Source organism: Oncorhynchus clarkii, chromosome 6, assembly GCF_045791955.1.
Source record: "Oncorhynchus clarkii lewisi isolate Uvic-CL-2024 chromosome 6, UVic_Ocla_1.0, whole genome shotgun sequence".
NCBI classification, from domain to species: domain Eukaryota; kingdom Metazoa; phylum Chordata; class Actinopteri; order Salmoniformes; family Salmonidae; genus Oncorhynchus; species Oncorhynchus clarkii.
Window position 1 is genome coordinate 87,550,487 of NC_092152.1, and position 51,704 is coordinate 87,602,190.

The window sequence follows — 51,704 nt, forward strand, 5'->3', positions numbered from 1 at the left end:
TTACCCAACACGTCGACCCTGTTACCCAACACGTCGACCCTGTTACCCAACACGTCAACCCTGTTACCCAACACGTCGACCCTGTTACCCAACACGTCGACCCTGTTACCCAACACGTCAACCCTGTTACCCAACACGTCAACCCTGTTATCCAACACGTCAACCCTGTTACCCAACACGTCAACGTTCCACACAACAACAAGCTTCCATTTCCCCTCCCTGTTCCACACAACAACAAGCTTCCATTTCCCCTCCCTGTTCCACACAACAACAAGCTTCCATTTCCCCTCCCTGTTCCACACAACAACAAGCTTCCATTTCCCCTCCCTGTTCCACACAACAACAAGCTTCCATTTCCCCTCCCTGTTCCACACAACAACAAGCTTCCATTGCCCCTCCCTGTTCCACACAACAACAAGCTTCCATTTCCCCTCCCTGTTCCACACAACAACAAGCTTCCATTTCCCCTCCCTGTTCCACACAACAACAAGCTTCCATTTCCCCTCCCTGTTCCACACAAAAACAAGCTTCCATTTCCCCTCCCTGTTCCACACAACAACAAGCTTCCATTTCCCCTCCCTGTTCCACACAACAACAAGCTTCCATTTCCCCTCCCGGTTCCACACAACAACAAGCTTCCATTTCCCCTCCCTGTTCCACACAACAACAAGCTTCCATTTCCCCTCCCGGTTCCACACAACAACAAGCTTCCATTTCCCCTCCCTGTTCCACACAACAACAAGCTTCCATTGCCCCTCCCTGTTCCACACAACAACAAGCTTCCATTTACCCTCCCTGTTCCACACAACAACAAGCTTCCATTTCCCAAAATGCGATTCATGGCTGATTTAAAGATTAAATGTTGGCTGAGATCCCTGTTACTTTATTTGGCACTTAATAGGCACTTACTATAGTCATTTTTTTTAATTCAACCCCTTGAGATGGGAAACGTTGTTTTTTTAATTCAGTTTAACATTATTTTTGACAGAATGTTAAACTGAGGGGAAATCAATAGTTCCACATCTCAAACCTAATTGGTGGAACGCCCCACCTCTCTTCTCCCAACGTGTGTCTGTCTGTGGGCGAGAGACTCAGGGCAGAGCTCACATTGATCATGTTTACAATAGCATGATAGCCACACAACAAAAAGCCCCACGCCATCACCTTTTGTGAGAACATATTCCATGCTAAAAGACCCATTGTTCTGATTCAACACAGAAGATAACGTAGGGTCATTCTGAGTTGGAAATACATGGCAAACCTTAAATAAACAATAATTGGCAACATTAAAACAAGAAGAAACTAAACAGTATAAAACACAGAGAATGACAGACGTTACCACTGCATCAGAATGGTTTACAAGTGTAACATTGGTAAGAAGTGGAGTTCTCAGATCACAATGTGGAGGTCAATGACAGACTGGAATAATAACAGTCATCAGGTCCACCAGACGTCCCTGTAGATGCACACACACACACACACACACACACACACACACACACACACACACACACACACACACACACACACACACACACACACACACACACACACACACACACACACACATGCACTCACGCGCGCACGATACATACACACACACACAAAACCTATTCTGTGAAAGTACATTGTTCCATTTCCTGTCTGCCTAGTTGAATGTTTTGACGTTGGTTTCCTGTCCGACTAGTTGAATGTTTTGACGTTGGTTTCCTGTCTGACTAGCTGAATGTATTGACGTTGGTTTCCTGTCCGACTAGCTGAATGTATTGACGTTGGTTTCCTGTCCGACTAGCTGAATGTATTGACGTTGGTTTCCTGTCCGACTAGCTGAATGTATTGACAACGGTTTCCTGTCTGACTAGCTGAATGTATTGACGTCGGTTTCCTGTCTGACTAGCTGAATGTATTGACGTTGGTTTCCTGTCTGACTAGCTGAATGTATTGACGTTGGTTTCCTGTCCGACTAGCTGAATGTATTGACAACGGTTTCCTGTCTGACTAGCTGAATGTATTGACGTTGGTTTCCTGTCTGACTAGCTGAATGTATTGACGTTGGTTTCCTGTCTGACTAGCTGAATGTATTGACGTTGGTTTCCTGTCCGACTAGCTGAATGTATTGACAACGGTTTCCTGTCTGACTAGCTGAATGTATTGACGTTGGTTTGGTTTCGCTCACATCTGTGATGTTTGAGTTGTATGATGGTTTCAAAACAAACAAGGTGAAACATTACAGAATGGAGACCAAACACTGAATCAAAGGTCTTTGTCACACCTGTCTATTTCACTGGCTGAGGATACCATGGGCCCGTTCTAAGTGGCTCCCTATTCCCTATGGGCTCTGGTCAAAAGTAGTGCACTATATTGGGAATAGGGTGCCGTTTGAGACACCGTCCATATGTATAACACTGCCACAAGCCCAGGCACCAGCTGCACTGTTCCCATCATTCTCATCCTCTGACATTTAAACACTGTGAAATACACACTTCCTCTCATTCATGTCTCACGGGACAGAAACCAATCCATTAGTGCAAATATACACAGCAAACAGGGTACAGGTTAGTATTTAAAAGGCAGGAAGACATATTTCAGAAGGTTATGGATTAAAGGGGCATTCTGTAAGTATAATTTCAGGTCAAAGTGATACCCCTTTTAAAAAAGAAACTTTACATCGTCATAACACAAACTGCCTCTCTCAAGTCTACACCCATCCGGAAAATGATTATGATCGTTGAGAAAATTTGAATATTTTTTTATTTTAATAAACTAGGCAAGTGGGGGTGTCAGTCAATCTATTGATCCATCAAATTGATCTCGATCAATCGAATCAAACTTGATCGATTGATCTTGATGAATCAATCAATTGTTCGAACGAAGGAGCAGAAGTCTTCTCACTCACTCATTCATTCATTCATCAATATAAACAATTAACAACAACAAAAACATCAACATATAGCATTACTGTCCCAGACAGTTGGGACATTCATTATGCAGTAAAGAATGTCCCCTGTACAGCAGGCCTGGGTCATTGACGTCAGCGGATCCCATGCTACACGCTACAGCAGAGCAGAGAGATCAATGGGGCCATTGTCCTGTGCTCCCTGTTCCCTACAGCGGCCCTACAGTCCCTGGGCATGTCCCAAATGGCACACTATTCCCTACAAAGTGCACTACTTTTGCGCAGGGCCCTATTAGAGATCAGTCTTTCTACTATTCTACCATATGGGTCCTGGTTAAAAAGTAGTGCACTACATAGGGGGAAGGGTGGCATTATGAACGTATTCCCTATGACAGTGGATGAGTGTGTAGTTAATAACAGCATTAGCTCGGTGGCCCTGCAACAGCAGTTATTAATGGCATTAGCTCGGTGGCCCTGTGACAGTGGACGACTGTTGCTGATGGCAGGAGATCACAGGGGAATGGGGCTGTAATGGTAGAATGACTACTGATCTTCTGTAATGGAGGTCTGAACAGAGCCGGGAGTTTTAGACAGACATCAAAGTCGTCCGGGTGAATCTGAATCGTGAATCTCACAGTCCTTTCTTTCATTCATAACATCATCAATTAATTTTTGAACGTCAGGTTGTTTTATGAATGAATTAAACAACGTTGTTATTTTGTGAATAATTTCTGACATTTTTTCATATGTAAAATTAAATATATATATTAATTAAGAGCATTATAAGCTACTAACTATGTTGTTACGTAATGCCAAATAAAAATGTGATTCACATTTTTTTTTTTTATAAAAAGAAATCTTCACATTTTCAAACAGTCCCTTTTATATTTTCCAACGGGGCTATACATTTGGGTGAGGTCTTTTTCTCGCCTGAGTAGCCTCGTTTCACTGCCAAAAATAAAATGAAACCATCTAGTGTTCAACAAACTAACAACACTATGTCAAATACAGGTAGCCTTGTCAAATAATTAACATCCAATCACATTAACCGTTACTCTCGCGGGAATTCCCCTAATGGTCCGTATGAAGCCAAACATAGCTGCAGCTCATTCCGTTTATTTGAAAATTGATAAATGTTTTTTTTTAAAGTAAGGCTTGCGTCCATAGAGACACATACCAGCTCTACTGGTAGTGCAGTACTACACCTGCACCTGTCGACAACACAAGTTGTTCTGCTTCCACGAGCACATCCAATGCAAGCATCAGTAATTCTACATTTGTTGTTAGCCCAGCTAGCATCAGTAATTCTACATTTGTTGTTAGCCCAGCTAGCATCAGTAATTCTACATGTGTTGTTAGCCCAGCTAGCATCAGTAATTCTACATTTGTTGCTAGCATCAGTAATTCTACATTTGTTGTTAGCCCAGCTAGCATCAGTAATTCTACATTTGTTGTTAGCCCAGCTAGCATCAGTAATTCTACATTTGTTGTTAGCCCAGCTAGCATCAGTAATTCTACATTTGTTGTTAGCCCAGCTAGCATCAGTAATTCTACATTTTGTTGTTAGCCCAGCTAGCATCAGTAATTCTACATTTTGTTGTTAGCCCAGCTAGCATCAGTAATTCTACATTTTGTTGTTAGCCCAGCTAGCATGGACACTGACAGTTGTGAATCTGATGCAGCTGAAGAGCTACCCTTTCCCTTACCCGGGAAAGCACCGAACAACAGACAGGGACGTTGGACCAGCGGAGAGGCGCAAATATGACGAGAACTACATTGATTTGGGGTTCACTTATAATGGGAGTAGTGCTTTTCCTCAGAAACACAGTGTTTATATGTAAAAACGTACTATCTCGCAACTCAATGAAACCTTTACTCTTGAGCAGACATTTAGAAACAAATCGTGCCAATTTGAAAAATAAGCCCCAGGAGTTTTTTTGAGCGAGAAGTAAGATTACTTTTGAGTAGTAAGACGTATAAAAGCAACAGATACCATTAATAAGAAGGGTCTAGAAGTGTCTTAAATGGTGAGCTACCGTGTGGCTAGGACAGGCAAGCCCCATACTATTGTGGAGGACTTCATTATTCCTGCTGCCACGGATATGGCTGGGGGAATGCTGGGGGAAAAAGCCAAAAAAACTATACAGTCAATGTCTTTATCAAACAACACTGTTTCACAACGCATCAGTGACATGGCAGGAGATGTTTGGAAACAATTACTGCTTCACATACAAGCCAGTGAATTATATGCGTTACAGCTGGATGAGTCAAACACAGCTCCTGGTATATGTCTGTTACGTTTATATGGGGTCAATTAAAGAAAACATCCTCTTCTGCAAACCACTGGAAACCAGGACAACAGGAGAGGATATTTTTTAAGTACTGGACAGCTTTGTGACATCAAATGGACTTTGGTGGTCAAGATGTGTTGGTATCTGTACTAACGCAAAAGCCATGACAGGGAGACATAGTGGAGTGGTAACGCGCGTGCAAGCAGTTGCTCCCGACGACACTTGGGTACACTGCAGCATTCAGCGAGAGGCTCTTACTGCCAAGGAAATGCCTGACAGCTTAAAATATGTTTTGGACACTACAGTGAAAATGGTTCACTTTGTTAAAGCCCTGATCTCTCGTGTATTTTCTGCACTATGCGGTGATATGGGCAGCGACCATGTAACACTTTAAAACATACAGAGGTGCGCTGGTTATCAACGTTCTTTTGAATTGAGAGACAAGCTTAAAGGTTTCTTTACAGACCATCATTTTCACTTGTCTGACAGCTTGCACGATGACGAGTTTCTCACACGACTGGCCTATCTAGGAGTAGTTTTTTCCCGTCTGAATGATCTGAATCTAGGATTACAGGGGACACTCCGCAACTATATTCAATGAGCGTGACAACGCACAGGCCTTTCCATCATTGTATGATGTATCCTGCTTTGGCAAATCGCGCTGATGCCCTTAGCAACCACGTACCTATGTGAAAGTGGATTCTCTGCTCTCACTAGCGTGAAACTAAATACAGGCACAGACTGTGTGTGGGAAATGATTTAAGACTGAGACTCTCTCCAACCCAAGCGCTGTCTCAGGTCTTATACCTGACCCTTTATCTCAGGTCCACCAGAGACATCTAGTGGTGAGAGGAGAGCATTACAACACACAACACAGCATCAAACTGAAAAAACTGGATGTGGGAACTCCACTCGGGCGTTTCTTTCATGCCTGCTAAATTAGGTTAAGGGGAAGGTGTTGTGGGAGATGAGTAGTTGGTAGATTTAGCCTATTAAGCCAATGACTATGTGCTTTTCCAGGTCTTCCTGTATTGTCTGACCTGTTGGTACACCAGACTCTTGGCACATTTGGGCAGAAGTGTCTAGAAACAAGATTAACCTAACCCTGGCTCTGGCCCTAAACCTTACCGTTACCCTGGCTCTGGCCCTAACCCTAACCGTTACCCTGGCTCTGGCCCTAAACCTTACCGTTTATACCAGGTCCAAATATCTAAGTTTCAAGTTGTATGTGTCACATGACATGCACCAGTAGACCTACAGCTTTAACTTGCCATCCCCCAACAGCAGTATTCAATAACAAAACAGAGGAAGTTATATACAGGGTCAGGGCCTGTAGCACATTTACAATGTGATACTGGAGTATTGAGGTAGATATGTACATGTAGACAGGGATACTGGAGTATTGAGGTAGATATGTACATGTAGACAGGGATACTGGAGTATTGAGGTAGATATGTACATGTAGACAGGGATACTGGAGTATTGAGGTAGATATGTACATGTAGACAGGGATACTGGAGTATTGAGGTAGATATGTACATGTAGACAGGGATACTGGAGTATTGAGGTAGATATGTACATGTAGACAGGGATACTGGAGTGTTGAGGTAGATATGTACATGTAGACAGGGATACTGGAGTGTTGAGGTAGATATGTACATGTAGACAGGGATACTGGAGTGTTGAGGTAGATATGTACATGTAGACAGGGATACTGGACTATTGAGGTAGATATGTACATGTAGACAGGGATACTGGAGTGTTGAGGTAGATATGTACATGTAGACAGGGATACTGGAGTGTTGAGGTAGATATGTACATGTAGACAGGGATACTGGAGTGTTGAGGTAGATATGTACATGTAGACAGGGATACTGGAGTATTGAGGTAGATATGAACACGTAGACAGGGATACTGGAGTGTTGAGGTAGATATGTACATGTAGACAGGGATACTGAAGTATTGAGGTAGATATGTACATGTAGACAGGGATACTGGAGTGTTGAGGTAGATATGTACATGTAGACAGGGATACTGGAGTGTTGAGGTAGATATGTACATGTAGACAGGGATACTGGAGTATTGAGGTAGATATGTACATGTAGACAGGGATACTGGAGTGTTGAGGTAGATATGTACATGTAGACAGGGATACTGGAGTGTTGAGGTAGATATGTACATGTAGACAGGGATACTGGAGTGTTGAGGTAGATATGTACATGTAGACAGGGATACTGGAGTGTTGAGGTAGATATGTACATGTAGACAGGGATACTGGAGTGTTGAGGTAGATATGTACATGTAGACAGGGATACTGGAGTATTGAGGTAGATATGTACATGTAGACAGGGATACTGGAGTGTTGAGGTAGATATGTACATGTAGACAGGGATACTGGAGTGTTGAGGTAGATATGTACATGTAGACAGGGATACTGGAGTGTTGAGGTAGATATGTACATGTAGACAGGGATACTGGAGTATTGAGGTAGATATGTACATGTAGACAGGGATACTGGAGTGTTGAGGTAGATATGTACATGTAGACAGGGATTAGGAGAAAGTGACTGGTTGCAGGATTAATTAATATTAATATGGCAGCAGCATGAGTGGTGTGTGTGTGTGTGTGTGTGGGTGATAGTGTGTGTCAGTGTGTCATGATACGCAGAAAAGGGCTGTAGTAAAGTGACTGATAGCAGGAGTATATAAATACTTGTCGTAGTTGGGTTGGAGCACGAAAGACAGCAGACATACAGTACGGCACCATAACCACCAGGGACATCTAGGGGTGGGAGGAGAGCATTACAACCCAACATTATTTTACCTTAACCTTCATCTCGGTTCAATCAGAACTAAAATCTTACATAGTTGGGTCAGATGGTCGATTAAATTCTGGGAACAAACGTGTTAGAAATGGAGATTTACGGATTGAGAAGTCTCCACCCTCGCAAAAGGAAACTGTAAGGCAAAGCCCCTCCCCTTCTGATAATTTTACCTGTATTTATCACACATGGGCTAGAAATCCCCACCCCCAGTTTAAGCACCGCCTTTGCCCAATCCTGATTCGTCCAAATAACCCGTGAGGAAGACCCAAGCACAGGAACTAATGCTGCCGATTATCTCACACATCCCATAGCCTGATGACAGACCCGCGGTACCATTTACCCTCCTTGTGTCTCTAAAACTGTGTAGAATTATTAGTTCAGTCAGCAACAGTAAACACAACACATTTTTTGGGTCAGAAAAACCCATGAGAATAAGTACTTTGGTTTCCTTTTCTAGTTTATTATCATACCAATACATACATATATACATGCATATATACATACATATATACATGCATACATATATACATACATACATACATACATACATATATACATACATATATACATACATATATACATACATACATACATACATACATACATACATACATACATACGTACATACATACATATATACATGCATATATACATACATATATACATGCATATATACATACATATATACATACATATATACATACATACATACATACATACATATATACATACATACATACATACATACATACGTACATACATACATACATACATACATACATACATATATATATACATACATATATACATACATACATATATATACATACATACATACATACATATATACATACATACATACATACATACATACATACATACATACATACATACATACATACATACATACATACATACATACATACATACATGTAGCTTCCAAAGTAAGATAATATTGTGGAAACTCTACAAAAACACACAGATTATGAACTGCAAATACATGAGTTAAATATTTCAATATATAGACGATAACATCACAACACTGGTAAAATGAGACCTCTAAATATGTAGTTTGTTAAAATCTGAATTTCACACCACTCCTTGTTTCTCACCAATAAATCCATGAAGGAGTAGTACTCAACATGCCTTTTCTCTCAAGCACTTCATATCCACCACTGACAGTGTTTGTATGCTAGTATCAGGGTCGGGTAAATTCGAATTCAAGTCTGTTAATTTGTTAAATAAACTGAAATTCAAATTCAGTATCTATTTTCAAAGATTTTTCAATGATCTGAAAAATAAAATATATTAATTTCAAATATTTTTCAATTTTAGTTTTAAAAAATCACTTCCTGAATTGACCCAAACCCTGCTTGGTATGTTTAGTTTTAGGAAGATTGTTATGATGTGTTAAAATTGATCCTAATAAATAAATACTTTCAACTTTATTATTTAAATTGGAAATATAGATTACATTTTAAATGTTATAAAAAAAATTGACAATTTATTTAAAACAATATGTTATTTCATTAGCGGTAAAGCTTGCTATCTTATTGAATTACCAAATCACTAGTAACAGAGGAAGTTCCTCATCTCCTCACAGTCCCTGATTCCCCAAAGCTCTCCCTCTCTGGCCAGGGTCCCACAGCGGAGGTGTTGGGCGGGGCAGTGGGGCAGCCTCCCCCCGGTCCAGGCCTCGTACTCCAGGGGGTCTCCATTCACCCACAACCAGAAACCACTGAAAAAGTGTAGACCGGTCCACACATGGTCCGTCTGGGCCCCCTTTGAATTCATAATTCTCTGGACGAGGAGCTGCTCATTCTCAGACAGCAGGCTGGTGAGGTCAGTGTAGTGTTTCCTGCAGTGCTCCAGAGCCTCCTCCCACGTCTTGTTTTTCTGAACCAGGACCACGTTCATATCAAAGCACCAGAAAGGGTTTCTTTGTTGGCACAAGCTGTCAGCCATCTCACCCTTTATCACACCGACACAGTCCTGGTTGACAATAAGATGGTTTGGCAGGCCTTTACTCCAGAACCTGAATGTTGAGTTCCACCCTCCAGACCACTTCCACTCTGTTGAGTCATTGGTATCTCTGTACAGACCGATCCAAGTCAAACCAATCCAGTTGAATTCAGAAGTTAAGACGTTGGAGAACAGCTCTGCTTCCTCCTGGTTGGTAATGAAGGCCAGGTCAATGTATTTCTCTCTGCAGTACTGCTGAGCTTCTTGCCAGGTCAGCTGTTTATCCACATAGTAGAACTGTTTGGTAAGACCAGAGACTACTGTAAACAGAGCAGTGATGAGGAGCCCAGTGGAGCTGCTCTTCCTCTGCATGATGTCCCAGTACTCAGTCAGTGTGGAGTGGAGTTGACTCTGCTGCTGCTCTTATGATCACCAACTACCGGGCGCTTCCTTGGCTCACCTCTACATACAAAGCAAACCAATCAGAGAGGCTTCATTAACTCACCTGTACACCCAACCCACCAATGAGAACACTTCCCTAACTCACCTGTAAACACTGGCCCTTCTGCTGCCACTACCCACATCGTTTTTCTCTCTCTCTCTCTCTCTCTCTCTCTCTCTCTCTCTCTCTCTCTCAAACATTCACTTTCTCCCCCTTCTCACTCACTCTGTCTCTTTCTCTCCCTCCCTCTCTTACTGGGTGGAAGGCTCATTTGATTTCCATCATTGGGTGTCCCCCCAATAGAATGGCCCAATGGGGTCGATGCAAAACGAGCGTGCCCACTCACCCCCCCCCCCCCCTTCTCTTTCTTTCTCTCTCTCTCTCTAGGTCACTTTCCTTCCCTCTACAGTCCTTCGTTAGGTAAATCTCCTCACTGCCTCTCAGTCAAATGTTTCCAGCCATGCAAAGACCCTGGGTTGCTCTAGGTATGTCTGGGTTGGGCTGGTCTGGGTGGGTCTGGTCTAGGTTTGTCTGGGTTGGTCTGGGTTGAGCAGCAGAAGAACAGAGAGGATGGTCCCCAGTTAAATCCCCCAGGTCATGGATCAGAGTGACTGTATTGTTTGATTTGAGCTCACCCGTACAACCAGCCCACCAATCAGAGAGACTTCCTCAGCTCACTTGTACACCCAGCCCACCAATCAGAGAGACTTCCTCAGCTCACTTATACACCCAGCCCACATATCAGAGAGGCTTTGTTTAACAGTGGCAAGTTTTCATGGATCCCAAATAATATATCTTTCATCTCTCTGTGTTTCATAATTTTTCTTCAATTTGCAAGAGGCTGTATGTATCTCATCATAGAAAGCATCCGAGCGAGTAAAACAGCTCCCCCCTTCTGTATGTGTAGCCCATCTATCTGATGCTCTATGGTCCAAAAATAGGATGATATTGTTGGAGCATTGAATGCAAGGGAAGCCAGTGAGCATTTGGCCTCCCTTGATAAAAATAAATAAATACAATAATAGCCAATCAGTGTTGAGCTAAACTGAGTGAGCTCAACTGTGAATGGTCCTGGCACACCAAAACAAAGTGCCAGACCAATCACATCACATCAAGCCAAGCATCATTGAAATATATATATTTTGTTGCATCTCGTTGTGTTGTTGTACTCCGGTGGCTAGCTAGCTGATAAAATGGTCCCTTCCATGGACGGAGAAAAGGATTTGGACATGTGGTTTTACTTAATCATCCATACTGGCCTGAGAAGATGAAGATGTAGTTAGATGCATTTTAGCCAGGTAGCCTAGGACAACAAAAACTAAAGAGTGTACTGTATGACAGAGTGGTAGACCATTTCAGCAACATGTAAGAGAGGAGGATGGCATTTCTTTACAAGTAGGGTGAGTCAACATGTTACGCACACGCAAACAGAAATCAGTGCCATGGAAAGCCACATGATATTTAGCTTATGTTGATTGGACTAAAGTGTTTTTGGAATCTTTTAGTTGCCACTGTTTTAGACTAAACTTGTTGAAGTTGAAATGTTGCTGGAATAGTGGAGGCAGTCCATGTTTTCTTTGTGACTTGCGGTAAGCTCATTCCTTTGACGATAAAGGCGACTCCGACCATCACCCCTGGTGAGACAAAACCGCGACTCGTCAGTGAAGAGCACTTTTTGTCAGTCCTGTCTGGTCCAGCGACGGTGGGTTTGTGCCCATAGGCGACGTTGTTGCCGGTGATGTCTGGTGAGGACCTGCCTTACAACAGGCCCTCAGTCCACCCTCTCTCAGCCTATTGCGGACAGTCTGAGCACTGATGGAGGGATTGTGCGTTCCCGGTGTAACTCGGGCAGTTGTTGTTGCCATCCTGTACCTGTGTCACACCCTGACCTTAGAGATCTTTTTATGTCTCTATTTGGTTTAGTCAGGATGTGATTTGGGGTGGGTATTCTATGTTCTATTATTTGTATTTCTATGTTTTGGCCGGGTAGGGTTCTCAATTAGGGACAGATGTCTATCGTTGTCTCTGATTGAGAACCATACTTAGGTAGCCCTTTTCCCACCTGTCTTTGTGGGAAGTTGACTTTGTTTATGGCACATAGCCTTTAGCTTCACAGTTTATTTTGTAGTGTTTATAGTTTTATTCGGCGTCTTTTCTAAATAAAAGAATATGTACGCTCACCACGCTGTCCAGTTCTTTCAACAGCCATGACAACCTGTCCCGCAGGTGTGATGTTCGGATGTATTGTTCCTGTGCAGGCGTTGTGACCCGTGGTCTGCCAATGCGAGGACGATCAGATATCCGTCCTGTCTCCCTGTAGCGATGTCTTAGGCGTCTCACAGTACGGACATTGCAATTTGTGGCCCTAGCCACATCTGCAGTTCTCATGCCTCCTTGCAGCATGCCTAAGGCACGTTCACGCAGATGATCAGGGACCTGGGGCATCTTTCTTTTGGTGTTTTTCAGAGTCAGTAGAAAGGCCACTTTAGTGTCCTAAGTTTTCATAACTGTGACCTTAATTGCCTACCGTCTGTAGGCTGTTAGTGTCTTAACGACCGTTCCACAGGTGCATGTTCATTCATTGTTTATGGTTCATTGAACAAGCATAGGTTACAGTGTTTAAACCCTTCACAATGAAGATCTGTGAAGTTATTTGGATTTTTAAGAATTATCTTTAAAAGACAGGGTCCTGAAAAATGGACGTTTCATCGTTCGCTGAGATTACATCACTGACAGATCAAGTAAACACAATACGACAACAGGCCTGAAGAGTGAATAAAGACGATGATCCATGACCTTGGGGAATTAACTTGGGGACATCTTCCCTGCTGTGCTGCTGCCCAACCCAGGCTTGGCTGTAAAAAGGTCTGAAGGGTTTTTACATGGCTGAAAAAACATTTGACTGAGATGCAGAGAGGAGATTTACCTAACAAAGAAATGTAGAGGGAAGGGAAGTGACCCTTGATGAAAATGAAAACGTGTCAGTTTGTCACTTTCACAAGGTTGGAGTAATAACATGTTCAACTACTTAAGACATTGTCTCGAATCATCTACGCTGAACAAAAATATAAACGCAACATGCAACAATTTCAACGATTTTACTGAGTTACAGTTCATATAAGGAAATCAATGTCAATTCATTAATAGGGCCCTAGTCTATGGATTTCACCTGACTGGGCAGGGGTGCAGCAATGGGTTAGCCTGGGAGGGCATAGGCCCACTCACTTGGGATACTGGCCCACCCACTGGGGATCAAGGCGCAGCCAATCAGAATGATTTTTTCCCCACAAAAGGGCTTTATTATAGACAGAAATACTCCTCAGTTTCATCAGCTGTCCGGGTGGCTGGTTTCAGTTGATCCCGCAGGTAAAGAAGCCGGATGTTGGTGGCTGATTGGCTGTGCAATCAGAGAAAGCATTTCTTGTACTTTGATCTGAATGTGATCCTGGTACAGATGAACAAGATGTGGGAGGAGGCTCTGGATCACTGCAGGAAGCACTACACTGACCTCACCAGCCTGCTGTTTGAGAATGAGCAGCTCCTCGTCCAGAGAATAAGGGATTCAAAGGGGGCCCAGACGGACCATGTGTGGACCGGTCTACGCTTTTTCAGTGGCTTCTGTCTGTGGGTGAACCGGGACCCCTGGAGAACCAGGCCTGGACTGGGAGGAGGTTGGCTCAGACTGCCCCACCCAACACCTCCGCTGTGGGACACTGGCCAGAGAGGGAGAGCATTGGGGAACCAGGGACTGTGAGGAGAGGAGGAACTTCCTTTGTTACTAGTGAATTGGTAATTCAATGTATTTCTCCTATTAGAATAACATAGGACACTATGTTATGTTTGTCAATTTTTTTTTTTTTAAGTTAACATGAATTTGTTTGAAAGCCAAAGATGTTGTTACATAAATAATGATTAATGGAGAAGACAGCACAGCAGGCACCCGGGTTGTGAAGGAGTGGATGAGATATTTATTAATATACTAGCAGTGATGGAACTTAAAGGGATACTTTGAGATTTTGGCAATGAGGCCCTTTATGAACTCGTGGATAAATCAAAATCAAATGTATTTATATAGCCCTTCGTACTGCTGTACAGAATCCCAGCCTGAAACCCCAAACAGCAAGCAATGCAGGTGTTGAAGCACGGTGGCTAGGAAAAACTCCATAGAAAGGCCAAAACCTAGAGAGGAACCAGGCTTATGTGGGGTGGCCAGTCCTCTTCTGGTTGTGCCGGGTGGAGATTATAACAGGACATGGCCAAGATGTTCAAATGTTCATAAATGACCAGCATGGTCAAATAATAGGTCTGGGACAGGTAGCACGTCCGGTGAACAGGTCAGGGTTCCATAGCCTCAGGCAGAACAGTTGAAACTGGAGCAGCAGCATATTTATACCATATTTATCTTTCTGTGTCCAGTATGAAGGAAAGTTAGAGGTAGTTTCGTGACCCAAAGCTAACTAGCTTTAGAGCAATGACTGCTAGCAGATACTAGTAGACTTCCAGTCGTTGCGATAACGCTAAAATCCTGAAGTATCCCTTTAATGATTCTGTGCTCTACAAAAGCTGTTGTGTTGCAACAATAATAAAACGGAGGAATAAGCAGATTATGTCCTTTTTTTTGTCGATCTTTCTTGCCTAGTTTACCAGGCTATTATTAGCCTACTGGAAAGGAATGTGCAAATAGACAAATCAGAAAATCCACTACAGACAGCACTTTGACAGCACGGGAGCTCGCATGCAAACCATAATGCAAACCCGCAGCTCTGCAGTGCATCGACTGCGCAGGGTGTAGAGAACACTCCCTCTTGTTCAACCAAGATCCCAGACACCATTTTATTTTGTTGAATGTCACACATATAATATATTCCTCTATTTTATGGTGTTCTGACTTATTAACCGGTGGGATATCAATAAAATAAGTATTGTAAACATATTATCTGTAATGTCCAGCGAACCTAGTGCCCGAAATCAGGCGTTTTAGTCTTAAGATGTATAAATTCCGTAAATGTAACTGCAAAAGGGACTCCAGAGTGGCGCAGTGATCTAAGGCACTGCATCGCAGTGCTAGCTGTGCCACTAGAGATCCTGGTTCGAGTCCAGACTCTGTGCAGCTGGCAGCGACCAGGAGACTCATGGGGCAGTGCACAATTGGCCCAGTGTCGTCAAGGTTAGGGGAGGGTTTGTCCCGCAAGGATGTACTTGTCCCATTGCACACTAGCAACTCCTGTGGTGGGCTGGGTGCAGTGTACACTGACATGGTCACCAGGTGTATGGTGTTTCCTCTGACACATTGGTTAAGAAGCAGTGTGGCTTGGCTGGGTTGTGTTTCGGGGGACGCTTGACCTTCGCCTCTCCCGAGTCTGTACGGGAGTTGCACCGATGGAACAAGAATGTAACTACCAATTGGAAGTCTACTGGTATCTGCTAGCAGTCATTGCTCTAAAGCTAGCTTTACCCCTTTTTTGGATAAAAAAAACAATCATTTCAACTGCAAGGCACTTGTCGGTAGTTTTGAAAAACTGCAAACAGGAAATCATAAGATTGATTGACCTCCTGGGGTCAACTTCTGGGGGAAGTGGAAGCAACTTTTGTTTTTTTACAACTGAAAGAGATCCAACTTCCACATCCAACGGGGCAAAATAAAGTACCCTACTTCTCTCTATTTTTTTATTTAAAAAATATATAGATATATTTAACCTTTATTTAACTAGGCAAGTCAGTTAAGAACAAATTATTATTTACAATGACGGCCTAGGAACAGTGGGTTAACTGCCATGTTCAGGGGCAGAACGACAGATTTGTACCTTGTCGGTTACTGGCCCAACGCTCTAACCACAAGGCTACCTGCCCCCCCTCTAACCACTAGGCTACCTGCCTCCCCTCTAACCACTAGGCTACCTGCCTCCCCTCTAACCACTAGGCTACCTGCCTCCCCTCTAACCACTAGGCTACCTGCCTCCCCTCTAGGCTACCTGCCCCCCCTCTAACCACTAGGCTACCTGCCTCCCCTCTAACCACTAGTCCTCTATCAGTATCTTAAGAAAACAAGCACACCTGGATTTTTACAAAGTGGCCGAAATGCCACGTCCACTTATGTTAGTACTGTAACGACCCTGAGTTAATAAGCGCGGATATCGACTCTGTCGGTCGAGCATGCTTTTGCGGCACAGTAAATAGCGCGCTGGACTTCTGGCTAGAAGGTCAACGGTTCGAGACCTGCTCCCTGCTGTTTCAGTACAGTAAATTCATAACAACCTAACCATTACGAAACTTCTAATCGATCAAATAGGCCTCACGTAGCAACGGTTGTTGTTTAGAAAAATCGGGTTGATTCTAGCAGTGGTGTGTTCTACATGGTTGATAAAGTTTTGCCATTTTGAGTTCTTCCGGGAATCAGGAGTCAGCTGACTAGGGCTCGTCACTAGTTACCACAGCCACACAGTCATAAACCCCGCCTGTTTCTAAAATATATATTCTTCAAATGTGATTATAAACCTAACCGTAACCACACTGCGAACCATACGCCTAAACCTAACCCAAAATTAAGCCCCCAAAACACATTTCTTTTAAAAAATACAATTTTACGACATAGCCAATTTTTACTTTGTGGCTGTGGTAACTATCGGAAAACACTAGAAAAAACTGAACAAGACAACAGTGCAACGTTATGGTAAGTTGTATAATTTCCTCTTTTCAAACGTATTCACTTGCTATCTCTTCATTGCAATAACTGTTGGAGGTTATTCGCCGTTATAGTTACGGTTATAACGTCTTTGTCGTTACCTAGCTAAACATCCATAAGCTGACAGAGCCTGTTCGAGTAAACAACTACAGTGAAAGCTAGCTAGCCTAGTTTAGCTACTAAGCTAGCTATCCTGCTAACAAACTAACTTGACAGATGGGGGGTTGGCTAGCTACTGCACTTCCTGATAAAACATTACTTAGGAAGCTACCTGGCTTGCTAACTTAAAGTTTTGCGAACGTACTAGCTAGTAGCAAGTCCAATGTCACATATATTATATTTACAATTTCGTCAAAGAAATTGTCTGTGGTTTCGTTTCTTGGAAGCCTTGCTAAATGCACAGTTCATGTTTACATCTTGCTTGGATGCATTACTCCAGCTGAACTGCCAAAGGTAATCCATACGTAACGTTACACTGGAAATTGACCCCCAGGTACACAAATCACAATACAGTACTTTGCTTGGCCATTCAGAGAACAACCGCTTACTAACAAAAACGTCAAAACCCTATTGGACATGGTTCTACACTGAACAAAAATATAAAGGCAACATGCAACTTTTTTTTATTTTTCTGAGTTACAGTTCATTTAAGGAAATCAATCAATTTCAATAAACTAGACGTGTCTGTAGGCAGCCCGGTACCAGCCTGACTAGACGTGTCTGTAGGCAGCCCCGGTACCAGCCTGACTAGACGTGTCTGTAGGCAGCCCGGTACCAGTCTGACTAGACGTGTCTGTAGGCAGCCCGGTACCAGCCTGACTAGACGTGTCTGTAGGCAGCCCGGTACCAGCCTGAATAGACGTGTCTGTAGGCAGCCCGGTACCAGCCTGAATAGACGTGTCTGTAGGCAGCCCGGTACCAGCCTGAATAGACGTGTCTGTAGGCAGCCCGGTACCAGCCTGAATAGACGTGTCTGTAGGCAGCCCGGTACCAGCCTGACTAGACGTGTCTGTAGGCAGCCCGGTACCAGCCTGACTAGACGTGTCTGTAGGCAGCCCGGTACCAGCCTCACTAGACGTGTCTGTAGGCAGCCCGGTACCAGCCTGACTAGACGTGTCTGTAGGCAGCCCGGTACCAGCCTGACTAGACGTGTCTGTAGGCAGCCCGGTACCAGCCTGACTAGACGTGTCTGTAGGCAGCCCGGTACCAGCCTGACTAGACGTGTCTGTAGGCAGCCCGGTACCAGTTTAAACATGAATGGAAGTACTTTAGTTAAAAAAAAATATATATATATATATATAAAAATACGTGGTTAAATATTTGTTAAACAAATCCTAAAAAGTCCTCATCTTTCTTACTTCTCTCAGATATAGGACAGCCACTTCAAAACATACGTCCATTTGATGATCCCTCACCGACTTTATCACAGTTGCAACTGACAGTATTTTTCAGTTCCAACCCATTTCTGGCGGCCTTCCTCCTTAAGTTTCCAAAAACCACAAGCGATGCATGTTAACGTTCAGACCGAACGTCTGGCCTCTTAAAGTCCCCTGGAAGAAGATGCCTCATCAATCGGTGCTAAAGGTCGTTGGCCTCTATGAATGGGGCAGGCAAGGGGTTAATAATAATAATACTAAAAGCTATTTGATTCAATTGTTTTGTCTTTCCAGAGCGGTGAGGACTGGAATATGTGAACATTGTATACTGCTGGTGATATATAACCCACCATTGAAGATGCCTGCGGTGTCCCGCGGGGCGAAGGACTTGTACCTCTCTACTAACCTGGGGGACCTCAACAAGAAAGCTGAAGTCAAGCCTGACAAAATCAACACCAGGAGGTAAGCTGTTGTTCTGGCATGGATGTCATTTAAATGGTCCTGGTACCAGACACTGGCTGGACAGAACAGGCCTGTTACCAGGACCATACAGACACTGGCTGGACACAACAGGCCTGTTACCAGGACCATACAGACACTGGTCTTGGTAACAGGCCTGTGTTCAATTCTCCAGCTATGTTCCAGCTATGCTCTATTGTGTGTTCCAGCTATGTCCCGTTGTGTGTTCCAGCTATGTCCCGTTGTGTGTTCCAGCTATGTCCCGTTGTGTGTTCCAGCTATGTCCTATTGTGTGTTCCAGCTAAGTGTATGGTAAATGTTCTATTGTGTGTTCCAGCTATGTTCTATTGTGTGTTCCAGCTAAGTGTATGGTAAATGTTCTATTGTGTGTTCCAGCTATGTTCTATTGTGTGTTCCAGCTAAGTGTATGGTAAATGTTCTGTTGTGAGTTCCAGCTATGTCCTATTGTGTGTTCCAGCTATGTTCTGTTGTGTGTTCCAGCTATGTCCAGAGTGTATGGTAAATGTTCTGTTGTGTGTTCCAGCTATGTCCAGAGTGTATGGTAAATGTTCTGTTGTGGGTTCCAGCTATGCTCTGTTGTGTGTTCCAGCTATGTGTATGGTAAATGTTCTGTTGTGAGTTCCAGCTATGTCCTATTGTGTGTTCCAGCTATGTTCTGTTGTGTGTTCCAGCTATGTCCAGAGTGTATGGTAAATGTTCTGTTGTGTGTTCCAGCTATGTTCTGTTGTGTGTTCCAGCTATGTCCAGAGTGTATGGTAAATGTTCTGTTGTGTTTTCCAGCTATGTCCAGAGTGTATGGTAAATGTTCTGTTGTGTGTTCCAGCTATGTCCAGAGTGTATGGTAAATGTTCTATTGTGTGTTCCAGCTATGTCCAGAGTGTATGGTAAATGTTCTGTTGTGTGTTCCAGCTATGTCCAGAGTGTATGGTAAATGTTCTGTTGTGTGTTCCAGCTATGTCCAGAGTGTATGGTAAATGTTCTGTTGTGGGTTCCAGCTATGTTCTGTTGTGTGTTCCAGCTATGTTCTATTGTGTGTTCCAGCTATGTTCTATTGTGTGTTCCAGCTATGTGTATGGTAAATGTTCTGTTGTGAGTTCCAGCTATGTGTATGGTAAATGTTCTGTTGTGAGTTCCAGCTATGTTCTGTTGTGTGTTCCAGCTATGTTCTGTTGTGTGTTCCAGCTATGTTCTATTGTGTGTTCCAGCTATGTTCTATTGTGTGTTCCAGCTATGTGTATGGTAAATGTTCTGTTGTGAGTTCCAGCTATGTCCTATTGTGTGTTCCAGCTATGTTCTGTTGTGTGTTCCAGCTATGTCCAGAGTGTATGGTAAATGTTCTGTTGTGTGTTCCAGCTATGTCCAGAGTGTATGGTAAATGTTCTGTTCTGTGTTCCAGCTATGTCCAGAGTGTATGGTAAATGTTCTGTTGTGTGTTCCAGCTATGTCCAGAGTGTATGGTAAATGTTCTGTTGTGTGTTCCAGCTATGTTCTATTGTGTGTTCCAGCTATGTTCTATTGTGTGTTCCAGCTATGTGTATGGTAAATGTTCTGTTGTGAGTTCCAGCTATGTGTATGGTAAATGTTCTGTTGTGAGTTCCAGCTATGTTCTGTTGTGTGTTCCAGCTATGTTCTGTTGTGTGTTCCAGCTATGTTCTATTGTGTGTTCCAGCTATGTTCTATTGTGTGTTCCAGCTATGTGTATGGTAAATGTTCTGTTGTGTGTTCCAGCTATGTCCAGAGTGTATGGTAAATGTTCTGTTGTGAGTTCCAGCTATGTCCAGAGTGTATGGTAAATGTTCTGTTGTGAGTTCCAGCTATGTTCTGTTGTGAGTTCCAGCTATGTTCTGTTGTTAGTTCCAGCTATGTTCTGTTGTGAGTTCCAGCTATATTCTGTTCTGTGTTCCAGCTATGTCCAGAGTGCCTGTAAGATCTTCAAGGCTGCGGAGGAGTGTCGTCTGGATGGAGACGAGGAGAAGGCCTATGTTCTCTACATGAAATACCTAACGGTTTATGATCTCATCAAGAAGAGGCCCGACTTCAAGCAGCAACAGGTACCAACCGTGGTCCGTTAGTTCACACCGTACCACCGATGGTAGCCCTGTCGAAAACAAGTGTTTCTTTATATGGACACGTTCAGGTTATAAACCTTCCCAGTTCTTCCGTTTGGTCCTTAGTGAATACAACCCATGTTTTGCTACTCAGACCACAGAGGGAGGTCAAGCCATACGATATGTTTTAAAGGAGACTGGGAGCTCCCATCTCCCCGTGTATTCAGTGGTTTCTCAGACTGTAGGAATGTAATGGGGGGCGCAGCGTGTAGAGGGGAGAACAGGGGGGGGGGGGGGGGAGTAGTGGGTGAAGAGGGATTCAACCCCATGCCGACACGGGCTGTGTGCTTGTAGACTGCAGAACTAGTGATGAGCCACACTCCCACACGGGACTGTTATGATACTGGCCATATTGAGGGTTCGAACCGTACGAGGACAAGGCTTCCTACCGTGATTTCACGCTCTATTGATTTTCCCGATTTGGTTATAGAATAGTACTGTCTTAGTCGAAGTGGATGCTACTGGATTCACGTTAACCATCAATACTAAAGGTACTTGATTTTCAGCTGACATTGTGAAAAGTCATTCCGTTTGGCAACGACACAATGTATTGATTTTTGGCTAGCTGTTTTTTCACGTTGTTGAGACCGCTGTCATCTGAAGCACCTTTCCTCTCTGTTGTCCAAGGAGTTCTTCCTGTCCGTGCTGGGGCCCACCACCTTTAAAAAAGCCATAGAAGAAGCCGAGAAACTCTCTGAAAGCCTTAAACTCAGGTTGGTGTGTCGTCGTCGTTTATTCACAGACATTACGTTCACTTTGCACTGGATGTTAGTAAATCAACTGGTATTCAGTTGACATAGGTTTTAGCTGAACTTCAATAACCCTGAATGGTTTGAAGGAGACCATTGACTTTGCCAAAGACGGAGATATGTTCATTTGAAGCTATAGAATCTCAGCCTGATGCTTCTACAGGTTACTGTTTCTGTTTTCCTGTGTGTGTGTGTGTGTGTGTGTGTGTGTGTGTGTGTGTGTGTGTGTGTGTGTGTGTGTGTGTTTAGGTACGAGGAAGTCGAGGTTCGTAAAACGCTCGAGGAGAAAGAGAGACAAGAGGAGAAGAAAAGGAGGGAGGATAAGACGGAGAAAGATGGAGGGAGGGCATCTCCAAAAGCAGGGAAAGAGATCAAGAAGGTAGGTCCCTGAATGATGACGAGGACACCACAGCTCTGACGAAGGCTGTGAGGTCGATACGTAAACTCTGTCAGCACCACCGCTTTCGGTACCAGTTGTCGACACCGCCCCTGTCGTCACCACCCCTGTCGACACCTCCCCTGTCGACACCACCCGTTGTCGACACCACCCGTTGTCGACACCACCCGTTGTCGACACCACCCGTTGTCGACACCACCCCTGTCGACACCACCCCTGTCGACACCACCCCTGGTCGACACCACCCCTGTCGACACCACCCGTTGTCGACACCACCCGTTGTCGACACCACCCCTGTCAGCACCAGTTGTTGTGGTTGAGAGTTGGTCCTTTAAGATGCCGTGGACTCAGTTGTAATGTTCTGTGTTCTAGGTAAAAGAGCAGAAGGAGTTGAAAAATGTAACTTCAAAAGGTAAGGATGATGACCAGCAAACTGACTCAAATGCTTTTTAAAAAGGTTTCAGAATTTGAGGTAATACAAAGTTATGACATGAATATAAGTTGTTTTACACAACAGGTTGCTGTTTATTGATTTATCCATCTTTTGTTATCCCCTCCGTACCTCCCTCCCTCCGTACCTCCCTCCCTCCGTACCTACCTCCCTCCCTCCCCCTGTACCTACCTCCCTCCGTACCTACCTCCCCCCGTACCTCCCTCCCCCCGTCCCTCCCTCCCTCCCTCCCTACCTTCCTACCTCCCTCCCTCCGCACCTACCTCCCTCCCTCCGTACCTCCCTCCCCCCCATACCTCCCTACCTTCCTACCTCCCTCCCTCCGCACCTACCTCCCTCCCTCCGCACCTACCTCCCTCCCTCTGCACCTACCTCCCTCCCTCCGTACCTCCCTCCCTCCGTACCTCTCTCCCTCCATACCTCCCTCCGTACCTCCCTCCCTCCCTCCGTTCCTCCGTTCCTCCCTCCCTCCGTACCTACCTCCCTCCCTCCGTACCTACCTCCCTCCCTCCGTACCTACCTCCCTCCCTCCATTCCTCCCTCCCTCCCTCCGTACCTCCCTCCCTCCCTCCGTACCTACCTCCCTCCCTCCGTACCTCTCTCCCTCCGTACCTCTCTCCCTCCGTACCTCTCTCCTTCCGTACCTCTCTCCTTCCGTACCTCTCTCCCTCCGTACCTCTCTCCTTCCATACCTCCCTCCCCCCGTACCTCCCTCCCTCCCTACCTTCCTACCTCCCTCCCTCCGCACCTACCTCCCTCCCTCCGTACCTCCCTCCCCCCCATACCTCCCTACCTTCCTACCTCCCTCCCTCCGCACCTACCTCCCTCCCTCTGCACCTACCTCCCTCCCTCTGCACCTACCTCCCTCCCTCCGTTCCTCTCTCCCTCCGTACCTCCTTCCCTCCCTCCCTCCGTACCTACTTCCCTCCCTAGCTGCGGTGTCAGCGGGAGGGATCACAGCAGAGGGGTTGTTCAAGATGATGAGGGACCAGGCCATTACGGTCATTGTGATGGACGCCCGCTGCCTCCGAGACTTCCAGGACTCACAGATCCAGGTCCCCACCCAGACTGTCATCAGTGTCCCAGAGGAGGCTATCAACCCTGGGTACGGAGGGAGCGATGGGTGGAGGGTTGTAATGGTTGATCCAGGTCTCCACTCTGACCATGCCCAAATAAATGTATTAAAAACGACTAATAATCACTACGGGCTACAAGCTGTCTTCTCTGGGGCCACATTCAGCCCGTGGGCCGTGTGTTGTGCACCCCTGCACAGGGTAACAGGTCATCATTCTGTTCCCACAGCATCACAGTGAACCAGATTGAGGCCAATCTACCCGATGCGTCCAGAGAGACGTGGAAGAGACGGGGGTTCGTAGATTACATCATCCTACTGGACTGGTTCAGCTCTGTTACCGACCTCAAACTGGGAAGCACCTTACAAAGCCTCAAAGATGCTCTCTACAAGGTAACATAACATAGGAATGTGTGTTCCCTGCAATGCTTCCTCAGTCAGTGTGTTCCCTGCAATGCTTCCTCAGTCAGTGTGTTTCCATTGAGGTAATGTGTGTTTCCATTGAGGTAATGTGTGTTTCCTCAGTCAGTGTGTTCCCTGCAATGCTTCCTCAGTCAGTGTGTTTCCATTGAGGTAATTTGTGTTTCCATTGAGGTAATGTGTGTTCCCTCAGTCAGTGTGTTTCCATTGAGGTAATGTGTGTTTCCATTGAGGTAATGTGTGTTTCCATTGAGGTACTGTGTGTTCCCTCAGTCAGTGTGTTTCCATTGAGGTAATTTGTGTTTCCATTGAGGTAATGTGTGTGTTCCATTGAGGTAATGTGTGTTTCCTCAGTCAGTGTGTTTCCATTGAGGTAATTTGTGTTTCCATTGAGGTAATGTGTGTTCCCTCAGTCAGTTTGTTTCATTGAGGTAATGTGTGTTTCCATTGAGGTAATGTGTGTTCCCTCAGTCAGTGTGTTTCCATTGAGGTAATGTGTGTTTCCATTGAGGTAATGTGTGTTCCCTCAGTCAGTGTGTTTCCATTGAGGTAATTTGTGTTTCCATTGAGGTAATGTGTGTTCCCTCAGTCAGTTTGTTTCATTGAGGTAATGTGTGTTTCCATTGAGGTAATGTGTGTTCCCTCAGTCAGTGTGTTTCCATTGAGGTAATGTGTGTTTCCTCAGTCAGTGTGTTTCATTGAGGTAATGTGTGTTTCCTCAGTCAGTGTGTTTCATTGAGGTAATGTGTGCTTCACAGTGGGACAGTACCACTATCCTGCGTAGTGAGCCCATGGTTCTGGAGGGAGGCTATGAGAGCTGGCTCCTCTTCTACCCCATGTACACATCCAACGCCAAAGTCAGACCGCCCCGAACACACTGCTACAGCACCCTCCCACAGCGTGAGTACCCCTTAACCCTTACCTTAACCCAACCCCCCCCCTGAATACACAGCTATAACACCCTCCCACAGCGTGAGTACCCCATAACCCTCACCCTAACACACAGCTACAGCACCCTGTATAAAAGACACCTATCCACACACTCAATCAAACAGACTCCAACCTCTCCACAATGGCCAAGACCAGACAGCTGTGTAAGGACACCAGGGATAAAATTGTAGACCTGCACAAGGCTGGGATGGGCTACAGGACAATAGGCAAGCAGCTTGGTGAGAAGGCAACAACTGTTGGCGCAATTATTAGAAAATGGAAGAAGTTCAAGATGACGGTCAATCACCCTCGGTCTGGGGCTCCATGCAAGATCTCACCTCGTGTGGCATCAATGATCATGAGGAAGGTGAGGGATCAGCCCAGAACTACACGACAGGACCTGGTCAATGACCCGAAGAGAGCTGGGACCACAGTCTCAAAGAAAACCATTAGTAACACACTACGCCGTCATGGATTAAAATCCTGCAGCGCACGCAAGGTCCCCCTGCTCAAGCCAGCGCATGTCCAGGCCCGTCTGATGTTTGCCAATGACCATCTGGATGATCCAGAGGAGGAATGGGAGAAGGTTATGTGGTCTGATGAGACAAAATACAGCTTTTTGGTCTAAACTCCACTTGCCGTGTTTGGAGGAAGAAGAAGGATGAGTACAATCACAAGACACCATCCCAACTGTAAAGCATGGAGGTGGAAACATCATTCTTTGGGGATGCTTTTCTGCAAAGAGGACAGGACGACTGCACCGTATTGAGGGGAGGATGGATGGGGCCATGTATCGTGAGATCTTGACCAACAACCTCCTTCCCTCAGTAAGAGCATTGAAGATGGGTCTTCCAGCATGTCAACGACCCGAAACACACAGCCAGGGCAACTAAGGAGTGGCTCCGTAAGAAGCATCTCAAGGTCCTGGAGTGGTCTAGCCAGTCTCCAGACCTGAACCCAATTGAAAATCTTTGGAGGGAGCTGAAAGTCCGTATTGCCCAGTGACAGCCTCGAAATCTGGATCTGGATAAGGTCTGTATGGAGGAGTGGGCCAAAATCCCTGCTGCAGTGTGTGCAAACCTGGTCAAGAACTACAGGAAACGTATGATCTCTGTAATTGCAAACAAAGGTTTCTGTACCAAATATTAAGTTCTGCTTTTCTGATGTATCAAATACTTATGTCAGGCAATAAAATGCAAATTAATTACTTAAAAATCATACAATGTGATCTTCTGGATTTTTGTTTTAGATTCCGTCTCTCACAGTTGAAGTGTACCTATGATAAAAAAAATTACAGACCTCTACATGCTTTGTAAGTAGGAAAACCTGCAAAATCAGCAGTGTATCAAATACTTGTTCTCCCCACTGTATGTATGTGTGTGTATGTATGTATGTATGTATGTATATATAAATATATATTATACATACATACATACATACATACACACATACATACAGTGGGGCAAAAAAGTATTTAGTCAGCCACCAATTGTGCAAGTTCTCCCACTTAAAAAGATGAGAGAGGCCTGTAATTTTCATCATAGGTACACTTCAACTATGACAGATAAAATGAGAAAATAAAATCCAGAAAATCACATTGTAGGATTTTTAATGAATTTATTTGCAAATTATGGTGGGAAATAAGTATTTGGTCACCTACAAACAAGCAAGATTTCTGGCTCTCACAGACCTGTAACTTCTTCTTTAAGAGGCTCCTCTGCCCTCCACTCGTTACCTGTATTAATGGCACCTGTTTGAACTTGTTATCAGTATAAAAGACACCTGTCTTTTATAGTGTACCTATGATGAAAATTACAGGCCTCTCATCTTTTTAAGTGGGAGAACTTGCACAATTGGTGGCTGACTAAATACTTTTTTGCCCCACTGTACATACATACACACACACATACAGTTGAAGTTGGAAGTTTACATACACTTAGGTTGTTGTCATTAAAACTCATTTTTCAACCACTCCGCAAATTTCTTGTTAACAAACTATAGTTTTGGCAAGTCGGTTAGGACATCTGCTTTGTGCAGGACTCAAGTAATTTTTCCAACAATTGTTTACAAACAGATTATTTCACTTATATTTCACTGTATCACAATTCCAGTGGGTCAGAAGTTTACATACACCAAGTTGACTGTGCCTTTAAACAGCTTGGAAAATTCCAGAAAATTATATCATGGCTTTAGAAGCTTCTGATAGGCTAATTGACATAATTTGAGTCAATTGGAGGTGTACCTGTGGATCTATTTCAAGGACTACCTTCTAATTCAGTGCCTCTTTGCTTGACATCATGTGAAAATCAAAAGAAATCAGCCAAGACCCCAGAAAATAAATTGTAGACCTCCACAAGTCTGGTCCAACGCCTGAAGGTACCATGTTCATCTGTACAAAAAATAGTATGCAAGTATAAACACCATGGGACCACGCAACTGTCATACTGCTCAGGAAGGAGATGCGTTCTGTCTCCTAGAGATGAACGTACTTTGGTGCAAAAAGTGCAAATCAATTCCAGAACAACAGCAAAGGACCTTGTGAAGATGCTGGAGGAAACAGGTACAAAAGTATCTACATTCACAGTAAAAAAGAGTCCTATATCGACAACTTGAAAGGCCTCTCAGCAAGGAAGAAGCCACTGCTTCAAAACCATCATAAAAAAGCCAGACTACGGTTTGCAACTGCACATGGGGGGGCAAAGATTGTACTTTTTGGAGAAATGTCCTCTGGTCTGATGAAACAAAAATAGAACTGTTTGGCCATAATGACCATTGTTATGTTTGGAGGGAAAAGGGGGAGGCTTGCAAGCCGAAGAACACCGACCGTGAGGCACGGGGGTGGCAGCATCATGTTGTGGGGGTGCTTTGAGGGAGGAGGGACTGGTGCACTTCACGAAATAGATGGCATCACGAGGAAGAAAAATGATGTGGATATATTGAAGCAACATCTCCAGACATCAGTCAGGAAGTTAAAGCTTGGTCGCAAATGGGTCTTCCAAATGGACAATGACCCCAAGCATACTTCCAAATTATTGGCAAAATGGCTTAAGGACAACAAATTCAAGGTGTTGGAGTGGCCATCACAAAGCCCTGACCTCAATCCTATTGAAAATATGTGGGCAGAACTGAAAAATGCGTGTGCGAGCAAGGAGGCCTTCAAACCTGACTCAGTTACACCAGCTCTGTCAGGGGGAATGGGCCAAAATTCACCCAACTTGTTGAGGGAAGCTTGTGGAAGGCTACCCGAAACATTTGACCCAAGTTAAACAATTTAAAGGCAATGCTACCAAATACTAATTGAGTGTATGTAAATGTCTGACCCACTGGGAATGTGATGAAAGAAATAAAATCAGAAAGAAATAATTCTCTTCTATTATTCTGACATTTTACATTCTTAAAATAAAGTGGTGATCCTAACTAACCTAAGACAGGGCATTTTTACTAGGATTAAATATCAGGAATTGAGTTTAAATGTATTTGGCTAAGGTGTATGTAAACTTATATTTCTTATTCCATGCCTTTACTTTAGATTTGTGTGTGTGTATAAGGTAGTTGTGGAATTGTTAGATATTGCTGCACTGTCAGAACTAGGAGCACAAGCATTTCACTACGCTCTCATTAACATCTGTGTATATATGTATATGACCAATAACATCTGCTAACCATGTGTATGTGACCAATAACATCTCTTAACCATGTGTATGTGACCAATAACATCTGGTAACCATGTGTATGTGACCAATAACATCTGCTAACCATGTGTATGTGACCAATAACATCTGCTAACCATGTGTATGTGACCAATAACATCTGCTAACCATGTGTATGTGACCAATAACATCTGCTAACCAATAACATCTACTAACCATGTGTATGTGACCAATAACATCTGTTAACCATGTGTATGTGACCAATAACATCTACTAGCCATGTGTATGTGACCAATAACATCTGCTAACCATGTGTATGTGACCAATAACATGTGATTTGGTTTAGACCTCTGTTGGATTCAGTTAGACAGCCAAACCATGACTTCAGTAGGAGTTATTGTAGCATTACTTGTTCATGTTTTCTGTTGAGCAGTGAACTTCAGCTACCCGTCACTGGAGGAGCCCAAACCTCCAACCCCTCCTCCCCCCGAGCCGGACCCTGAACCCCAGGCTCCCCCTGCCTCCCTGGGTAGCGTACAGGTGAACGGTGGCCCCCTGGAGGATCTGACCCCCTCCACATGGATGGAGGCTGACGCCACAGACTCACCCCACACAGGGTTCACTCACCCTGGAGTAGACCACAGCAAGAAGGACCCTGGAGCTGGTCCAGGGACCCCCAGCCAGCCTGGAGGGACAGCCAAGCACATCCCACAGGTTACTGCACGAGCTCATTCATTTGTTTGTGTTTATCATTCATTCAATAAATATTTAGCTTTTTAAATACATTATTTACCCAAATCACAAGATGACATTGGTTTCACTATTTATTTATTTTACCTTTATTTAACTAGGCAAGTCAGTTAAGAACAAATTCTTATTTACAATGACGGCCTAGGAACAGTGGGTTAACTGCCTTGTTCAGGGGCAGAACGACAGATTTGTACCTTGTCAGCTCGGGGATATGAACTTGCAACCTTTCGGTTACTAAGTCCAACGCTCTAACCACTAGGCCACCCTGCCGCCCCATTACCCTGTAAGCAGTCTATGGACAAGGTTATGACAGCAGTCTATGGACAAGGTTATGACAGCAGTCTACGGACAAGGTTATGACAGCAGTCTACGGACAAGGTTATGACAGCAGTCTATGGACAAGGTTATGACAGCAGTCCACGATTTTGGTTTCAAGTCATGGTGTCCTTTATTTGAATTGTTTCACACATCATGTCCAAGTCCTCTATAAGTAACTTTGATGAGCTACACAATCCATTTGAGATACTTTAGGTTGATTTGGACCTGGCGTGTGGGAAAATGGTCATGTATTAGGTACCATGGCTTGCATTGGATTTGTGACACAAGTCCTAAAACCAAATAGCGTTTTGAAAACAGTGCCAGGGAAAACTAAACAAAATCATGGATCGTTCTCATACATTGAGACGGCGTACAGGGTAAAGGAAACCAATTGTCATTTGGGTCAACTATCCCTTCAAATATATTTCAAGAGAACGTCACAATGAGATATTGATAGCTTTTTCCTAGTTGTCAATAGTCCAGAAAGACTGTGTTAATGTCACCACCTAACCTGCCCAGGAACTGCGGTTGAAAATTAGCCGGCTGGCTAAAAAACGTCACTTTTACAGAAACGTTGATTTAATGTGCAATGTCCCTGTAAAAAAAATAAACTCAAAACTTTAATTTCTGCTTTTTATTATTCTTTAAATGTCTAATTAAAAGTTTAATCCTCCCTGTTTGTTACCCCCCCCCCCCCCTCCTGCCGTTCCTCGCTCCCCCAGATCGACCGTACCAAGAAGCCATCAGTCAGAGTCTCAGACGGGTCTAAAACCCCCCTGGATGCCCTCCCCAGGGACCTGCCCCCCTCCTCCCAGAATGGCCCGTCTGTACCCCAACCCAACCGCTCGGTCAAACCGGCCTTTGACCCGGCGGTGCCGCTGACGGACGAGGAACGAGGTCAGATCCACACAGAGACGGCTGCTCTGATGGAGAAGGCCCGGAGAGAGCAGGAACAACGCAAACAGGAACGCCGCACCGAGGAGGAGTGGAGAGAGAGGGAATGCCGGGAGAAGGAAAATGAGGAGATGGAGAGGAGGAAAGAGGAAGAGAACGGGACTCAGGAGAGGAAGAGATTGGAGAGACACAAGGCAGAGGAGGAGAAGGAGAACGGGGTTAGGGAAGAGCGAGAGAAGAGGGAGGATACGCCGACCAACGGTGATTCTCTGGACTCGCCGGCTCCCAACCGTATCGTCACGGAGATTAAGGTCAGTGTCTCTGTCTATCTGTGGCTGCATTCACTCATGTCATTTAAAGCTTTGGTTTGGTGCACGCATGGGAGGAGGGAGTTTCCACCATCTTCCTCACACCAGTCCTTTTAAAACTGTGTCCTCCGATGGGACAAGGACAGACCCTCCCCTAACCCAGACGACGCTGGGCCAGTTGTTCTCCCGGTCGAGGCCGGCTGCGACTGAGCCTGGATTCGAACCCAGAATCTCGAGTGGCACAGCCAGCCACTGCGCCACTCCGGAGGCCAGTGTCTGTCAATGTTATACCCTGTTATACCCTGACTACAATGCTCGCATCTCAAAATAAATGTAGAAATCTATGTTATTAAATTATTGCACCCACATTGCTCGCGCGCGTCAACGAGCGTCTCCGTTGCCAAGGGCTAAAATAGAAGTTAGTTCTATTTGTGACGCAGATCATGCTGCAAGTCCTGCCTCTCCCATCTCCTCATTGGTTTATAGAAGCAGGTACCCACATGCCATCTCATTGGTTATACCCACGTGGGTGATTGAAAGACGAACTGTCTTGCCGGTTGTTGTGGTAATACTATGAAAGTTTAGATGCCAATTACCATATAAGTTCAAAGATGAAAAAACCTGTAAGGAGGAGAGATGACTAGAAACAATTCGGTTGACCGTTTTATGTGTGGATGAATTGTCGGAGTAGAGGACCTTGTGCATTTCAGGTAAAATAACAACGCAATGTTTATATCCCAGGACAAATTAACTAGCAACAGCAAGCTAGCTAAATAGGACAAATTAGCGAGCAAGTGCAAGCTTGCTAGCTAAATAGGACAAATTAGCTAACTAGCTAAATATGACAAATTAGCTAACTAGCTAAATAGGACAAATTAGCTAACTAGCTAAATAGGACAAATTAGCTAACTAGCTAAATTGCCATAAATGTTTAATACTTTTTGACCTGTCCCCAAATTAATGTAATTGGTTCAGAGTTTGTTTTGATATTTTAACCTGCGTGTTGTGATCACGTTTCGTGTGGGGGGACAAAATAAATGTATGCACGATGGTGCACGCGCGCAGCCGGTTTGGGTTCGTCGTTAGTGTGACACCTTTATTTATACAGGTACGTCAATTAAGAACAGATTCTTATTTACAATGATGACCTGTCAAACACATCAATACACAACAATGACTCTGTACACATCTATATTCACATCAATTACACGACACACCCTCTGGCTTCTGCTACCCAAATATTGTAACCCAACTAAACTCAGCAAAAAAAATAAACGTCCTCTCACTGTCAACTGGGTTTTATTTTCAGCAAACTTAACCTGTGTAAATATTTGTATGAACATAACAAGATTCAACAACTGAGACAAAAACTGAAATGGAAAATTGTGTCCCTGAACAAAGGGGGGATCAAAATCAAAAGTAACAGTCTTTAGAGTGGTGTGGCCACCAGCTGCATTAAGTACTGCAGTGCATCTCCTCCTCATGGACTGCACCAGATTTGCCAGTTCTTGCTGTGAGATGTTACCCCACTCTGTCACCAAGGCACGTGCAAGTTCCCGGACATTTCTGGGGGGAATGGCCCTAGCCCTCACCCTCCGATCCAACAGGTCCCAGACGTGTCAATGGGATTGAGATCCAGGTTCTTCGCTGGCCATGAGGGAACATTGACATTCCTGTCTTGCAGGAAATCACGCACAGAACGAGCAGTATGGCTGGTGGCATTGTCATGCTGGAGGGTCATGTCAGAATGAGCCTGCAGGAAGGGTACTACATGCGGGAGGAGGATGTCTTCCCTGTAACGCACAGCGTTGAGATTGCCTGAGATGACGACAAGCTCAGTCCGATGATGCTGTGACACACCACCCCAGACCATGACGGACCCTCCACCTCCAAATCGATCCCCGCTCCAGAGTACATCAATCCTGCTCCAGAGTACAGGCCTCGGTGTAACTCTCATTCCTTCAACAATAAATGCGAATCCGACCATCACCCCTGGTGAGACAAAACCGCGACTCGTCAGTGAAGAGCACTTTTTGTCAGTCTTGTCTGGTCCAGCGACGATGGGTTTGTGCCCATAGGCGACGTTGTTGCCGGCGATATCTGGTGGGGACCTGCCTACAACAGGCCTACAAGCCCTCAGTCCAACCTCTCTCAGCCTATTGCGGACAGTCTGAGCACTGTTGGAGGGATTGTGCATTCTTGGTGTAACTCGGGCAGTTGTTGTTGCCATTCTGTACCTGTCCCGCAGGTGTGATGTTCGGATGTACCGATCCTGTGTAGGTGTTGTTACACGTGGTCTGCCACTGCGAGGAGGATCAGCTTTCCGTCCTGTCTCCCTGTAGCGCTGTCTTATGCGTCTCACAGTACAGACATTGCAATTTATTGCCCTGGCCACATCTGCAGTCCTCATGCCTCCTTGCAGCATGCCTAAGGCACGTTCATGCAGATGAGCAGGGACCCTGGGCAACTTTCTTTTGGTGTTTTTCAGAGTCAGTAGAAAGGCCTCTTTAGTGTCCTAAGTTTTCATAACTGTGACCTTAATTGCCTACCGTCTGTAAGCTGTTAGTGTCTTAACGGCCATTCCACAGGTGCATGTTCATTAATTGTTTATGGTTCATTGAACAAGAAATACAGTGTAGACTCCAGAATCCTGGAGTCACCTTGTCACTGTTGACATTGAGACTGGTGTTTTGCGGGTACTGTTTAATGAAGCTGCCAGTTGAGGACTTGTGAGGCGTCGGTTTCTCAAACTAGACACTCTAATGTTCTCTTGCTCTGTTGTGCACCGGGGCCTCCCACTCCTCTTTCTATTCTGGTTAGAGCCAGTTTCCGCTGTTCTATGAAGGGAGTAGTACACAGTGTTGTACAAGATCTTCAGTTTCTTGGCAATTTCTCGCATGGAATAGCCTTCATTTCTCAGAACAAGAATAGACTGACGAGTTTCAGAAGAAAGTGCTTTGTTTCTGGCCATTTTGAGCCTGTAATGGAACTCAGCTAGTCTAAAGAAGGCCATTTTTATTGCTTATTTTATCAGCACCACAGTTTTCAGCTGTGCTAATATAATTGCAAAGGGGTTTTCTAATGATCAATTAGCCTTTTACAATGATAAACTTGGATTAACTAACACAACGTGCCATTGGAGCACAGTAGTGATGGTTACTGATAATGGGCCTCTGTACACCTATGTACGTAGATATTCCATTAAAAAAATCAGCCGTTTCCAGCTACAATAGTCATTTACAACATTAACAATGTCTTCACTGTATTTCTGATCAATTTTAAGTTATTTTATTATTTCAAAAAGGACATTTCTAAGTGACTCCAAACTTTTGAACAGTTGAAGTGGGAAGTTTACATACACTTAGGTTGGAGTCATTTAAAACTCGTTTTTCAACCCCTCCACAAATGTCTTGTTAATAACAAACTATAGTTTTGGCAAGTTGGTTAGGACATGTACTTTGTGCATGACACAAGTCATTTTTCCAACTCCACCAACTTTAAGGACTTTTGGAGATCATTCCACATGAGCGGTGCCAAAAGACTAAAAGCAGATTTACCTAACTCGGTGGAGATTGATCTCCAGGGTTAGCTCTCCCCGAGTCCAGGTCTGGTAACTTGTACGTCTGAAGGTAACCAATGAGGTCAATTATGGCAGACGTTTATGCTAGAGGGCTTTCTAACCAAAAGGAGCGCAATGGCATCAAACTACGAGACTTCAAGGAGGGCCAGCCTACTTTCTCCGTCTGTCTGTGGCGGTGAGTCTCTGTTTCTGTGATGCTGACACTAAGCATCTAACCGTTTCTCCCAGTCTCTACTGTACCTTTCCAGCCCAACACCAGTAAGCCCATCCCATAGCCAACCCATCTCTTAATATAAACCCCATCCATCCATCTCACCCGTCTGATACTATCCATTAGCCACCAGTTAGTAAGTAGTCTGTCCCCAATGACCAGCGGAAATCTGAAAAGCCCATCCCATGTGTAACCCATATCCTACTACAGTGGTTCTCAAACCTCTCCTCAGGGACCCCCAGCCGGTCCAAACCTCTCCTCGGGGACCCCCAGCCGGTCCAAACCTCTCCTCGGGTACCCCCAGCCAGTCCAAACCTCTCCTCGGGGACCCCCAGCCGGTCCAAACCTCTCCTCGGGGACCCCCAGCCGGTCCAAACCTCTCCTCGGGGACCCCCAGCCGGTCCAAACCTCTCCTCGGGGGCCCCCAGCCGGTCCATGTATTTGATCTATTCCAGAACTGGCACACCTGATTCAACTTGTCAACAAATCATCAAGCCCTTGACTAGGTGAATCAGTCATCAAGCTCTTGATTAGGTGAATCAGTCATCATGCTCTTGACTAGGCGAATCAATCATCATGCTCTTGACTAGGCGAATCAGGTGAGATAGTTTAGGGTTACATTTGTGAAACACCTTGGGGGGTTCCTGAGGAGAGATTTGGAGAACCACTGTCCTAATATACAGCCCATCAATCTCACTGATACCCATAAAGCTAATCTGTACAGTGAAATGATGTGAGCTGCGTTGTGCTGTGTCCCTCCCAAACCCCAGGCTCCCTCCCCCCTGAAGCTTAGTGGTGATGTAAAGAGGAGTCGTCAGCCTGGGAGGTTACAGCATAGAACAGTTGAGGACTATGTCATACCCAAGGTATATAATCACCACTCTGAACCACCACCTCGTTATGGCATGTTGTTGTTTTAGAAAAAGCTTCAGTATTTATTTATGAGCTTGTTTCTGCATCCAGGGTGCATGGTCTCGACCGCTGTTGGAAATGGCGGGACGCATATGGCGCTATGGGGACGTTTGATCCCCAAGTTTGCTATTTTTTTTTTCTCTTTTCTTTTCTTTATTTGTTCTACCATCGCCTGCCGGGAACGTTCTAGTGAAGCAACAGGAGAACCCTGCATTTAAATACTACCGATAGTTGTCCCTCTTTTGACTGGGCATTTAAATATTACCGATAGCTGTCCCCCTTTTGACTGGGCATTTAAATACTACCGATAGCTATCCCCCTTTTGACTGGGCATTTAAATACTACCGATAGCTGTCCCCCTTTTGACTGGGCATTTAAATACTACTGATAGCTGTACCCCCTTTTGACTGGGCATTTAAATACTACTGATAGCTGTCCCCCTTTTGACTGGGCATTTAAATACTACAGATAGCTGTCCCCCTTTTGACTGGGCATTTAAATACTACTGATAGCTGTACCCCTTTTGACTGGGCATTTAAATACTACTGATAGCTGTCCCCCTTTTGACTGGGCATTTAAATACTACCGATAGCTATCCCCCTTTTGACTGGGCATTTAAATACTACCGATAGCTATCCCCCTTTTGACTGGGCATTTAAATACTACTGATAGCTGTACCCCTTTTGACTGGGCATTTAAATACTACTGATAGCTGTCCCCCTTTTGACTGGGCATTTAAATACTACCGATAGCTATCCCCCTTTTGACTGGGCATTTAAATACTACCGATAGCTATCCCCCTTTTGACTGGGCATTTAAATACTACTGATAGCTGTCCCCCTTTTGACTGGGCATTTAAATACTACCGATAGCTGTCCCCCTTTGACTGGGCATTTAAATACTACTGATAGCTGTCCCCCTTTTGACTGGGCATTTAAATACTACCGATAGCTATCCCCCTTTGTCCCTGCATTTAAATACTACCGATAGCTGTACCCCTTTTGACTGGGCATTTAAATACTACCGATAGCTGTCCCCCTTTTGACTGGGCATTTAAATACTACCGATAGCTATCCCCCTTTGTCCCTGCATTTAAATACTACCGATAGCTGTCCCCCTTTTGACTGGGCATTTAAATACTACAGATAGCTGTCCCCCTTTTGACTGGTCATTTAAATACTACCGATAGCTATCCCCTTTTGACTGGGCATTTAAATACTACTGATAGCTGTCCCCCTTTTGACTGGGCATTTAAATACTACAGATAGCTGTCCCCCTTTTGACTGGGCATTTAAATACTACCGATAGCTATCCCCCTTTTGACTGGGCATTTAAATACTACCGATAGCTATCCCCCTTTTGACTGGGCATTTAAATACTACAGATAGCTGTCCCCCTTTTGACTGGGCATTTAAATACTACCGATAGCTGTCCCCCTTTTGACTGGGCATTTAAATACTACTGATAGCTGTCCCCCTTTGTCCCTGCATTTAAATACTACAGATAGCTATCCCCCTTTTGACTGGGCATTTAAATACTACCGATAGCTGTCCCCCTTTTGACTGGGCATTTAAATACTACCGATAGCTATCCCCCTTTTGACTGGACATTTAAATACTACTGATAGCTGTCCCCCTTTTGACTGGGCATTTAAATACTACTGATAGCTGTACCCCCTTTTGACTGGGCATTTAAATACTACTGATAGCTGTCCCCCTTTTGACTGGGCATTTAAATACTACCGATAGCTATCCCCCTTTTGACTGGGCATTTAAATACTACCGATAGCTATCCCCCTTTTGACTGGGCATTTAAATACTACCGATAGCTATCCCCCTTTGACTGGGCATTTAAATACTACCGATAGCTATCCCCCTTTGACTGGGCATTTAAATACTACCGATAGCTATCCCCCTTTTGACTGGGCATTTAAATACTACCGATAGCTATCCCCCTTTGACTGGGCATTTAAATACTACCGATAGCTATCCCCCTTTGTCCCTGCATTTAAATACTACAGATAGCTATCCCCCTTTGACTGGGCATTTAAATACTACCGATAGCTATCCCCCTTTTGACTGGGCATTTAAATACTACCGATAGCTGTCCCCCTTTTGACTGGGCATTTAAATACTACCGATAGCTGTACCCCTTTTGACTGGGCATTTAAATACTACCGATAGCTGTACCCCTTTTGACTGGGCATTTAAATACTACCGATAGCTATCCCCCTTTTGACTGGGCATTTAAATACTACCGATAGCTATCCCCCTTTGACTGGGCATTTAAATACTACCGATAGCTATCCCCCTTTGTCCCTGCATTTAAATACTACAGATAGCTATCCCCCTTTGTCCCTGCATTTAAATACTACAGATAGCTGTCCCCCTTTGACTGGGCATTTAAATACTACCGATAGCTGTACCCCTTTTGACTGGGCATTTAAATACTACAGATAGCTGTCCCCCTTTTGACTGGTCATTTAAATACTACCGATAGCTGTCCCCCTTTTGACTGGTCATTTAAATACTACAGATAGCTGTCCCCCTTTTGACTGGGCATTTAAATACTACAGATAGCTGTCCCCCTTTTGACTGGGCATTTAAATACTACCGATAGCTGTCCCCCTTTGTCCCTGCATTTAAATACTACAGATAGCTATCCCCCTTTGACTGGGCATTTAAATACTACCGATAGCTGTACCCCTTTTGACTGGGCAGATTTCTCCTTACATTGGCTGCGCTCTATACACTGTGTGTAACGTGTGTGTAACGTGTGTGTAACGTGTGTGTAACGTGTGTGTAACGTGTGTGTAATGTGTGTGTTGTCCCACAGCGGGAGCTCCTAACTAGAGCCAGAAGTGAAGAGATGGGGAGGAGTGTACCAGGCCTGCCTGTTGGCTGGATGAAGGTAAAAACAAACACTAAACTGACATATCAAACTATTTCACTTTTTAGTTTCTTGATGTTTAAGAGTAGCCAGCAAGGGGGGAAAGCATTGAAGTGTACATATTCTATCAGTGTAATGGTTAACTACATTGCATGCAAATACGATGGAGAATGTTTTCACACACAACCATTAGTTGTGAGAAAAATAAAATGGAGAACGAAAGAAACTCTCCCCTCTCCTCTCTCTCCTCTCTACACCAGTTCTTGGATACGGTAACCGGTACCTACCGTTACTACCATTCCCCAACCAACCGGGTGCACCGCTATCCCCCTGAGGTCAGCGTGCCCCAGACGCCCCCCTCCACCCCTCCTACGGCCAAACAGAAGCAGCCTCGCCCCGCTGAGCCAGACCAGACCATGGACCGTGACCAGGAGCAGTCCAAACTGAAACGTTCCTATTCTTCTCCAGACATCAGCCAGGACCTGAGGGAGGAGGGGCTAAAGAAGGTTACCGCCCCTATAACTGCAGCCACGCGCCCAACCTTTAACAGGGAGACCAAGTAGGTGACATCATCGTCACATGGATATGGGCCTGGTCAATATATACGTTTCACTCACTCAGATTAAGCCTACTACTGGACTAAAAAGCAATTTTTCAATGACAAATATGTTTTTAAATCCTGGGGTGTATTCATTAGTTGGATTCCGGGGGCAAAGCGTTTTGTCTGTTATAAAACGTTTTTTCCAACGGAAACCGTTTACCGTTTTACTCTAGGAACCAAACGGAAGCCAACAGAGAAAACAGAACGAAACGGGGAGAGGGACCTAGCTGAATTTGTCCAATCGAAACAGTTTCCGTTACAAAATGTTTTGCAGCAGACACCGAATCCGACTAATGAATACACCCCTGGACTACACTTAATCTGAGTCTGGGGTTAAAATCAAGCCTGGGACTAAATTGCATTTAAATGTTTCTAGATCATTTGGATTCATGGATATTATTATTTTTTTTAAATACTATTGGATTATGACAAAACTTGATTTTAAAAGGTTTGAGTCTCCAGAAGTATTTAATCCACATTTCTGGATGAAAGTTGACGACGTCACAGAATCAGTTTTGTAACGTAGTTTATTTGACGGTGCTGTTTGTAACTCGCCACTGCCGTCCGTCCCCCAGACCGTCCACTGCTAGCGTCTACACCAAGGTGGAGATCGCCCGTCCGTCTGCGGCTAAGATCCGTAACCTGAACCCTGTGTTCGGCGGTCTGGGCGCCTCGCTCACCGGCCTGCGGAACCTCGGGAACACCTGCTACATGAACTCCATCCTGCAGTGTCTCTGCAACACCCCGGCCATGGTCGACTACTTCAACAAGAACCTCTATCAGGAGGATATCAACAGGTCAGTCATGTAGTGGTGATGATAATGTAGTAATGATAATGTAGTAATGATAATGTAGTGGTTTATAATGTAACACCCCGGCCATGGTCGACTACTTCAACAAGAACCTCTATCAGGAGGATATCAACAGGTCAGTCATGTAGTGGTGATGATAATGTAGTAATGATAATGTAGTGGTTTATAATGTAACACCCCGGCCATGGTCGACTACTTCAACAAGAACCTCTATCAGGAGGATATCAACAGGTCAGTCATGTAGTGGTGATGATAATGTAGTAATGATAATGTAGTGGTTTATAATGTAACACCCCGGCCATGGTCGACTACTTCAACAAGAACCTCTATCAGGAGGATATCAACAGGTCAGTCATGTAGTGGTGATGATAATGTAGTAATGATAATGTAACACCCCGGCCATGGTCGACTACTTCAACAAGAATCTCTATCAGGAGGATATCAACAGGTCAGTCATGTAGTGGTAATGATAATGTAGTAATGATAATGTAACACCCCGGCCATGGTCGACTACTTCAACAAGAACCTCTATCGGGAGGATATCAACAGGTCAGTCGTCATGTAGTGGTGATGATAATGTAGTAATGATAATGTAGTGGTTTATAATGTAACACCCCGGCCATGGTCGACTACTTCAACAAGAACCTCTATCAGGAGGATATCAACAGGTCAGTCATGTAGTGGTGATGATAATGTAGTAATGATAATGTAACACCCCGGCCATGGTCGACTACTTCAACAAGAACCTCTATCAGGAGGATATCAACAGGTCAGTCATGTAGTGGTGATGATAATGTAGTAATGATAATGTAGTAATGATAATGTAGTGGTTTATAATGTAACACCCCGGCCGTGGTCGACTACTTCAACAAGAACCTCTATCAGGAGGATATCAACAGGTCAGTCATGTAGTGGTGATGATAATGTAGTAATGATAATGTAGTAATGATAATGTAGTGGTTTATAATGTAACACCCCGGCCATGGTCGACTACTTCAACAAGAACCTCTATCAGGAGGATATCAACAGGTCAGTCATGTAGTGGTGATGATAATGTAGTAATGATAATGTAGTGGTTTATAATGTAACACCCCGGCCATGGTCGACTACTTCAACAAGAACCTCTATCAGGAGGATATCAACAGGTCAGTCATGTAGTGGTGATGATAATGTAGTAATGATAATGTAACACCCCGGCCATGGTCGACTACTTCAACAAGAACCTCTATCAGGAGGATATCAACAGGTCAGTCATGTAGTGGTAATGATAATGTAGTAATAACACTTCAACAAGAATTACTACCAAGATAAGAGAATCACACATATGCAGCTAACTCTCTCTCTCTCTCTGTCTCTCTCTGTCTCTCTCTGTCTCTCTCTCTCTCTCTCTCTCTCTCTCTCTCCCTCCTTCTGTCTTTCTTTCTCTCGCTGTCTGTCTCCCTTCCTCCCTCTGTCTCTCTGTCTCTCTGTCTCTCGGTCTCACTCTCTGTCTCACTATCTCTGTCTCCCTCCCACCCTCCTTCTGTCTCTCTTTTTCTCGCTGTCTCTCTCTCCCTTCCTCCCTCCGTCTCTCTCTCCCTTCCTCCCCCTGTCTCTGTCTCTCTCCTTCCCTCTGTCTCTCTCCTTCCCTCTGTCTCTTCCTCCCTCTCTATGTCTGTCTCTGTGTCTCTCTCTTTCTCCCCCCCCCCCCCTCCTGACAGGGCAAATATCCTGGGTCACCGAGGCGAGGTGGCAGAGGAGTTTGGTGTGATCATGAAGGCTCTGTGGTCAGGCCTGTATAAGTGTATCAGCCCCCGTGACTTTAAGGTCACTATAGGGAAGATCAATGAATCCTTCTCTGGCCAGGAACAACAGGACTCCCAGGAGCTGCTGCTCTTCCTTATGGACGGACTCCACGAGGACCTCAACAAGGTAGGGAGACCGGAGAGCGAACAGGAGAAAAGTCATTAACAAGGAAAATAGTGTGAACATTACCTAGAGTTGTATTGAGGAGATGGTGTGAGGAGAGGAGATGGTGTGGGGAGAGAGGAGATGGTGTGGGGAGAGAGGAGAGGATATGGTGTGGGGATGGTGTCTGTCCATGTTGTATTGACCTGTCTCTCTGTCTCTGTCCATGTTGTAATGACCTGTCCTCTGTCTCTGTCCATGTTGTATTGACCTGTCCTCTGTCTCTGTCCATGTTGTAATGACCTGTCCTCTGTCTCTGTCCATGTTGTATTGACCTGTCCTCTGTCTCTGTCCATGTTGTATTGACCTGTCCTCTGTCTCTCTCTGAAGGCTGCTAACCGTAAGGGTTACATAGAGGAGGAGAATGACGATCTGGACGACCAGCGGGCTGCTAACCAGGCCTGGACCAAACACAAGCTGCTCAACGAGTCTGTCATCGTAGCGCTGTTCCAGGGTCAGTTTAAGAGCACAGTTCAGTGTCTCACCTGCCACAGGAAGTCCCGCACCTTCGAGACCTTTATGTACCTGACCCTGCCGCTGGCCTCCACCAACAAGTGTTCCCTGCAGGTAAGACAACATGTGTGAGTATACACATACGGCTCTTCCAAACCCTTTTTCTGATATTTTAAGTAGAAATTGGTCAGAAATATAGCATTTTAAAAGCCTGTTATATTAAATTAAGGGGCCCATATGAAAAATTCAATAAATAAATATATATATTTTTTTAAATTTAAAGTTTTATTAAGTTTTCTTGTTTTTCAACCATGACCTAATGTCTTGATGTGTTTGAATCGTAATACAATGTGTAACCAACCTGTACCCTCTCCTCTGTTAGGCTGGTCTACAGTCTACTGTCTAGTCTACTGTCTACAGTCTACTGTCCTACTGTGTTCCAGGACTGTCTGAAGCTTTCTAATCTAACCATGTTCTACTGTCCTGAAGCTGTCTAATCTAACCATGTCCTACTGTCCTGATGTGTTTGAATCGTAATACAATGTGTAACCAACCTGTACCCTCTCCTCTGTTAGGCTGGTCTACAGTCTACTGTCTACAGTCTACTGTCCTACTGTGTTCCAGGACTGTCTGAAGCTGTCTAATCTAACCATGTCCTACTGTTTGTTCCAGGACTGTCCTGAAGCTGTCTAATCTAACCATGTCTTACTGTCCTGAAGCTGTCTAATCTAACCATGTTTTACTGTCTGAAGCTGTCTAATCTAAACATGTCCTACTGTCCTGAAGTTGTCTAATCTCACCATGTCCTACTGTCTGAAGCTGTCTAATCTAACCATGTCCTACTGTCCTGAAGCTGTCTAATCTAACCATGTTTTACTGTCTGAAGCTGTCTAATCTAACCATGTCCTACTGTCCTGAAGCTGTCTAATCTAACCATGTCTTACTGTCTGAAGCTGTCTAATCTAACCATGTCTTACTGTCTGTTCCAGGACTGTCTGAAGCTGTTTTCTAAGGAGGAGAAGATGACCGACCAGAACAAGGTGTTCTGTCGACACTGTAAAGCTCTCAGAGACTCCGTCAAGAAACTGGAGATCTGGAAGGTCCCGCCCATCATACTGGTTCACCTTAAACGGTACCTACTGACGACACCCGTGTGCATTTGAAATGACACATGATGACCAAGACACACACACACACACACCGATAACAACGTGTATTAACCCCAGTACTGCCGTCTGTTGTAGGTTCTCGTACGAGGGACGTTGGAAACAGAAGCTGCAGACGACAGTAGACTTCCCTCTGGAGAACCTAGACCTCAGTCAGTATGTCATCGGACCCAGACTCGGCCTCAAGAGATACAACCTGTTTGGAGTGTCTGTGAGTACTGTTAGCACCCGCCTGGAGACCCCGCGGGTCAAATACTTTACTGTGCCGTCTTCTGGTCCCGTGCGGCTCGGTTGGTAGAGCATGGGGTCTTTTCAACGACAGGGGGTTCCATTCCCCCAGTGGCCACTCATACCAAAATGTATGCCCCCCCCATCAACTACTGTCGCTTTGGATAAAAGCCTTTTGGGTAAATTACATGCGCTATATATACTAAAGTACGTGAACACCCCTTCATTGGTGGATTGTGCTATTTCAGCCACACTCGTTGATGACGGGTGTATAAAATCGGGTACACAGCCACGCAATCTCCACAGACAAACATTGGCGGTAGACTGGTCATCCTGAAGAGGTCAGTGACTTTCAACGTGGCACCAACAAGTCAGTTAATCAAATCTCTGCCCTAATAGAGCTGTCCCGGTCCAACTGTAAGTGCTGTTATTGTGAAGTGGAAACGTCTAGGAGCAACAACGGCTCAGCTCACAGAACGGGACCAGTGAGCGCTGAAGTGCGTAAAAATCGTCTGTCCTCGGTTGCAACACTCCACTACCAAGTTCCAAACTGCCTCTGGAAGCAACGTCGGCACAATAACTGTTCGTCAGGAGCTTCATGAAATGTGTTTCCATGGCCGAGCAGCCGCACACAAGTCTAAGATCACCATGCGCAATGCCAAGCGTCGTCTGGAGGGGTGTAAAAGCTCGCCGCCAATGGACTCTGGAGCAGTGGAAATGCATTCTCTGGGGGGATGAATCACGCTTCACCATCTGGCAGTCCGACAGACGAATCTGGGTTTGGTGGATGCCAGGAGAACCCTACCTGTCCGAATGCATGGTGCCAATTGTAAAGTTTGGTGTAGGAGAAATAATGGTTTGGGGCTGTTTTTCATGGTTCGATTCCCTTAGTTCCAGTGAAGGGAAATCTTAACGCTACAGCATACAATGACTTTCTAGACTAGAGACTGTGCTTCCAAGTTTGTGGCAACAGTTTGGGGAAGGCCCTTTCCTGTTTCAGCATGACAATGCCCCCTTGCACAAAGTGAGGATCATACAGAAATGGTTTGTCAAGATCTGTGTGGAAGTACTTGACTGGCCTGCACAGAGCCCTGACCTCAACCTCATCGAACACCTTTGGGATGAATTGGAACGCCTACTGCGAGCCAGGCCTAATCTCCCAACAGTGCACGACCTCACTAATGCTATCGAGGTTGAATGGAAGCAAGTCCCCCGCAGGAATGTTCCAACATCTAGTGGAAAGTCTTCCCGGAAGAGTGGAGGCTGTTTTAGCAGCAAAAGGGGGGACCAACTCCATATTAACCCCTATGATTTTGTAATGAGATGTTTGAAGAGCAGATGTCCACATACTTTTGATCATGTTGTGTATATTAATGACCCATAATTCATCAGTGCTTGACTTATTACAATGGATCCAATGGAAAAAGTCCCCAAACTCCAAACTTTGAAAGGATTGGACATGTACTTCACCAGGTCTGAAGGAGTTGTACTTCACCAGGTCTGAAGGAGTTGTACTTCACCAGGTCTGAAGGAGTTGTCCTTCACCAGGTCTGAAGGAGTTGTCCTTCACCAGGTCTGAAGGAGTTGTACTTCACCAGGTCTGAAGGAGTTGTACTTCACCAGGTCTGAAGGACTGGTACTTCGCCAGGTCTGAAGGAGTTGTCCTTCGCCAGGTCTGAAGGAGTTGTCCTTCGCCAGGTCTGAAGGAGTTGTCCTTCGCCAGGTCTGAAGGAGTTGTCCTTCGCCAGGTCTGAAGGAGTTGTCCTTCGCCAGGTCTGAAGGAGTTGTCCTTCGCCAGGTCTGAAGGAGTTGTCCTTCGCCAGGTCTGAAGGAGTTGTCCTTCGCCAGGTCTGAAGGAGTTGTCCTTCGCCAGGTCTGAAGGAGTTGTCCTTCGCCAGGTCTGAAGGAGTTGTCCTTCGCCAGGTCTGAAGGAGTTGTACTTCGCCAGGTCTGAAGGAGTTGTACTTCGCCAGGTCTGAAGGAGTTGTACTTCGCCAGGTCTGAAGGAGTTATCAGATTTATTATCTCAATGTTTTGTATGTATTTGTGTATGTCTGTGTATATACAGTACCAGTCAAAGGTTTGGACACATCTACTCATTCAAGGGTTTTTCTTTATTTTTTACTATTTTCTACATTGTAGAATAATAGTGAAGACATCAAAACTATAAAATAACACATATGGAATCATGTAGTAACCAAAAAAGTGTTAAACAAATCAAAATACATTTGAGATTCTTCAAAGTAGCCACCCTTTGCCTTGATGACAGCTTTGCACACTCTTTACATTCTCTCAACCGGCTTCATAAGGAATGATTTTCCAACAGTCTTGAAGGAGTTCCCACATATGCTGAGCAGTTGTTGGCTGCTTTTCCTTCACTCTGCGATCCAACTCATCCCAAACCATCTCAATTGGGTGGAGGCCAGGTCATCTGATGCAGCACCATCACTCTCCTTCTTGGTCAAATAGCCCTTACACAGCCTGGAGGTGTGTTGGATCATTGTCCTGTTGAACATCAAATGATAGTCCCACTAAGCGCAAATCAGATGGGATGGCGTATCACTGCAGAGTGACGTGGTTGACATGCTGGTTAAGTGTGCCTTGAATTCTAAATAAATCACTCGGTGTCACCAGCAAAGCACCATCACACCTCATCTTCCATGCTTCACGATGGAAACCACGATGGAAACCACACATCTTGAATCCCACCGTACCTTCTCCGCTGTGCAATCTGGTTTCCGAGCCGGTCACGGGTGTACCTCAGCCACGCTCAAGGTACTAAACGATATCATAACCGCCATCGATAAAAGACAGTACTGTGCAGCCGTCTTCATAGACCTTGCCAAGGCTTTCGACTCTGTCAATCACCGTATTCTTATTGGCAGACTCAGTAGCCTCGGTTTTTCGGATGACTGCCTTGCCTGGTTCACCAATTACTTTGCAGACAGAGTTCAGTGTGTCAAATCGGAGGGCATGCTGTCCGGTCCTCTGGCAGTCTCTATGGGGGTGCCACAGGGTTCAATTCTCGGGCCGACTCTTTTCTCTGTATATATCAATGATGTTTCTCATGCTGCGGGCGATTCCCTGATCCACCTCTACGCAGACGACACCATTCTATATACTTCCGGCCCGTCCTTGGACACTGTGCTATCTAACCTCCAAACGAGCTTCAATGCCATACAGCACTCCTTCCGTGGCCTCCAACTGCTCTTAAACGCTAGTAAAACCAAATGCATGCTTTTCAACCGTTCGCTGCCTGCACCCGCACGCCTGACCAGCATCACCACCCTGGATGGTTCCGACCTTGAATATGTGGACATCTATAAGTACCTAGGTGTCTGGCTAGACTCTAAACTCTCCTTCCAGACCCATATCAAACATCTCCAATCGAAAATCAAATCAAGAGTCGGCTTTCTATTCCGCAACAAAGCCTCCTTCACTCACGCCGCCAAACTTACCCTAGTAAAACTGACTATCCTACCGATCCTCGACTTCGGCGATGTCATCTACAAAATTGCTTCCAACACTCTACTCAGCAAACTGGATGCAGTTTATCACAGTGCCATCCGTTTTGTCACTAAAGCACCTTATACCACCCACCACTGCGACTTGTATGCTCTAGTCGGCTGGCCCTCGCTACATATTCGTCGCCAGACCCACTGGCTCCAGGTCATCTACAAGTCCATGCTAGGTAAAGCTCCGCCTTATCTCAGTTCACTGGTTACGATGGCAACACCCATCCGTAGCACGCGCTCCAGCAGGTGTATCTCACTGATCATCCCTAAAGCCAACACCTCATTTGGCCGCCTTTCGTTCCAGTTCTCTGCTGCCTGTGATTGGAACGAATTGCAAAAATCGCTGAAGTTGGAGACTTTTATCTCCCTCACCAACTTCAAACATCTGCTATCTGAGCAGCTAACCGATCGCTGCAGCTGTACATAGTCTATTGGTAAATAGCCCACCCATTTTCACCTACCTCATCCCCATACTGTTTTTATTTATTTATTTTTCTGCTCTTTTGCACACCAATATCTCTACCTTTACATAACCATCTGATCATTTATCACTCCAGTGTTAATCTGCATAATTGTAATTATTTGCCTACCTTCTCATGCCTTTTGCACACAATGTATATATAGACTCCCCTTTTTTCTACTGTGTTATTGACTTGTTAATTGTTTACTCCATGTGTAACTCTGTGTTGTCTGTTCACACTGCTATGCCTTATCTTGGCCAGGTCGCAGTTGCAAATGAGAACTTGTTCTCAACTAGCCTACCTGGTTAAATAAAGGTGTTCTCAACTAGCCTACCTGGTTAAATAAAGGTGAAATAAAAAAAATAAAAAAAAAATAACGTGGAGATCATCCGTTCACCTACTCTGCGTCTCACAAAGACATGGCGGTTGGAACCAAAAATCTCACATTTCTACCCATCAGACCAAAGGACAGATATCCACGGGTCTAATATCCATTGCTCGTGTTTCTTGGCCCAAGCAAGTCTCTCATTGGTGTCCTTTAGTAGTGGTTTCTTTGCGGCAAAGCCATGAAGGCTTGATTCACGCAGTCTCCTCTGAACAGTTGATGTTGAGATGTCTGTTACTTGAACTCTGTGAAGCATTTATTTGGGCTGCAATCTGAGGCTGGTAACTCTAAGGAACTCTGGGTCTTCCTTTCCTGTGGCGGTCCTCATGAGAGCCAGTTTGATCATAGCGCTTGAGGGTTTTTGCGACTGCACTTGAAGAAACTGTCAAAGTTCTTGAAATTTGCCGTATCGACTGACCTTCATGTCTTAAAGTAATGCTGGACTGTCGTTTCTCTTTGCTTACTGTTCTTGCCATATTGTGGACTTGGGTCTTTTACCAATTAGAGCTACCTTCTGTTTACCACCCCTAACTTGTCACAACACAACTGTTTGGCTCAAACGCATTAAGAAGGAAAGAAATTCCACAAATTAACTTTTAACATGGCACACCTGTTAATTGAAATGCATTCCAGGTGACTACCTCATGAAGCTGGTTGAGAGAATGCTAAGACTGTGCAAAGCTGTTATCAAGGCTACTTTGAAGAATATCAAATAGAAAATATATTTTGGTTTGTTTTAACACTTTTTTTTTGGTTACTACATGATTCTGTGTTATTTCATAGTTTTGATGTCTTCACTATTATTCTACAATGTAGCACATAGTAAACATAAATAAAAACCCTCGACTCAGGAGGTGTGTCCAAACTTGACTGTGTGTGTATGTACAAACTTGAGTGTGTGTATGTGTGTGTGTATAAACAGGACGTTAACCCTGTGTCCTTCCCCTCTGTAACAGAACCATTATGGCGGTCTGGATGGGGGTCACTACACAGCCTACTGTAAGAACGCCATGAAACAGCGCTGGTACAAGTTTGACGACCACGAGGTCTCCGAAATCTCCACCTCCACCGTCAAGTCCTCTGCAGCTTACATCTTCTTCTTCTCCTCCCTGTGAGGGCAGAGCTGCAACACTGCCAGGAGCTATGAGGCTACATAAAGGCTACATAAAGGCTAGCTAACATGCAGGCTGCTTTGACTCAGCTTCCTCTGCTGGTGGGAGAAAGGAACTGAACTGGCGATGTTTTTGTTAACTGAACTGAACTGCCAGGGGCCATACTTGTGAACTTTTGCTTAGAGAATGGTTTAAACCGTTAGTCTAAAATGGCTGCTAGCTGTTTCTCTCAGGCCAACCTGGCCAAATTAGCCACAACGCTAATTAGCCACCACGCTGAGGAAGGCCAGCTAAGTAGATGATTATATCCGAATAAACAAATCAACCTATCAGATAACTTAGAGCCACCATCCAATCACATTTGTTCATTAGGTAAATTTGCTTCCAACTGATTGGTTACCCATGATCTAAGTGGAGTTTCCCCAATATATTGTTTTGCATGATGCTTCCTTGACTAGGCAAGTGGCATCATAGAAAAATGACGTTTTTCGCATATATGATGAAGTTCTGTGTTGTTTCTTATCCATTTAACACACATCCATGTACTTTCCAAATTACAAACGTAGGAAGATTATATTATAACATTTTTGTTATTCATACATTGTCAAAGTGATTTATTTTTAAGGAGGAAAATAATGGTCTAAGCAGAAGTTCACAAGTATGGCCATGCAAGGTTTGTAGGTTTTGGATAACTGAACTGGCTAGGTTTGGTGGTTTTGGTAGACTGAACTGACAGGTTGAAATGTGGATGTGTGGAAAGACAGGGACACACTGTAGCGTGTGGTGGAAGGGTGGGTTAGTGACTGGGTGTGTGCAGGAAAGGGAGAGACGCAGGCACTCCGATGCTTCAACTCATAGAGGACTCAACAGCTGTTAAAACACAACGTCTATTCAAATTAAACCAGAGAGCAGGGAGAGGGATCCCTGTTAACACACAACGTCTATTCATATTAAACCAGAGAGCAGGGAGAGGGATCCCTGTTAACACACAACGTCTATTCATATTAAACCAGAGAGCAGGGAGAGGGTTCCCTGTTCTAATCACCTCAGCTTAAAACCCTGTTCTTAACACAGCAACGTTGTCATTCTGCTAGTTCTGGGTTTCAGTTGAGTCTGTGTGGCGTGGACAGACTTTTGTTAGTATACACAGACCTTATACACAGACCTTATACACAGACCTTATACACAGACCTTATTTAAGCTTCCATGTACTGTGAATCTTCTAGTGAAGAGTACAGGGACGTTTAGTTAGGAGACTGACGTATAGGGACGTTTAGTTAGGGAGACTGACGTTTAGTTAGGAAGGCTGACGTTTAGTTAAGGAGATTGACGTTTAGTTAGGGAGACTGACGTATAGGGACGTTTAGTTAGGGAGACTGACGTATAGGGACGTTTAGTTAGGAAGACTGACTTATAGGGACGTTTAGTTAGGGAGACTGACGTTTAGTTAGGAAGGCTGACGTTTAGTTAAGGAGATTGACGTTTAGTTAGGGAGACTGACGTATAGGGACGTTTAGTTAGGGAGACTGACGTATAGGGACGTTTAGTTAGGAAGACTGACTTATAGGGACGTTTAGTTAGGGAGACTGACGTATAGGGACGTTTAGTTAGGAAGACTGACGTATAGGGACGTTTAGTTAGGAAGACTGGCGTTTAGTTAGGAAGACTGACGTATAGGGACGTTTAGTGGGACGTACAGGGACGTTTAGTTAGGGAGACTGACGTATAGGGACGTTTAGTGTGACGTACAGGGACGTTTAGTTAGGAAGACTGACGTATAGGGACGTTTAGTTAGGAAGACGTTTAGGGACGTCTAGTGTGACGTTTAGTGTGACGTTTAGGGACGTTTAGTGTGACGTACACGGCCTTCGGAAAGTTTTCAGACCCCTTGACTTTTTCCACATTTTATTACGTTACAGCAAATGTATTGAGTTGTTTTTTCTCCTCATTAATCTACACACAATACCCCATAATGACATCACAATACCCCATAATGACAAAGCAAAAACAGGTTTTTATGAATGTTTGCTAATTTATTCAAAATAAATAAGTATTTACATAAGTTTTCAGACCCTTTACTCAGTAATTAGTTGAAGCACCTTTGGCAGCGATTACAGCCTCGAGTCTTCTTGGGTATGACGCTACAAGCTTGGCACACCTGTATTTGGGGAGTTTCTCCCATTCTTCTCCTCTCAGGTTCTGTCAGGTTGGGTGGGGAGCGTTGCTGCACAGCTATTTTCAGGTCTCTCCAGAGATGTTCAATCAGATTCAAGTCCAGGCTCTGGCTGGGCCACTCAAGGACATTTCGAGACTTGTCCGAATGCCACTACTGCGTTGTCTTCGCTGTGTACTTAGGGTCGTTGTCCTGTTGGAAGGTGAACCTTTGCCCCCAGTCTGAGGTCCTGAGTGCTCTGGAACAGGTTTTCATTAAG

The 51,704-nt window shown here is 44.7% G+C and overlaps 1 protein-coding gene across 3 annotated transcripts; it reads left to right on the plus strand.

Annotated features, from left to right (window-relative positions):
- The first annotated feature begins 16,887 nt into the window (after window positions 1-16,887).
- LOC139411766 (ubiquitin carboxyl-terminal hydrolase 8-like) lies at window positions 16,888-50,255 on the plus strand. Of its 3 annotated transcripts, XM_071158496.1 has the most exons (20): window positions 16,888-17,085; window positions 18,768-18,935; window positions 20,860-21,004; window positions 21,689-21,774; window positions 22,060-22,189; window positions 22,580-22,619; window positions 23,592-23,763; window positions 23,961-24,123; window positions 24,909-25,050; window positions 29,164-29,444; window positions 30,521-31,003; window positions 35,562-35,657; window positions 38,539-38,613; window positions 38,853-39,151; window positions 39,769-39,990; window positions 41,706-41,916; window positions 42,283-42,519; window positions 43,395-43,537; window positions 43,650-43,782; window positions 49,117-50,255. In XM_071158496.1, the coding sequence occupies exons 2-20, from the start codon at window positions 18,832-18,834 to the stop codon at window positions 49,273-49,275; spliced, it is 3,321 nt and encodes a 1,106-aa protein (XP_071014597.1). In that variant the 5' UTR covers window positions 16,888-17,085; window positions 18,768-18,831; the 3' UTR covers window positions 49,276-50,255. The 3 variants fall into 3 exon arrangements, with proteins under 3 accessions (XP_071014597.1, XP_071014594.1, XP_071014595.1); XM_071158493.1 differs by lacking the exon at window positions 16,888-17,085 and having other exon boundaries at window positions 18,493-18,935; window positions 49,117-49,359; XM_071158494.1 differs by lacking the exons at window positions 16,888-17,085; window positions 35,562-35,657 and having other exon boundaries at window positions 18,494-18,935; window positions 49,117-49,357.
- Window positions 50,256-51,704: the final 1,449 nt, after the last annotated feature.

Bases quoted from the DNA above. Each gene is read 5' to 3' on its own strand.
- LOC139411766 (XM_071158493.1), top strand. From the start codon at position 18,607: ATGTTAACGTTCAGACCGAACGTCTGGCCTCTTAAAGTCCCCTGGAAG. The intron at 22,190-22,579 runs GTAGGTCCCTGA...TCTGTGTTCTAG, and splicing joins CAGGGAAAGAGATCAAGAAG to GTAAAAGAGCAGAAGGAGTT. The intron at 38,614-38,852 runs GTAAAAACAAAC...TCTCTACACCAG, and splicing joins TGCCTGTTGGCTGGATGAAG to TTCTTGGATACGGTAACCGG.